The 66,676-nt window shown below is 57.0% G+C and overlaps 5 protein-coding genes and 1 non-coding gene across 14 annotated transcripts; 3 read left to right on the top strand and 3 right to left on the bottom strand.

Annotated features, from left to right (window-relative positions):
* Positions 1–6,418: 6,418 nt before the first annotated feature.
* On the bottom strand, positions 6,419–12,227 carry FBXO2 (F-box protein 2). The gene is made up of 6 exons (XM_058719081.1): positions 12,113–12,227; positions 8,478–8,849; positions 7,918–8,047; positions 7,741–7,836; positions 7,123–7,258; positions 6,419–6,881 (listed from the first exon to the last, which is right to left on the bottom strand). The coding sequence occupies exons 1-6, from the start codon at positions 12,132–12,134 to the stop codon at positions 6,747–6,749; spliced, it is 891 nt and encodes a 296-aa protein (XP_058575064.1). The 5' UTR covers positions 12,135–12,227; the 3' UTR covers positions 6,419–6,746.
* Positions 8,627–17,934, top strand: FBXO44 (F-box protein 44). 5 transcript variants are annotated; one of them, XM_058719084.1, is made up of 6 exons: positions 8,627–8,730; positions 13,665–13,953; positions 15,386–15,512; positions 15,664–15,759; positions 15,870–16,005; positions 16,796–17,934. In XM_058719084.1, exons 2-6 carry the CDS (start codon positions 13,689–13,691, stop codon positions 16,937–16,939), a joined length of 768 nt encoding a protein of 255 aa, XP_058575067.1. In that variant the 5' UTR covers positions 8,627–8,730; positions 13,665–13,688; the 3' UTR covers positions 16,940–17,934. The 5 variants fall into 5 exon arrangements, with proteins under 5 accessions (XP_058575067.1, XP_058575068.1, XP_058575065.1 ...); XM_058719085.1 differs by lacking the exon at positions 8,627–8,730 and adding an exon at positions 12,475–12,578 and having other exon boundaries at positions 15,386–15,483; XM_058719082.1 differs by lacking the exon at positions 8,627–8,730 and adding an exon at positions 12,475–12,578.
* Positions 17,935–18,669: 735 nt separating this feature from the next.
* Positions 18,670–25,897, top strand: FBXO6 (F-box protein 6). Of its 3 annotated transcripts, none has more exons than XM_058719078.1 (6): positions 18,670–18,689; positions 21,352–21,647; positions 23,559–23,685; positions 24,107–24,202; positions 25,066–25,201; positions 25,447–25,897. In XM_058719078.1, exons 2-6 carry the CDS (start codon positions 21,383–21,385, stop codon positions 25,633–25,635), a joined length of 813 nt encoding a protein of 270 aa, XP_058575061.1. In that variant the 5' UTR covers positions 18,670–18,689; positions 21,352–21,382; the 3' UTR covers positions 25,636–25,897. The 3 variants fall into 3 exon arrangements, with proteins under 3 accessions (XP_058575061.1, XP_058575059.1, XP_058575060.1); XM_058719076.1 differs by lacking the exon at positions 18,670–18,689 and adding an exon at positions 18,859–19,009; XM_058719077.1 differs by lacking the exon at positions 18,670–18,689 and adding an exon at positions 20,138–20,156.
* A 117-nt stretch (positions 25,898–26,014) lies between these two features.
* MAD2L2 (mitotic arrest deficient 2 like 2) lies at positions 26,015–38,158 on the bottom strand. 2 transcript variants are annotated; one of them, XM_058719080.1, is made up of 9 exons: positions 38,033–38,158; positions 30,744–30,795; positions 30,530–30,648; positions 29,469–29,540; positions 28,806–28,906; positions 27,624–27,718; positions 27,222–27,295; positions 26,603–26,695; positions 26,015–26,361 (listed from the first exon to the last, which is right to left on the bottom strand). In XM_058719080.1, the coding sequence occupies exons 2-9, from the start codon at positions 30,781–30,783 to the stop codon at positions 26,320–26,322; spliced, it is 636 nt and encodes a 211-aa protein (XP_058575063.1). In that variant the 5' UTR covers positions 30,784–30,795; positions 38,033–38,158; the 3' UTR covers positions 26,015–26,319. The 2 variants fall into 2 exon arrangements, with proteins under 2 accessions (XP_058575063.1, XP_058575062.1); XM_058719079.1 differs by lacking the exon at positions 38,033–38,158 and adding an exon at positions 31,246–31,350.
* Positions 37,719–64,568, top strand: DRAXIN (dorsal inhibitory axon guidance protein). Of its 2 annotated transcripts, none has more exons than XM_058719074.1 (7): positions 37,719–37,985; positions 50,913–51,368; positions 53,683–53,873; positions 54,606–54,717; positions 55,153–55,242; positions 56,070–56,159; positions 60,171–64,568. In XM_058719074.1, the coding sequence occupies exons 2-7, from the start codon at positions 50,918–50,920 to the stop codon at positions 60,281–60,283; spliced, it is 1,047 nt and encodes a 348-aa protein (XP_058575057.1). In that variant the 5' UTR covers positions 37,719–37,985; positions 50,913–50,917; the 3' UTR covers positions 60,284–64,568. The 2 variants fall into 2 exon arrangements, with proteins under 2 accessions (XP_058575057.1, XP_058575058.1); XM_058719075.1 differs by having other exon boundaries at positions 37,970–37,985; positions 50,908–51,368.
* TRNAQ-UUG (transfer RNA glutamine (anticodon UUG)) lies at positions 44,534–44,618 on the bottom strand. Its single transcript has one exon. It is a non-coding gene; the product is annotated as a tRNA-Gln (tRNA).
* Positions 64,569–66,676: the final 2,108 nt, after the last annotated feature.

Raw genomic sequence — 66,676 nt, 5'->3', positions numbered from 1 at the left:
CCCCGTACAGGACCGGAATCCACCATGAAAAGTCTCATGATGTGGGACAGCCTCCTGGTGTGGAAAGAATCCCCACCCTGTAACGTGTGGATTCCAGCTGTGTGGCCTTGGGCAAGACTGCACTTCTCTGAGCCTCAGTTCCAACACAGTCTCTCAAATGAGAAGGGAAGTAGGGCACAGGTGTGCTGCAAGGATTGAATAAAGCCATGCACCAATACCCAGCACGTGGTGAGCGCTCAGTAGGTGTGAAATATCATAAACTATGAGATGTGGACTTCGGGAATACTTCTGCTATGCTCAGAAAACAACAGAACCTCATCAATCCCAGGAAATGAAGCGAGGCCCGAGATCTGGATGGAAGGGTGGATTTTTCTTAATACTCGTAGTAAGATGGGTGAGTTGCCAAGAATTACCAAGAAGAATTTTGCAATCACACACAATCCATTTCCTTCTGGGAGTTACCAGGACGCAAGAGGGTCTGAAATGGGGACCTAGTGGGCCAGAAATGGCGATTGAGGAGTGTTTCATTCATTCAGGTGTGGGCTGAACGCCTTTCAAGTGCATTGAAAGGAGGTGGAGTGGGGGGAGGGGCACAGTTGCCCGGGGGCCCCTCGGATCCAGGCCCATCCCAGCCAGCTCTGCAGGTCTCGCAGGTGTCGGTTTGTGTCCTTGACCCCTAGACCCCCCTCTCGGCACCGCAGACTTCTCTTTCATAAACTGGGGTGACAAATGAAGTCTTCCCCAGGGGTTGCTATGGGGAGCCCGTGAGACAGTGTAGACGGGGTAGGAGACTGACAATGTTAGTTCCCCTGCCCCCAAGCCTCTCAATGGTGGCCCCAGGGGTGTGGCAGTCCACCTGACCCACTCGGCCCCGTATCTTGTACAAAGAACCCACTGGGTGCCAGAAACTGGGCCTGGAAGCTTGGGTGCTTAAGCTCCTCGGAGCCGCACTCAGATCCCACTTTGCAGCTGAGGACGAGCGGCAAAGCCAGGTGAAACCCAGGTGTTTCTGTCTCCAAATCCATGCTCTGAACCCTCATTCCTGGGACAGGAAGGGAGGGGGGCAAGCAGGGTGGGGAGGAGGCTGGAGACCCCTGCGTGCAAGTTCATTTATCAAAGGCAACCCCAGAAATGGAGTTCATGAGGCTGAGACAGGTCACAGGGCGATACCCTGAGGGAGGAAAGGCAGGGGAGGGTGTCAGGTGGCCTGGGGTGGAGATGTTGAGGGGTCAGGGGCCTCAGGGAGCAAATGCCTTGCACGCGCAGGGACCCATGGAGCCTCTCCCCATGTCTCACAAAACCCACCTGGCAGAGGGATTCCACACTCTTCACAGCCCCCTCCTTGGCTTCAGCCCGTTCTCTCATCCAGGCAGTTCTCCTTTACATCTAACTGACATTTTTCCTGCTGCATCACTGGCTGACCCCTGCTGGAGCACTAGGAGACCCCCCCCTCCCCACACTCCCCCCCCTACCACAGCCCTGCCCATCCTGTCTGCAGAGTCTGTGCTGGCTCCCAGCTCAGGGCGGTAATCCTGCTAACAATTAATTGGCTTTTGTTGGAGGAGAATGAATACCATCTCATCTTAATCTTCTTCATTATTCTCCTTGTTCAGCAAAGTCAACACAAGATTAGGTTTAATTTACGGGGGGGAAAAATAGCTAAGTCATTACTCACCAGGAGATCAGGACTGGATCTGCCTGGGTGTTCTGTGTTCACTGCAGGCGAAGGGCCCTGAGGAAAGCCCGGGGCTCTGCCAAGCTCGGGATGAACTGGGGCAGCAGGTGGGAGAGTTGAGGGGGGAGGTCTAGGCCCTGAGACCCATTTGGGGCTGGATTCCCGAAGACCACCAGCCCTTCCTAGTCTTACAGGACTCAAGCCTCAGAAGACCTAGCCTCCTAAATGTTTCTCAGGGGCCTCTGGCATAAGAGCAGCCCCAAGCAGACCCTCAGCCCAAGACTCAACCCCAGGCAAGAAATCCAATCCAGCTGTGGATTCAAATCCTGCCTGCCGAAGCCCCTTCCCCTGCAGAGAACCCGGCAGGAGCCCAGCCTGGGAACTCCCTTGACAATGCTGACACCTAGTGGTGCTCAGAGGAACTGGTCCTTCCTTCCCTCCTCCCTACACAACCGCTCCTAAACGTACCATGCACACAAAAATCCAGGTTTACAAACAAAATAAATCAGAGAGGGGAAGGAGAACTTTTTCCCATTGCAAAAATTACTAAACAAAGAGCTCTACCAAGAAATCTAAAAGAAAAGTCACTTTACCTACCTCAACCCCTTAACCAAAATGGCCCAGAAACACTTAGGATCCCCTCCTTCCGTCTGGGGCAACCAAGAATATGCTTAGAAGGCCTGGAGCCCCACCGTCCTTGTCACCACTGTTTCCACTCTTCCTTGCCTCAAAGCCCCTAGCTCCTGCCATTGCTCTGTCCCCTGGCATGTGCCCATCTTTGACCCTGTGCCGTAGTGAACCGGATTTCCAAACTGGAGAGCCACAACTGTTTACTCACTGTATGTCCCTGAGCAAGTTCCCCAACATCTCAGAGTCTGAACTCTTTCATCTATAAAATGGAAGTGTTGGGGCGCCTGGGTAGCTCAGTCGGTTAAGCGTCTGACTTCAGCTCAGGTCATGATCTCACGGTCTGTGAGTTCGAGCCCCGTGTCGGGCTCTGTGCTGACAGCTCAGAGCCTGGAGCCTGTTTCAAATTCTGTGTCTCCCTCTCTCTCTGACCCTCCCCTGTTCATGCTCTGTCTCTCTCTGTCTCAAAAATAAATAAACGTTAAAAAATTTAAAAAAATAAATAAATAAAAATAAAATGGAAGTGTCTGTGTCTACCAGAGAGGGCCACTGAGCAGATTAAATGAGCCTGTGCGCTTAGCACGGGAATTGACTCCCACCAAGTCCCGATGGATGCTTGTTATCATGCCCACCATTGTTGTTATCAGCATCCTGGTTATCCTGTTACTCTCGGGAAATGTGGTTTCCTCACCTGGGCTCTAAGCTGCTCATGTCTAACTCCCCATTCTCAGGTCCTACTGGATACAGCAAAGGTTTTTCCTTAAAGCATTTAAACCTTATATGTCAGAGCACACAGTAGGGTGTTCAGGAAACTCTCAGAATTGCCTGCCTACATCTCCAATCTCATGTCAAACAGCTTCCCTGCTTGCTCACTGAGCTCCAGACTTTCTAACCTGTAAATGAGTTCATTCCCACCTCAGGGCCTTTGCACGTACTGCTCCTACAATGCTCTTCCGCCAGATATCGGCATGGCTGGTTTCTCCTCATCCTTCCAATGTCCCTTCCTCAAAGAGGTCCTCTCTGATGGCGTGACTACCCTCAGTTTGTAGTTTGTTTACTTCACGTAGAAGTCAAGTGCCTAAGTGGCTGAGGAGAATTCCGGTTCCACCATGTATTAGCTGTACGGCCTCAGGCAAATTGCTTAACCTCCCTGTGCTTCCGTTTTCTCATCTATAAAAATAGAAGTAATAATATTCCCACTCCATACGGTTATTTTAATGAATCAATCTATACAAAGCTCTCAAAGTATTGCCTGGTATGTATATTAAGTGTTCTATCATGTTAGTAATTACCTTATTCATTTATATAGTTGCTTGCATTTAAGTTTTTCTGCCTAGACCGTATATTCCAGGGGGCAGAGTCCTCGTCTGTTTTTGCCCTGCCTGGAAGATAGTAGATGCTCAGTAAGCACTGATTGAGTGGAAAGGACCTTCAGAAATATGCGCCTCTCTCTCTCCTTAGCCAATGTTCAGGTGCCATTGAGTCATGTGGCTAATCTGTCTGCTATCTACACTCCCCACGGTCCAGAGATGGCCCTGAGGCACCCCCTGCTGGACAGCATAAGCTTTTCCCCTTGAAACCTTCCCCTGAAGGTTTTCCCCTCCCTTGAAGCTGGTATCTGCAGTCCTAGAATCAATGTTGGAGGGGAGTGGGCAGGTAAGGACAATAAAACTGAGGGGTTAAGCGCACACTCTTTGAAGCCCGTGGCACCTTGGTTGAAACTTGTGCTTCTCCAGTGAAGTCGTGTATCATCAGCGAGGTCTGGGCTCTTCAGTATCCTCGTGTCCAACAGGGGTAAGGATGCCCTCTCCCCCTTCCCCATGTCCGACTGGGCACGGGGACGTAGTGACAGGACGCGCCCTGTGCACAGTGAGTACACAGTGCCCTGTGCAAAGCTCACTGTGCTTTTCCGGCCCGTCCCCCGCTCCTGAAGCATCAGCTCTTTGGTGACTCAGGAACTGCTGTCTGCTGAATTCCACCAGTGTATCCAACTGTCCCTCTAGTGACTGTCCCTCAGGGACAGTGGGTCTGGAGCACTCCATTATCTGAGCCCCTCAGGTCTCCTCTGTGGGTCTCATCTCTGGGGCCCCAGGGCAGAGAATCTGGTCTCTGGGCTTCTGGCTCCCTCCTCTGAGCGCAGAGAATTGACTACAGATGGCCTTGCTGGCCTCGCCCCCTCCTACCCATCCCATCCCCGCCTCCGTGGCTGCTCTGTCTTCTCCACCACAGCCCTAGAGGCTGTTTCTCTGTGCCCTCTCCTGCCTCACTCCACATTCGTTCCCAGCCCTCAACAGTGGCCTTGGCTTTGGCCGCTGGCCACATACACTGCCAACCCTAGATCACCAGCCCAGAGCTCCAGACCCTTCACGGGCCTCTCTTCTGAATGTCCCCAGCTCCCACCTGCAGCACCTTCCATGCCCCCGCACCCCGGCCCTGGCACCCAGTCCTCACAGGCACCTGCACAATGCCTGCCTCTCATGCTCACCGCACCTCCAGCCAGCCTCCTCGCGTAGCCCCAGCATGGGCCCAGTCCTCCCCCAGCTCATCCTCACGGGGACCCCGCGTGCCCGTCCTAGTCCATCGCCCCAGGGCACCACTGCCTGCTGCACCTGCACGTACACCTGGAAGCTCAAGGGGTGAGCCTCTTCCTTTAGGGCATCCGTCGAACTCATCAAGGCATCACGCCCCCTGACTGGAAACGCAGGTAGGTGTGAACAGTGCCCTCCCCCACCGGACTGTGACATCCCCTAGAAAGGACTGAGGGTGCCCGCGGGGCAGGGGCTGTGCCTCCACCTTCAGACTGGGGAGTTCTCGAGATCAGGGTTTTGTCTCCCCTGTCAGACTGAGGATGCCCCCAGAGCTGAGACGACGACTGGAGGCGCCCCAGGACCCCAGGACGCCCCCTCTTCCTGGGACCAGAAGTATCTTCCTCACCCCCGGAATCTCAGGGCCCTGCACAGAGCCCGGCCGGCCCCGGGGACTGGGGCTTCAGGATTGGGGAGGGAAGGAACGAACCAGTGACCAGGCCCAGGCAGGCCCCAGCTTAAAGCCTGCAATCCCACCTGACCAGCAGGTGGCAGCAGGGATCAGAATCAAAGGAAAGCTGGGAGTGGGGGCAGGGCGGGCACTGAGATTTTATTGGTCACCATTGCCTAGAGGAGAGAGGCTACGGGGAGACCCTCATTCAGCCCCAGGACCAACACCCGAGAGTCCTGGGGAGGGGCTGGGTTTGAGAGCTGCTGGAGAGGCCAAAAAAGGGGCCTGGCACCACACCCTTGCCGCCTCAAACCCGGGCTAGAGCCAGCCTCCCGGCAGGGCTTAGAAAAATGACCAGAGGCTGGAGGGGGGGGGGGGGGGCGGGGGCTGGGGGGGCTCAGTCGGTTGAGCATCCAACTCCAGCTCAGGTCATGATCTCACGGTTCGTGAATTCGAGCCCCTAGTCGGCTCACTGCTGTCAGCGTGGAGATTGCTTTGGATCCTCTGCCCCCTCTCTCTGCCCTTCCCCCACTGGTGCTCTCTCAAAAATAAATAAAACTTTTTTTTTTTTTTTAAGAAAAAAAAGAAAGAAAGAATATGACCAGAGACCAGATGCTGCTGTTCAATCCATCGCCAGGCCAGGGAGGACAGCATGAAGTGCGCCTGTACTGAAGAGGGACACCAAGCCTCTCCCCTAGCCACCCCCACCCCCAGCTCCCCATCCCCACCAGGGCCACCGGCATCCATCCCTTGGGCCCCGGAGAATTTGTGTGCTAAGTGAGAAGCTACCGCCACCCACCATCCTGGTCTCAGAAAGGAACAGGACGAGGACCAAGAGAGGCCTGGAGGGCAACCCCCCCCCACCCCCGCCGCCCCCGACAGACACACACACACACACACACACACACACACACACCCTGTTCTGGCCTCTGGGCAGCTTGGGTGTCAGTCAGGCGCCAGGCCCAGCTCCCCACTCCTTGGCCTCACAATCCCGGCCTTTGTCCAGCCGGCCGGGGCCTGGCTGGCTCTGTACCGGCCCAAGGGCCTCTGGAAACCAGAGCAGCTGGAGCCCCACCAAGTATTTTTCCAGGCTGGGCCAGGGGCCCCCAAGAGACAGAGGAGGATGCAAAGGGGGCGGTGTTCATTCATCCGTTTGTTCATTCATTCCTTCCTTGGACAAATATTTATTAGGTGCCCACTTTGCGGCAGGCATTGTACTAGGTGCAGGGGATTCAGCGGTGGGCCCGACCCAGGCCCATACCCTCACCCATCTTATTTTCTAGATGCACATATACGCCAGCAAAACTCCTCTTTCCCAGTGTGGGGGCTGGGCTGGGAGAATGGGGCAGGAGAGGAGTGTGTGGGGGTGGGGGTGAGGTGGGGGATGGAAAAAGTGAGGGGGCTACTAAGGCCTATCTACCCCAGGCCTCTGCACCTCCAAGAGGGCTGAGGTTGGAGGAGGGGTCACTCAGGGCTCCACCCACACGCTGCTGTTGGTCACTCGGGCCCCGAACCAGCCCTTCCAGTAGACGGAGTCCTGACCCCCATGTTCGAAGCGGACAAAGCGGACACCGGGCCCATAGTCGGTGAAGGTGTGGGAGATCTGGGGGGTGGAGGTAGGAGGGTCGGGTTAGGGCCCTGACACCTCCCCCAGCCACCCCACCCCAGCGCACTTTCCCAACCCCTGGCCCGCCCCCTTTCTGGGTGTCTCAGCCAGGGTCCCTCACCCACACCTCTCGGCCAAGTCTGCGTTACCCTGGCCACGCGTGCCATGGGCGGGGTTTCCATGAGCCCCGCCCTTCGCTCCCAGGCCCCGCCCCGCCCCCCGGAGCCTCCAGGCTCACCTGGATCCAGCCATCGTCGCTGTCTGGGGGCACCGCCACCTGCCCGCTGCTGAACTCGGCCAGCACGTCCTCGTGCTCCGACAGCAGCTTCACCGTGAGCTCGTACAGGCAGCCGGCGTCCCTACGGCCCGAGTACCTGCCCCGAGGGACAGAGCGAGGGCCGGGGGAACCCTGCTCAGCCGGTACTGCGGGCCCTGCCTGCTACCGAAGTTCTCATTTCCGCCCAACCCCGCCGGCCAGTACTACTAAGGTCCCCGTCTTACAGATAAGGAAGCTGAGGCCAGAGAGAGCGTGGATTCGCCCAAGGTCCAAACCCCAGGGACTACACCCCAGGTCGGCCAGACCCACCCCCGGGGCTAAAGCCAGCCCACAGTGACAAGTTTTGTTTTTTTAATTGCCCACCTTTGAAAGTCAGCAGGAGAGGTGGGTTTCCACCTTCTCCCGAAAACCCTGTGGCCCATGTAGCCACAACCAGTAGAGTTGGGAGGCCCCGGCCCCTGGGGCAGGGCAGCGGCTCCAGGTTGCCCCCCCCCAACACACACACACACCCCTGCTCCCTCCCTCACCCCTCTCCCTTCCCCTCCCTACCGTCCCGGCCCCACCCCCAAGGCCGCTCACCAGTCCTTCACCACGATGGCCGGCTGAGCGGTGTCCAGCAGCTCCTCCCAGTAGCCCTCAGCCTGCAGGTCAACGACCTGCGCTTTGCGACACCACCTGGGGAACTGGAGTTAGGAGGGAGTGGAGACCCCCTCCCCCCACCCCCACCCCCGTGCCCTCCATCCCCCTTCTCCTTACTCAAAGGAGGAGGCGAAGTACTTCTTGACGCTCTCGTCGTGGATGAATTCCACCCCACAGTCTCCGGGCAGGTCCTCCACCCTCCAGCCGTCCCCTCCGTGCTCCACGTCGCACCAGCCCTCCAGGTCCTCTGTAAGAGCACGAAAGCCCCACCCTGGTCACCCACTCCCTGCTGAGGGTGTGGCCGGGCTGGTTCCCGCGCCATCAGTTGCGGGGCAGGGGAACGTGGTCCTTTAACGGGGTGGGGAGGGTGGGGGAGGCAGGTGATGCGAGGGGTTGGAACGGGAGGAATTTCCTGTTCGTCCCCAGATTCTCTCTCCCTCCTGGGAGGGCCCTCCACGGGGCCCGTCTTGCCTCAGATCGTGAGGGTGGAAGGACCTGGAAAAGGGACCCCCAGAGAGCAGGCGGCCCCAGGAGCCAATAATATGCACAGGATTCTTGTCGGGGCTGCCCCGCGGGGCGTCGTGCCGGGGCTTTATCCCATTTAGCCCTCCAAGCAGGCTGGCGTTGCTCCGGCCCATTTTGCAGCAGGGAAAGCTGAGCTCCCCGGGGCCCCTCACCTGCCCCGCACGGGTTGCGCAGAAGGTTGCGCCGCCGCTTGCTCAGGAAGTAAAACTGTTGCCAGTGGTCGCGCTCGTCCTCGGCGCCGCCCTCGGGCACCAGCCCCTCCTGCTGACACTTGAGCAGCCAGAGGGGGGCGCCGTCCACCAGCTCCTTCCAGCGCAGGCACACCAGGCGGCAGGCCTGCACCAGCTCGGCGGCCGGCAGCTCGGCCAGCACGCGCAGCAGCAGCGGCTCGGGCAGCTCCTCCAGGTACGCCGCCGCCTCCTCCTCCTCCTCCTCGGGCCGCTCCTCCCCGGCGCTCGCCTCCTCCGCGCCGGCTTCCTCCTGCTGCCCCTCCGGGCTCACCTCCTCCGGCTGGCCCAAGCTCTCTGCAGGCGGGGGAGGGGAGGGGGGCGGGGGCTGTGACTCTGCTCAGAATATCCCCCTCCAAGCTTCAGAACCGCGACGTGTCGGGTATCTGCCCCTCACCCACCCTCGGACGATCCGAAACCGGGGCCCGAGGCTCTGTGGCCAGAGACCGGCGCCCAGTGGAGGAGACCCCAGGGGGCTAGGGCCGCAGACCAGCGCCCAGTCGGAAGAGTTTCCTGGCAGGGCCAGTAAACCCGAGCGGTCAACAGCAACTGATAATCTGATCGTAAGGGCACCCATCTAATTGCACAAACTTGACTTCATCCACTCCTTTATCCTTACAACCGCGCCCTGAGATCCCTGCCTCCCCTCACCTCCTCTGGGGACGGCTCCCGGACTTCCCACCACGAAATCTTCTAGCCGTGGAGTTCCTGTCCCTCCTAGCGCTTGTCTTAGGGTGTGTTGGTTTGTAAACACCTCCCTCAGGACTAGAGTGAGTGCAAGAAGGCAGGACTGGGTCTGGGACACTCACTGCTTCACCCCAGTGCCTGGCGTCTCGAACCCTCCCTGGCACACTGTCAGCAGCTAATGTTTACTGGGCATTTAGCAAGAGCGAGACATTGTCCTCAGCGTTTTTATTTATTCCAAATCCTTGCAGCATCTCTCTGAGGTTGCTCCTCCTGCTGTCGCTATGTCATTGATAAAGAAACGGAGGCAATAGTGAGGTGAAACCACTCAGGATCACACAGCAAATGAGTGGTTGAAGACTGGGTTCAAATCCAGGCTCAAAAAAAAAAAATGCCCTCAATAAAATAGTTTGTTGACTTTGGAGGTGCCTTTGATTTTGACTCACCAAGGGTTATGCTGCTAGTATTAGGACAGGGACATGGGGATCTGAGGCCTGAAGGGAAAGGGGAACAGGGATCGTAATCCCCTGCTGGCCACAGCAGTATGATGTGGGGGCTCATTAAAAGAGAGCAGGTAGGGGCGCCTGGGTGGCCCAGTGGATCGAGTGCCCAACTCTTGGTTTCAGCTCAAGTCATGATCCTGGGGTCCTGGGATCGAGCCCCACCCCAGGCTCTGCACTCAGCATGGAGCCTGCTTGGGATTCATTCTCTCTCTCTCTTTCCCTCTCTCTCTCTCTCTTTCCCTCTGCCCCTCTCCCCTGCTGGGGCTCACTCTCTCTCTCTCTCTCTCTCTCTCTCTCTCTCTCAAATAAAATAGACAGCAGGTATATCAAACAGGGAGATATAATAAGTGCTCAAGAAAGGAAGGTCTTTTCACTCCCTTGTCCTATCCCTGGACCTCAGTTTCCTCATCTATAAAATGGGAGTAATCATTGTGCCAGGCCATTCGAACAGTGCTGATGTTCCAATCCCCTGGGGAGGGGGCAAGAGCATTCTAAAGTGTAAGGAGGTGGACAGACGTCAGGAGCTGCAGGCTGGACTATCTCCTGGAACCCAGCCGGCCTCAGCTGGGCCATCAAAACCTTGAGTAAGCAGATACTGAGTGCACAGTATCTCTGGAGGAGGAAGACACGGTGGTGAGGGGCTGGGACCACTCTGGGTGATGGGGACGGGTGGGGGAGACTAGTGCTCTCAGATCTAGGATGGGGCGTTCCTAAGGGCTAGAGCCTGGAAAGCCCAGGCAGTGGTAGAAACAGGCTGAACCGGGGGTGGGGGGAGAACAGGCAGGGCCTAGACCCAAGTCTGGGTGTTGCCGGGACCCCAGCCTGCCAGGCTTTACTGCCCCTCCTCACATGTAGCATATTCTCCCCCCTCCCACAGTCAGGCCCTTGAGAGCTGAACCAGGGTTTACCTCTTCTTCAGAGCCCAGAGCACACAGTCAGTCCTCCGCAAATCTTATTTAGTGAATCTTACTGAGCACAACGCTTTCCTTCATTATTAGCTGCATTGGCGGGGGGGGGGGGCACATCTTTATGATGCGGGGGTTTTCCCTTTCTTTTTTGCAGAGAGGAAACTGAGGCCCAGTTTCCTAGCTTCTCCCAAGTCACACGAAAGAACAATGGGCAGACAGAAAGGAAAATGCCAGGCCCTGAAGCTGCATCACCTGCCTGTTCTGCTGCCCACAGCTCTCTGGGGAGCCAGCCCCAGTGTCCTCACCTCTCCAGCCCTCCCCCTGCCCTGCCCTGGCCCTGGTGGACACCTGATGCTCCCCCGAAAGGTGCACCTTGCCCAGTCCCCTCTTCTGGCCCCAGGCCTGGCACTCCAGGCCCCAGATCTAATTACAGCCCCCCCCCCCAACCCCTTTCCAGTACACACAACTCCCCACATTGTTGCTGTCGGAAAGTTATCTGGCCCCTAGAAGCTGCCTCCCAGGCTGATTCACTCACCTGCACTGGGCCCTGGAGTCCAGGGAATAGCTGAGCCCTGGGAAAAAGCAGAAGCCCATTCTGGGGCCCTATAGAGGGCGTGGCAGGGGGGTCACGGATTGGGAGCATGGGCTGAAGGAGCTGGGAGTTTCAGGACTGGGGAGAGAGGGGCTTGGTTACCAGAGCGTGCATCAGTGTTTCCTGTTGACTCCTCCAGGAAGGCCCACTCTCAGATGGGCCTGCTGGGACCGGGGTGGGGAAATCTGCAGGCAGGTTTTGTTCCCACCCTGACTCAGCAGGCAACCCCTACAGGCCCAGCAGGGAATTCGAGGGATGGGGAGAGGGGGGGTCTTTGGTGCCAGGCAAGATGACTGGGCAGTCTCAGAGGGCTCTGAGCTGTGCCCCAACTCTCCCTCACCGCTGGCCTGATCCCCACTGGGCAACCGGCCACCCAGTTGAAGAGCAGTCCCTCCAGACAAGGGAGCCAAGGAGGAAGGCAGGGATGGGGTGAGGAGAAGCCGGTAACCCCAAGAAAGCCGTAGGGATACACGCAGTTCAAGGGCCAGAGCTGGCAAATGAAAGAAGTTGATGGGGGGGGAAAAAAAAAGCTTGCAGCCTGCGGCGTCCCAGATGTGTCCCAGACCCGGACCCAACAGACCCTCAGGAAGCTGAGAGGCGAGAATGTGGGATTACCCCTACACTATTCCCCCCCCCCCCCGTAAATAGGACCCAGGAGTCCTCCCTCCCTGCCTGTCACCTCTGGAGGCCTCCAGCCACAGGGCTGTGCTCTTTTAAAACTGTTTCAAGGGCTTTGCGTGGGTGAAAGTTTGCCGCGCTCGGTCGCCAGGACCCCCTCGCTTTCTGATGCCCCCTCTCCGTAGCATTCGCTCGCCCGCCTGCCTCGGTCTCCCCTCCCGGGCCGAGCGAGGGGATCCGGGTGGCAGCGGCTACCTGGTTCACCGTCTCCGTCCATCGCTGCGGAGGGCGGTCAGGAGAGGAGGAGGAGCCGGAGCGCTGCGGGGCTGCGGGGCTGCCCGAGTCCCGCGGCGGCGGCGGCGAGTCCAGGCGCTGCCCGCGTCTAGGTCGGGTCCCGGCTGGCCGCGCCTCTTAAAGGCCCCCGCCTCCGCCCCCGCCCCGCCTTTGGCCCGGAGCCGGGACGCCCCGCAGTCTGGAGCGGTCGGCCCCAGGCCTGAGGCTACCGGTTCCAGGCGGACCCAGGAGGCAGGGAAAGGTCGGGAGTCGGGTTTTTTAATGGGAATGGGGATCCGATTTGGGGTGTCTCCCAGCTCCCTCCAGGGGTGGCGGCTGGGAGGAGGAGGCGAGGGGGCACCGCGAGTCTGGGTCATGCGGAGGGTGCGGGGCGCGCCGCCCTGGAGGAGGGAGGAGGGCGGAGGCCCCTCCCGGCGCCCCACTCCAGGTAATTTTCCTACGTAGCGGTGGGGGGCGCGGCGCGGGGCGGGCCAAGGGGGCGGGGCCGGGGCGGGGCCTGGCGGGCCGGGGCGGGGCCGTACGCGCTCGCTACAGCCGGCGGAGGTCCGCTCAGCCCCGCGACCCAGCGGGATCCGGCAGCGGCGGCTAAGCGAAGGTGACCCGGCGGGAGTGGGCGCGGGGAGCGCTGCGGCGGGGGCGCGGGCCGTCCGGGGCTGGGGGCCGGAGGGCGGGCGGGCGAGCAGGGCGATTTCCGGCCTCGCGGCAGTGCGCAGAGGGCGGCCCGGCGCGGACAAGGCCCAGGACTCGGGGGCTGCGCGGCGCGGGCTCCAGCGGCGGCGCAAGAGGGAACCGGGGCCGGGGTCGCTTATCGATGCTCAGGGGTCCAAGCCCCAGTTTTGGATTGGGGCACTTTAAAGCCACAACGGAGGGTGGGAAGCGCGCGCGCCGGGGGTCGTGGGGCTGAAAGCCCAGCCGCGAGGATGGAGTGTTGGAAAGGCCTTTCTTTCCCCATCTCCCACCCCATCTCCAGTCCCAGCTAGGGGGATCATTTACTCTGCGGCCTTGAGAAAGTCGCTTGAGCTCTTTAGACCTCCGTCAGACACCAGGATAATTATCCCCCCTGCCCCCAATCTCTCTCCCTCCTCCGTTGGAGGACTTGCTGGAGTGCTCTGCGGGGCTGCGCATTGTCATTCACGCTGTAAAGACTTGCTTTTTGGAAAAGGCCGCCTCTAGAATCAGAAGACTCTTTCCCTCCTCTGTCTATATGACCTTGGGCAGGTACTGGCACCCCTCTGGGCCTCCTTAGCGTCTTTTAGAGGCTGTCGTATGGTGGCAGTAAAATCAGTTACCATTTATTGAGCATCTGTTGTGTCACGGCATTTGAACGCATTTTAGTACAGTTCCTGGTCCCATTTTTCAGAGGAGGAAACTGAGGCTCGGAGACGCTCGGTGAATTTCCCGAGACAGCAAGTGGCAGAGCTGGGATGGGAACCTCCACCACCATGGGGTGTTGCGAATATTCTGTTCTGGGAGAAGGGGCCGGCTTTGAAGGGTAGCTTCTCAATAACCACAGGGGGTTGTCCAGAAGCCACAAGCCATGGCCGTGGGGAACATCAACGAGCTGCCTGAGAACATCCTGCTGGAGGTGTTCACGCACGTGCCCGCCCGCCAGCTGCTCCTGCGCTGCCGCCTGGTCTGCAGCCTCTGGCGAGACCTCATCGACCTGGTGACCCTCTGGAAGCGCAAGTGCCTGCGTGAGGGCTTCATCACCGAGGACGGGGACCAGCCTGTGGCCGACTGGAAGATCTTCTACTTCCTACGCAGCCTCCACAGGAATCTCCTACACAATCCATGTGCTGAAGGTGGGATGTAGGGTGGGGTCTGACCTGCCCCCAACACACACACGGCTGTGACAGCAGCTGACTTTCATTACGCATTTACTATGAACCAGGCACTTTGGATGGCTTAACTCCTTAATCCTCCCACAATAATCCCAAGAGGTAGGTGCTGTTAATGCTCCCATTTTTCACATGGGCAAACTGAGGTCGAGAGTGGCATTTTGCATTCCACTCTTAAGATTATTTCCCCAGTGAGGGACTGTTGACCAGTCAGGACTACTTGTGCCCAAGACACAAGACCAGGAAATCAGAGCCATAATTTGTTGGCCTGGATCCCAGACTCCAGGGCTAGGCGTACTAGGACTGTCCCAGAGTGCAAAGGGGACTTTACTCATGGGAGGATGAGAGATCCACTCTTCTTTCCAGCGTATTACAACAACAGGTAAAACAAAATTTCTACATCACCTAGAGCTCTCTTTTTCTCTTACTGCATAGTAACTCATTGGCCAGGCACTGGGATGGGATGGGATGGGATGGGAACCTCATTTTCTAGTATATGACCAAATTCTGGAGCACAATGACAATGAAATAACTCCAAGCCGTCCAGAGCTTTCAGATGCCTGCCTCACTTGACTCCCCAATGGCCATGACCATGGACCTTGGCACTCTATGGCCAGGGCACACCTGGCCCAGGAGCTGAAACTAGCTTTTGTGATTTTAAATGGTTATATGTCAAAAAAATAAAAATAAAAATAAAGACTAATAGAGATAGTATGTAGCCCACAAAACCTAAACTCTTTTGGCCCTTGGCAGAAAAAGTTTGCCAGCTCTTGTTCTTAACTCCAGTTTACAGAGGACAAAACCAAGCCTCAGAGAGGGAAAGCAACGTATCTAGGGTCACACAGCCTCATACTGGTAGAGCTGGGACTAGCTCCAGATCTGGCTGGCTCTGGCATCAGAGCGTTCTCCATCACAGAAGGGATTTGGTCACTCCCATGGTCGCATGTCTTGGGATTCCCAGTGGCAATCACTTGCCATGGTGCCTGGCGCACAGGAAGCACCTAATACAAGACAGCTACTGTTGGGGCGCCTGGGTGGCTCAGTTGGTTAAGCGTCCAACTTCGGCTCAGGTCATGATCTCACAGTCGGTGGGTTCGAGCCCCACGTCGGGCTCTGTGCTGACAGCTCGGAGCATGGAGCCTGCTTCAGATTCTGTGTCTCCCTCTCTCTCTGACCCTCCCCTGTTCATGCTCTGTTTCTGTCTCAAAAATAAATAAACATTAAAAAAATTTTTTTAAGTAAAAAAAAAAAAAAAAGACAGCTACTGTTGATCAGCAGCATCCCACAGCGTGAGGCTTGAGGGTAGCTGCAGAGATCCAAGGAGCAGATCCAGGAGGTTGTGAGAAAGGGACCACTGAGGGGTTTCCCTATGACGTGAGTTCTGCTTTCTGGCCAGAGGGCTTTGAATTCTGGAGCCTGGATGTGAATGGAGGCGATGAGTGGAAGGTGGAGAACCTCTCTGGAGACCAGAGGAAGGAATTCCCCAATGACCAGGTCAAGAAATACTTCGTGACTTCTTATTAGTAAGATCTGAGGCTGGGGAAGTCTTGGGGTGGGGGGAAGCCCAAGCCACTTCACCCAGGGATCTCCTGCCCCTGAGAGGGGCAGCCCTAACCCCCCAGTGCCCTAGTGCTGAGCCCCAGCCCCTCCCATCCCTCCGCCCGCCCTCCCCAGCACCTGCCTCAAGTCCCAGGTGGTGGACCTCAAGGCCGAAGGGTATTGGGAGGAGCTGATGGACACCACACGGCCGGACATCGAGGTCAAGGACTGGTGAGTGCCTGGGGCGAGGGCCTGGGGGAGGGGGGCCTGCCACTCAGGCGCCCCGCCCCCACCCTGCCCCCCATCTCCGAGGCCCTAATGGGCCCTCCCTCTGCATGCAGGTTCGCAGCCAGGCCAGACTGCGGGTCCAAGTACCAGCTGTGTGTTCAGCTCCTGTCGTCAGCACATGCGCCGCTGGGGACCTTCCAGCCAGACCCGGCAACAATCCAGCAGAAGAGCGATGCCAAGTGGAGGGAGGTATGTGAACTGGGAAGAGGGCAGGTGGCATATTGCCCAAGGCTGAGACTGCAGTCAAACGGGCCTGGGTTCAGATCCCAGCTCTGCTGCTTCTCACCTGGGCACCAGCTGCTCGAGCTCGAAAAGACATCAGCGAAATGGTGCTGGTAAAGCCATGTTCGAAAAGGTTGGCGGGTTCTAGTTACTAATATCGGTTATTCCTACTATTTAGACCAGGGGGCAGCAGACAAAAATATTTTAGGCTTCGGAGGCATTGCTGTCTCTATCGCCTCTACTCAACCCTTCAGCTGGGCCATTGCGTTGTGAAAGCAGCTATATAGACACGGCTGTGTGCCAGTAAAACTTCATTTACAAAAACAGGCAGTGGGCCCCTAGGCCATAGTTTGCCAATTGAGACCAGTGCTGTCCAGGAGAAATGGTCTATGTAACCAATAGCCACATGTGACTATCGAACACTTAATAAGAACTAGTCCCTAGTGTGACGGAGGAATTACATTTTTAATCTTCTCTAGTTTTGATTAATTTTAACTGAAATAGCCACGCGTGCGCAGTGATGACCGTATTGGACCTCTTTCACTTTCCTTCAGTTCCTTTGAGCTGCGCTTGGGCAATCCTGTGGAGTGGACGGACCCAGGAGGACTCTGCTCCATTTTACGGATGAGGAAGCTGAGGCAGAGAGGGGAAGGGGTCTGCCCAAAATCACAGAGTAGGACTAGAACTCAGTTCTGCTGACTGCTGGGCCAGCATTAAGACCTTGGCCCCTGACCTCTCTCCCTCCACCTGCCGCCAGGTCTCTCACACGTTCTCCAACTACCCACCCGGCGTCCGCTACATCTGGTTTCAGCACGGCGGCGTGGACACTCACTACTGGGCCGGCTGGTACGGCCCGAGGGTCACCAACAGCAGCATCACCATCGGGCCCCCACTGCCTTGACGCCCCCCAAGCCCTGATCCGCCAAACCCCGACTGGTAAACTGCTCTCAGAGAAGGGCTGGGTTAGGGAAGGGGAGGGGTGCGGGCTCCCCCAGACCTCCTGGTTCATCCTTGCCCCTCAGTTGCCTATTTTGTGGAGACTCACACGCCATGGGGGCCAGCGCTCTGCCCCAGGTCTCAGCCTGAGTGATGGCAGGGGAGGCCTGCGTGGGCTCCTTTAAGAGATGGGGCCCCTGAGGTTGGGGAGGTACAGGATGTTCTCCCAGGTTCCTCCAAGAGTGGTCTCCGAGCTCAGATGCCAAATCTAGATGCGTGTCTCCTACCTTCCCCTCCTGGGCCCTTTCTCCCTGTCTACACTGGGGGCCCTCAGAGCAAGGACAGTCAAGACATCTGGCAAGCCTGTGCCTGGCCTAGAGCGTGCAGATGCTGGGAGGTGACCATATAGCTCAGACAGATCTGGAAGCAGAAGAGGAGCTGTGCTGGCCTGTCTTCTGCCCCTCCCAAGCTCTTTGCTCTGCCCGCCAAGCTCAGGCCTGGCCTGAGATGGGCAGGCCCAAGATGGGTTGGGGTCCAGGCCAGGTCTGGACTGACCTCATTATCGATGAAGCCCGAGAAGTCAGAAGTCAGATGGGTATCAGGTGGACGCAGGATCTCCAGAAGACCCCTGGAGTCCTGTGCATGGTAACCCAGGGCAGGTGGGGGGCAGGATTAGACCCTGATTCTAAGAGCCGGGACGTGTAAGCCCTGGATGAGATGAGTGGGAGGTTTTCAAGGACCACCCATCCACCTCCATGCCCAGATCACCTTCCCTGTGGCTTGGAAAACATCCCAAGCCCCTATCCCACCCCTGGAACTGCCGTTCCCAGAACACCCCCCCCCCCCACCCCACCCCGCCTGCCCAACCTCACTCCTTCCTCTCCCTCCTGCTGGAAGGACAGCTGTGCTGTGATTCTGCTCCTGCTGCATGCAGCTAAATAAAAGGTGTTCCCAGCCCAACCTGTGCCCTGTGGTTTCTGAGGGGGAAAGGCAAGTTTCATGGGAAGCCCTGCCCTGGGGGGTGGGGGGGAATATCTGGGTAGCCCTTGTATGCATCTCACTGCAGGTACCAGTTACCGCTTACTTACTTGGCCAAGAGTTTTACTGACATTAGATGAAGCCCCAGCATTTAGAATGGTATGTGGCACACAGTTGGTGCTTAATGTACTGTTTATCTCAGTAGCAAACTAGATTAGGGCCTCAGCCTTGGCAGGGACACCACTCACTAGCAGTATGGTAAACTATTAGTAAAAGACCCCTTTGGGGGAGATGCAGCCCTGACGAGTTAACAGGATGGCCTGGGCCAGGCACCCTGGCGCAGTGCACAGCCTGCACAACCCTTTGTGGTTGCCTTAAGTAGGTGCTTGATAATTATTTGTTGAATGAAGAAAGGAATTAATAAATTTAATCCCGACATAAACGCAGGGAGGTTTTTACTTTTGAGTAGATTGAGGCCTACGCGAAGCCACTCCCTAGTGAAGGTGAAAGCCATGCTCCAGCCCAGAGTTCCAGCAATCACCCTCGGCGGCGAGCCCCACCTCCCTCTATACCGGAAGGAACGGGTGAAGAGGTCTCAGGGTGACCCGCGCACAGGTGGACTCTTGGTTAGGAGAAAGCTCGGACTTCCCTGAGGGAGGAGAAAGCAAAGGGAAGACGTGGGATCCGGCTGCCGAGCCGCCCACCACCTGGAGGAGAAGAGAGCTTAAGGCTCCGAGGTCCGGAGGGTCCGGAGGGTCCGGAGGGTCCGCAGGGCCGCGGAGGCACCGACGACCTCAGGGTTCCCTTCCCTTGGCTGCGGAAGGAGCGGGCGTCGGGTCGGACGGCGTGGGGCGGGGCGAGGCGGTGGGCGCGGCCCCGGGACCCGAGGGGGGCGGTCCGAGCGCGGCGCGTGACGCGAGGGCGGGGCGGGGCGAGAGCTGACGGCGCAGCGGAGGGCGAAGGGTCCAGGCAGACCCGGAGCTCAGGTCCGGCGGGGCGTCCCGCCCCGCGTCCAGGTCGCAGTCCAGCCCGGGGGACGGGCGTGGGACAGGCGCGGGTAGGACTTGGGTGTCCCGGACCCCCCGGGGTAGGGAGGGAGAGGAGGAAGGGAAGGGAGGGGCTGGGGGCGGGGCATTAACTGAGCCGGCGACGCAGTCTTGAGCGGGCGGGGACTCCGGGGACCGCGGGGCGGGGGTCGGGGCGGCGGTGGGGGCGACGCGAGGCGGAGGGGCAGCGCGGGGCGCTGTCGCCCAGGTCTGGTCACGAGCCGGGCCGGCTCCCGCGCCGCCCGGTCCTGGCTCCGGCTCCGGGCCGTGCCGCCTGGGAGCGACACCCTGCCCGGGGCCGATCTGGGACCTCCCGGCAGTACCATGCCGGCGGGGGCCCGGGTCCGGCCCCAAACTTTCCCAAGCCTCAGCTTCTGCTTTCGAGAAGTTGGCATGCTAACAGTACCTGGAGGGGGTGTTAAGAAGGTCGCGACTCGGGCTGCGGACGTGAGAAGCACAGGGTGCCCCGGGGTGGCTTCGCCTCCTGCCCCAGTCAGGCCTCGCCGGAGACCCTTGAAGTATAGAAACTAAGGGAGCGGGTGCGGGTGATAACGTTCAACCGGAGCCAGAGACCAGACTCTGGACGCCTGGGTGAGGAGCTATTCGTACCTAAGTCTCCTCTAACTCCGACCCAGCGACTTTTATTTGGCCTAGACAGTGCCTATAGAAGTTGCCAACATTTAAAAATTGACAGGTGTCGTATTTTCAAAATCGTTTAGAGTTGCTTCTGAAAAATCGGAAGACCTAGCCACACGCAGTTTTTCCCATCCTAGCATTATTGTGCAAGGTACAAGTACTTTTTTATTGTTCTCTGCCCTGCTGAAACGCTCCTCTCTGGGCAGGAGCTAGATGATGTGCCCACCTCATTTTTGCTGGGACGGTAGCTTTGGGAAGACTGTAGGCTGCTCTGGAAAGTGAGAAATCTCAGAAACTCTGGGGGTGGGAGGATAGTTCCTCCTTCTCCCACCTGTAATCAGATGAGGCCCATCTGAGTGACAGTGGCTGGCCTTCCCTCCCCTCCTAGGGGATCTCCTTAGAGATCTGGATAAGCAGGCAAGATTCAGGCCAGGGTGACACTGTAAATTTTCCAGAACCCTTGTGCAATTCAGGTGTAGAGGGTACAGCTGCTGGACTGTTTTTGCTGTTAACGACAGAAGTGTAAGTAATGGGGGTCTGGAGCACTTCTTTACCCGCCCTATGCTAAGTGCTTTGCTTGTGCTCAGTCCTCCTGGCCCTTCTGAGGCTGGGGCAGTTGTTAGCTCCTTTTACAGCTCCCCATGCTAGCCACTGCAGGCCAGGATTCAAACCCAGGCAGGCTTGCTCAGGCTCCCTCAATCTGCTTTGCAGTTTCTGAGCATTTCAAAGTGGGTTCTGGCCTGATGCCCCAACCAGAATGGAGTTGGGGGGGGGGGGGGGGTGCTTCTCATTGGGGTGTTTCAGCACATCTGGTTTCCAGGCCAAAGTGAGCAATCTGGGGAGAGGAAGTTGGTTTCTCAGCACTAGCCCCACCACTTAATGAAGTTGTGACGTGGAATATAAAATCTTTATTACGTCCCCAGACAGATAGTGAATTCCCAGCACCAAAATAACATTACCACAAACTCCTGCAGAGCCCACAGGCAACAGCGTGGGCTCGGCAAGGTCTTCCAGGCCACCAGGTCCACCATTACATTTTTTTTTTTTTTTTGAGAGAGAGAGCGAGCAGTGGGGCTCACCCAAAGCAGGATTTGTGCTCACCCAAAGTGGGGCTCCAAGTCATCTGATGCGGGGCTCGAACTCACGAACCGTGAGATCATGACCTCGGTGGAAGTCGGATGCTAAGCCGACTGAGCCACCCAGGCGCCCCGTTAGGCAATTATCTTTTAATGGGGCGGGGGGGCGGGGAAGGGCCCCTTTAAATATTAGCTCCTAAAGTCTCTATTAATGTGTTTACTACACTCTTTTAAAAATGTGCGTAGCATGTGACCACTCCGTATTCTGACAGCCTACTCTACTGGAAGGACACTCAAATGCGCCGTCTACCCCTCTCGTTTCAAAAGCCCGGGTGGCTCAATCGGTTGAGCTTCTGACTTCGGCTCAGGTCATGATCTCACAGCTCAGCTCAGCTCCTGAGTCCAAGCCCCGCGTCGGGCTCTGTGCCGACAGCCCGGAGCCTGGAGCCCGCTTCAGATTCTGTGTCTCCCTCTCTCTCTGCCCGTCCCCCGTTCACACTCTCTCTCTCTCTCTCAAAAATAAACGTTAAGAAAATTAAAAAAAAAAAAAAAAAAAAAAAGAGCCCCTGGCTGAGGTCCCTGGGAATCCGAGGGGGTCCACCTGCTTGGTCAGGGCTCGTAACCAGTGTTGCCCCCCACAGGCCTGTGTGTGCACCCTACCTCACCCCAGCCATGGCCCCGGTCAGCATCAACGAGCTGCCTGAGAACATCCTGCTGGAGGTGTTCACGCACGTGCCCGCCCGCCAGCTGCTCCTGCGCTGCCGCCTGGTCTGCAGCCTCTGGCGAGACCTCATCGACCTGGTGACCCTCTGGAAGCGCAAGTGCCTGCGTGAGGGCTTCATCACCGAGGACGGGGACCAGGCTGTGGCCGACTGGAAGATCTTCTACTTCCTACGCAGCCTCCACAGGAATCTCCTGCGCAATCCGTGTGCCGAAGGTGAGTGGGGGGGGGGGGGGGGGGGGCTGCCCCCAGGCCGGTTCCCTCCCCTTTCCCGCCACTCAGGAGGCCTTGTTTACCCTCACGATTCCCACACTGTCTGGAACGTTCTCTCACACCCCTCCCACACTCCCCTGATTCCTCATTCTTCAGGTCTCAGTTCAGACACCTGCCTGCGCCCCCACCCCCTCCTGCCCCGCATCTATCTATATCACATCCACTCTGTTCAGTTCCTTGATGACACTTTCGTTACCTATAATTACCTTATTTATCTCTTGGTCGTTTTTTTTTTCCCCCCTCTGCCACAGACTTCAAGGTCCAGACTTCATGGGTCTTGCTTGCCCCTCTCCGCCCAGTGTCCGCAATGATGCCTTCACATAGCAGGTGCTCAGAAAACGTTTGTTGAATGAACAGACTACACATTCACCATCCTCTCTTGAGTTCGGTCTAAGCTGCCTAACGTTTCTGGAGGGGCTTCCTCTGCATCAGGCACTGGACTGAGGTCTTCACAAATGTCATTATCCTCCTGTTATCCCTATTACCCAGATGAAGGAAATAAGGATTTCAAGAGGTGACTGCATAATTTGAGGCCCCTGCGTAGCTCTTAATGTTCTCTTATGTTTGCCAGTGGTTTTTTCCCTTCATTGAACACCTACCACATCCCAGGCACCGGGCTTCTTGTTGGGGCTACAGCAGCAATCGACTGAGGCGTAGTTTGTACGCTTGGAACCCCTTTCACGTCGGTTTTCTCTCTTGACCCTCACAAGGATCCCGAGAGTTGACCGAATAAGTAGGTTGGCTCCATTTTATAGATGGGGAGTGCTAGGCCCGTGATGAGCGTCCTACCGGAAAATCCAGAACTGCCCAGTTGCTGGGGCCTGGTCCTGACTGATAAGGGCCCTCGGGCCCCTCTCTGAGGCCCCACAGACAGTGGCCCAGACACCCAATCTCTCTGCCTGCCCCAGATTCCACTCCGAAGCGACCCAGCTGAGCTGCCGGCTCAGCTCACACAGCTTCCACAGAGCCCGCCTGCAGCCTGTGCCTGGCTCAGGCCCACAGCTGGATTTCTGTGTTGTTCCCCTGGTTCTCTACTGGTGGGCCCCAGGGCACCCAGGGAATAGGTGTGGGCTTCTAGTAGAGGGAGGAAGAGAGCAATTTGGAAAAGCTCCCTTGGTGACTGTTCTGGAAAGCCTTGGTAGAGAAACACTGCTGTTTTTTTAAGGTCCTCTCAGCTCAGTCTGAATGTCTGAACGGGGAGACCGGAACCTGCCAGGCCAACCTGGTGGGGATCACGAGTATGGGGTCACCACATGCCACCAATGCAGAGGACGCCCACCCTCACGGTTATCCCTCCTGGCCTGGGCAGAGGGGGGTCTGAGCTAGCCCAGAAGGTTCCCATGACCTGCCACCAAACCCACAAGCCAGTCCTCAGGCCCCCTTGGATCTCAGTTACATAGCTAGGGTGTCAGGGGAAACGTCAGTCAAGTCAGTGGGCCACGTTGGGACAAACTGACATTAGCCATTAAGAACAGAAGTACCATCACAGGCCCTTCATAACTTCATGTTTTGAGAACTGAAACTTGGGTATTTCCCAGAGCCCTCCAGCAACAGTGTGAACGAAAGGAAGGAAAGGCTAGTTTCAAATTTCTGGTAATACTCTCTATTTTTCCCAGCTTCATGCTACAAATAGAGCCCGTCAGGGACAAGGTGGGGCAGGGAGGGTCCCGGATCAGAGCCCACATGGTGGGGACAGGTGGGAATGTGCTGGAGGAAAGGCTTTGGAGGGGTGCTCGCCTTGAGATGGGAGCTTGAGTAAGCCCAGCCTTATACCTCCCTCCCTCCTGACAGCAGGAGGGAAGGGCCAACTGTACACTTACCCAGGGGAATCTGACCTTGGTCCGTTTCTCCTAGAGGATATGACCTCCTGGCAGATCGATTCCAACGGCGGAGACCGCTGGAAGGTGGAGAGCCTCCCCGGAGACCACGGGACGGACTTTCCCGACTCCAGAGTCAAGAAGTACTTTGTCACATCTTTTGGGTAAGGGACAAACCACCGAGCTGGCAGTGTCGAGGGGGAAGGGGGTCAGGACACCTTTTGCCAAACCTCAAGCTTCAGCGAGGGCCTCTCTCTGCAGCTGGAGGAAGTGGATGCCTAGAGCAGGAGTCCTCAGCGGCCTGGATTCATGGCGGGGGGGGGCGGCGGGTGGTGATTAGGGTAAGTCAGAGGTATCTTCTGGTTCCTAATCTAGGAATACGAGTTCACCAAGGTGCCCTCTTTGGGACCCTTGGACTGGGGTCACATGCCACCGAGGCACAGGTGGGTCAGACCCCTCCCCCCATGTGTTTCTCATAGGCCAGCACCAGCCAGTGGCCGCGGTCCCACAGCAGCCGGGGGACACTGCTGGGTCCTGGCCACGGCGCACACCCGGGAAATGTCCACCTTTCCTTATGCTCCACAGGATGTGCCTCAAGTCCCAGCTGGTGGACCTCAAGGCCGAGGGCTACGGGGAGGAGCTGCTAGACACGTTTCGGCCTGACATCGTGGTTAAGGACTGGTGAGCAGGGCTCGGGCCGCGCTCTGCGTCCTCCCCTCTTTCCTTTCTGGGAACACCCATAGGCAGTGCCCAGTCTGTGCCTGGCAGTGTCCTGGGGTTGGGGCTGCCCCCAGAGCCGGCGGACCCGGCGCTTGCTCATTCAGTGCTTCTGGGCCCTCCTGCCACCCTGCATCGGCACGTGTTAATTCCAGTTTACAGATGGGGAGACTGAGGCCCGCAGATAAAGTGTCACCAAACAAGTACTGAAGCAGCAGAGACACCAGGACGCACCCTCCCCGGACTTTGCTCCACGCCTCCCGCCTATCTGCCTCCCCTCCCCCTTCGCCGTGCACCCCTCAGCTCTTTCCCAGGCTCCTGCTCGGCACCCAGAGCTCTGCAAGACTCTGGCTTGGCCCAAAGCAGCAGGGGCAGGACCCCAATTCCAGCCAGGCCCTAGGCCGCCACTCAAAGTGTCACGGATGGGGCTGGAGGGGCATCCAAAGCTGCAGAGGGGTGGACAGCCAGAGGGTGAGCTCCATACCAGCCCCTGTCACACAGGCCACCCCTTAAATCTCCTACCACATCTCCAGTCTGATCCATGATAACATACAGGTGACACAGCTCCCGCAGCCCAGGCCTTGATCTGTAAGGACCCTTTTGCTGTGTTAAAGGGACATCAGCAGAGGATACCCAAAAGGGATGCTGCTTTGCTCCACTGCCCCAAGGGCACAGTAGGGCCCAGGGAGCAGTGAAACCAGCGGGGCCTCAGGGGCAGAGCAGGGAAATCCAACTCAGAGCTCCAGTTTATGGGGCTGCCACCTCCCCCACCTCCAGGGCCACCTTCTGTCTTGGGGTGCACTGTCCTGAGCCCCACCCTCCCCCAGGTTCGCCGCCAGAGCAGACTGTGGCTGTACCTACCACCTCCGAGTACAGCTGGCCTCAGCCGACTACATCGTCCTGGCCTCCTTTGAGCCCCCGCCCGTGACCATCGATCAATGGAACAATGCCAAGTGGACAGAGGTGAGGCCTCACCTGCTTGCCCTTCACCACCTGCTTCTCTCAGGGCCACGAGGGCAAAGAAACAAGGGTCAGCCTCGGGGCACAGAAGGCCCCAGCTCTCCTGCCTGGAGCCCGTGGTGTCCAGCCGGGGGGGGGGGGGCCTCTCCCCTGCAGGACCTGGCTCTTCCCCTCTCCAGCGGGGTGGTCACCCCATCTCGTCCCTTCCCCAGTCCGGGCGATCACTTCTTCCTCTCCCCACCCCCCAGGTCTCCTACACTTTCTCAGATTACCCTCCGGGCGTCCGCCACATCCTCTTCCAGCACGGGGGCAAGGACACCCAGTTCTGGGCAGGCTGGTATGGGCCCCGCGTCACCAACAGCAGCATCGTTATCAGCCCGAAGATGACCAGGAACCTGGCCCCCTGCACAGCTCAGCCTGAGACCACAGAGGGGTAGGAGAAGGTTGTCTGCCTGCCCTCCTTCCCTCACCTCAGAAGGCCCTTCTGACAGCCTGTCATTTGATAGCCATTCATCCGTCCTCTGTCTGGGCCAACTGACTACCAAAGGTCTCCTCCGGCGGAGCGTGTAGCCGGCAGCGAGGGCCCCTGCCCCTGGAGCTCCTGCCCCAGTTCCAACCTTGGGGAAACCCACCAGTTTGTGGGAGCCCCCAGTCATTTGCTCTGACATTTTCTCACAATAAATGTTTTCCGTAAAACCAGCCTGGGGTTGGGTTTACGGGTGGTGGGGGTGTCCCTGGCACTTTGGGAGAGAAGCAGCCCCTCCTCCCAAGTTAATTTGGCTGCTCCTGTCCCTCTCCAGTTAGTGACAGCCCAGCTCAGCCCTTGGGGCTCTTTATTGAAATGACTCACAGCACAGTATTTCAGACAGACAGTGTTGGCCGGCCACATCCCAGGAGGCCAAGAAATCAAGGTCCCGGCATCCTTCCCTGCCCTCCTGGGGAAAATTCCTCCATGAAGGCAACCAGACCTGAGCGGCGCCGGGCCGGAGAGTGGGTGGTCCATACACAGAGGCAATAAGAGCACTTGGAATCAGGGGGAGGGGGTGTCCCTCAGCACCGCCCTAGGCTGGGGGCCCCCAGTGTCCCATAGTTGTTACATCCATGATCGGAGCATCACACCCTCAGCTGCTTTTGTGAGCTCGCTCTTCCACGTAGAGCTGCATCTAGTGGACAGGAATAAACCGCCAAGGTCAGGAGCACAGCCAGGGCACGTCCTCAGGAGGGCCCATAAGCCCCAGGCAGACAGATCCCTGCCAGCGGTGGGGCAGTGTGGCACAGCCACGGGTTAAGGGAAAGGGAGTTTGGAGCCTTACGCCAGGCACTCCCTGGTCATCTCCTCCGAGCCTTGAGCCATTAGCCTCAGCGTACCGTCTGTAAAGCTCCCAGGGTCCCCATGCAGCTCACCTTTAAAATGTCTGATGTCATCGTTTTTAGCGGTATCAGCCGCGGATCATGCATGTGGACGTCCTGCTCATCTGCCAGGATCCAGGGAAAGTCCTAGGGTGGGGACCAAGGGAAGCGGGTGGAAGGGAGCTGGGCCGTGGCCTGTCCTCACTTTGCTACCCACTCCCTCTCCAGCACCGGGGTCCCCAGACTTCAGGGAACACCAGAGTCGCTAGGGAGCTACCAGCATTGCGGACTCCCGGCTTCCTCCACCCGAGAGGCCGAGCCCGTGGATCCGAGCTGGCCGGGGCACCCAGGTGATTAAACGAGCCCCAGACACCATTTCAGAAACTGGCGGGTGAAGACCCCCCCCCCCCGCCCTCTCTTGAGAGCCACCACTGAGCTGGCAGCCCCAGGACATGGCTCCACCCTCCTCTCAGTACTGGGTGCCCAGGCTGGGTAACGGCCAGCATTCGGCCACACAGTTAACACACAACAAAAACCTGCCGCGTGCCAGGCACCGCCACCAACGATGTTGAGGGTGCGCGAACAGCAACACCCCGGCCCACTCAGAACTGTGGCATCTTGTTTTCAAAGCCTCCCGGCTGTCTCCCTGCCCACCAGACAGGTCTCCTCTCACCTTGATGACCTGAATCTTCTCCATGTTGCGGGTAGCAGCTTCTCTCGTGTGCACTAAGACTGTGAAGGTACAGCCTAAAGAAGCAAGAGTCTGGTCAAGGCTGGGCCACGTCACGCCTGCCACTGGGCACAGTCTCTTCCCCGCTCCCAGGCTGGCTCAGCAGCCCCCCGAGGGGAGAAGAGTGTAAACCAAGTGCTAAGACAAGACACAGTCAATAGGGAGACTGAACCCCGGTGGAGTCCATCAGGGTAGCTTCCTGGAGGAGGTGGACTTTCAGAGAGGTTCTAAAATGCAAGAAGGAAGAGAGGTGGCTTGATACAGCAAAGTAGGGACCGGAGAATGCAGCCCGAGCCAAGGTAGCCATGGAAAGGCCCGAGGACAGTGGGGTGGGGGCGAGCACACCTGGGGGGTTGTGGTCCAGGACAGCATCACACACACTGATCTTCAGGATGAAGGCTCGGAGCAGCTGCTCCACATGAGACAGCAGGGAATCTGAGCTGGAAGGAGAAAAGGAGGGGCTCCCGTCACACTGGCGGCCCTTCCCACCAGCAGGCAATCAACCCTGGAAACAGACCTGGGGGTCCAGGGGCCCTCTCTGCTTCTGACCGTGTTGGCTTTGGAGGGCTTGGCCACCTATCCTATCTACGCAGTTAAAACCATCTGGAGAGTTTAAAACCAATGCCGAATGTGGCGCCTGGGTGACTCGGTTAAGCATCGGAACCAGTCGTGATCTCGCGGTTTGTGAGTTCGAGCCCCGCCCCGGGCTCCACACTGACAGTGCAGAGCCTGCTTGGGATTCTCTCTCCCTCTCTCTCTGCCCCTCCACCTCTCTCTCTCTCTCTCTCTCAAAATAATAAATAAATAAACTTAAAAAAAAATGCTGAGTCCCATCCCAAACTAAGTCCAAATGGGGCACTGTGAACCCCCACAGGTGGTTCTAATGTGCAGCCAGGTCTGAGAACAAGGACACAGCCCAAGCCTCTTCATACCCCAGGACACCAAGCCAGGAAGGGAAGGGGCTTGCCCGAGGCCACACAGCAAGTGGGAACAGATAACAGTGCCCTGACCTCACCAGGAAACCAGCAGCTGACCAGCCAACACGCTTGCCCAAGGTCAACTTCTGGTTGACTATGGGCTGGACACTCGACTAGGAAGTCAGAAAACTGGGTCTGGTCCCGGCTCTGCCACCATTTGGGTGACCCTGAGTGGTTCATGTCATCTCTCTGGTCCTTGGTTTCTCCGTCCATAAAAGGAGGTTGGGAATAGCCATTCAGCAAAGCGATGGTTTGCCAAGTGTGGACCTCACAGAGGTTACATGAAGACCACAGGGCGGCCAGCCGCGTTAGGATAGCGTTCCTTGCCATTCTCCTCTTTACCGAGCTTCCTGGAGGAGGTGGGCTTTCAGAGGGGTTCTAAAAGGCAGGAAGGGAGAGAGGTGGCTTGGTGCAGCCAAGTAGGGACCTCAGAACACAGGCCAAGCTGAGGTATTCAGGGGCTGCCCTAAAGGGGTGAGTATGGGGGCGATTTCTAGGGACCTCATACCAGCCAGCCAGCTAGCTAAGAGTCCGGGGAGAGGCAGCTTACCTAATGGACAGCAGCGGAGGCTGGGTGATTTCAAAGACGAATTTCTCCACTGGGCGGTGCTCTTTGTCCAAAATTACCACCACCACTTTCTCGACATCGTTCTGCAAGGACAGGAATCCCCTAGTCCAGGACCAGGTAGCCCACCCACCACCACCACCTCCCTCCCTGCCCAAGGAAGGACGGCAAGGGCACGCCCACAGCCCTTCTCAGCTTCTAGGCTGAGGGTCCCTGGGCTTTGAGAATTTCAAGTAGGCATCGCTGACATGAGCGGTACAGGCTGGGAGGGGAGAGAGTGTCCGGGCCCCATGGCGGTTCCAGGACATCTCAGAGAGCGGGACAAGATAAAAGGAGGAAACCCTCAGGGGGCAAGCCCAGACAGAACTTGGGGGCAGGGAGAGAAACAGACGTGAGAAGAACCCAGAACCCTCTGGGGCAGGCTCCACTTGACCAACTCCACAAAACAGGGCTCCCGGGCCCAGCATACCCTGAATGTGGCTCACGTGCCCTGAGGTCTATCCTGGGGCAGGGGTGGTCTCCAGGGAACAGGAGATATGCTTTGGGGTATAGAGTCATAGGGACCCCGCACGGTCCCAGCATCACCCTGTCCTGGAGCCCTGGAGGAACAGACTGGGCGTGAAGTAGGCTGCAGCCTGGTGTCCTCACCTTCTCCAGCAGTGGCTTGACACACTGCAGGGTGTCCTGGATATACTGGTTCAGCTCCGGGTGGCAGGACATCTGTACACAACCGCACGATGGCTGGTGAGGCCCAAAGAACCAGTGGGGAAACCACCCAACACCCCTACCTCCAGGAGCCCAGGGAGAGAGGCCAGCAACTCCCTAGGGCTCCCTACCCGAGACTGACTTCCCATCATGAGGCTGAGAACTGCGAATTATCCACACAGAACGTAGAAGAATTCAGTCTCAACATTAGCACTTAATATAGCATCAGGGGTTTCTAAAGTGGGGTCTGCGGGCTCCTCTAGAGGCTGAGAAGTCCCTAAATTGTGTGTATTTGGGCATACAGGCATTTTTCCCAGAGAAGGGATCCAAAATTTTAATCAATTTTCAAAAATTGAGAATCTGGGACTAAGAGCTATGTGGCCTCAGGTAAATCACTTAACTTCTCTGAGCTTTAATTACTTCATCTGTGAAAGGTCTCGCAAAGAAAAAATGATGAGTAGTGAGATAATCCCGTACAACACAGAGGGTGCACAGTAAATGCCATTCTTTTTCCTTTTCCTCGTATATCCTTCAATCTCCCACCACGTTTCAGTATTGGGTCATTCATTTATTCTAATGTTTACTGAGTGCCTTCTAAGGGCCGGCACTTCTACAGACTGGGGACAGGGTAGCATTTGTTTACTGCTTTTGTCTGCCTTTTAACCTAAAACAACCCCTTACAATGAGGGCAGAGAGCAGGGATACCTGAGGTTTACAGGGATCCCCTCCCCAAACCAATCATTCGCCAGTCCCAGGAGCTCTTTAAAATACAACCATGCCCCAGGGGCAACTCTAACCCGAGAGTCTGGTCCCTAACTTGGGGCAAGGGGAACTCCCAGTTCAGAGGGATGGAAAGAAAAGTCCCTGCAGTTGTGGCTGGGAACTGAACCGCAAGCCCAGGCCGCTGGGGAGTGAGGGGGCTCAGCCTGAAAGCGGAGGAAGAGTTCAAAAATCCAACCTCTACCCACCTTGAAGTTCGGGGATGACCAGAGGTGGGGGCTCACCTGGACAGGCACGTTGTACTTCTTACGCTTCTGGAAGATGCCCACCGGGTAGACCTCGCGCACGTAGAGGATGAGGTGCACGGCCACCTCCAGGAACTCGCAGAGGACGTCGGCCACCACTGTGAAGGGGCTGAAGCCGGTGAGCTTGGGAAGCCCGCCGGCCCAGGCCCTCCCTCGCCCCCCCACCCTGGGTCCGCAAGTCCAGCCTCCCTACCTTGACCAAAGTTGAGGTCCTGTCGCGTGAGTGTGGTCATCCTTACCGCCACCTAGAGGGTGGGGCAGGAGGGGGGGGCTGGTTCTAACGGATCAGACTGCCGCAGGGTGCGCTTGCCTCCACCCCCTCTCCCCTCCGTCTTGGGGAATCGGGGCAGGACGTCCCCCTTCACACAGAATCTGGGCAGCTAGAAGAGACCTCCCACGCTGGCGTCATAGCTCGGGGACCTTAGCTGCGCCCCGATCAGCTCTGTCTACTGGCCCCCCGCCCTGCTGTCTCGGGGGCGGGGGGTGGGGGGGGTGCGGTAGGAAAGGCCAGAGCCGTGCTCGCAAAAGGGCACGGCCGCAGAGGGAACGGCGGGTTGCCTAGGCCCGCGGGCGCAAAGCCGGACACGCTGAGAACGAAACCGGGCTGGAATAAGACGCCGCCCTCCGCCTGGCCGGAAACCTCCTCGGAGGGAACCCCGCCCCTCTCCCCTCCCCCGGTGCGGGGAACCACCGACCCGACCACCCGCGCCTCCCGCTCAACCAGCGGCCTGGACTCGGCTCCGAGACTTCCGCGGCGCTCGGGCAGGTCCTAGCGACCGCCTCCGGCCACGCCCACTTCCCCGCGCAGCCAACCTGGAGGCGGGAGGGAGCGGCAGCCGGAGGGGCGGGGCTTGGGAGGGGGCGGGGCCCGGCCTCGCCGCCCGAGATCCCAAGGCGGGAGACGCGGAGACTGCGCGGCACCGCCTCCCTTAGGCTCGGGGTCGGCGCGAGAAAAGACCCCTTCGCTCTCCACGTCAGGTCGCCACGTATTTTGCTCCCCAGGGCGTTTGTCTCGCTTTGGGAAGCGTTGGGAGGGAGCGGATAGGTGTTGCTGGTGAGGAACAGGTGGAGGGTACAGCTGGGGACTTAAGACAGCGACATCTACTGCTAACTGCAGAGTCACCATCCCCGGACCTCAGCTGCCCAACCGAAAGCGAATCCGCCGGCTCCGGGGCGGGGACGTCCTCACTCCCGCCCTCACCCAGAAACTAAATGCAGCTTGGGTTTACCTCCCAAGAAGATAAAACCTCCCGGGCCCGGGCATCATAGTGGTAGCTGCCCTTTATAGGGACCCAGCCGTGTGCCAGGCACCGGGCTAAGTGTGCCTGTGGATTATCCCACTAAATCCTCAAAACAGTTCCGTAAGACAGTTACTGTGATTGTCCGCATTTTATAGAGGAGCCAAACGAGGTTCAGAAGGGTGAAGTAACCTTCCCGAATCACACATCTATTGAGGGAGGGGACGCGCGGAGTTGTCTTTGCCCACTACATTTTACAGTTCTGGAATCCCCTAGAGACATGGCCTCTGGAACCGCTGAGAGGCCCCCTGGGAGATAATAATATTAACATTAAAATAATCACTAACTTGAATTGAACACTAACTCAGCCTAGGAGCTAAGCACCCGTTTTACAGCCCCACTTTATAGATGGCAAACAGGCTCAGAGATGCTCCCTACTTTGCCCAAATCACACAGTTGGAATACAAACCCAGTTCTGACTTCTAACCTGATTCCAGGGCTTCAACTTATTTTCAGCCCCTTTATTTTACAGGTGGGGAAACTAGGGTCAGAGAAGTTGCAGCACAGTTACAGGCAACAAATCAGGACCAGAAGCCTGGGGACCTTGACTCTGACCTCTAGGGACAGAAGAGCTTGTTAGGAGTCACACCCAGCTGTGGGTACCCAGATCTAGCCAGGAATGTTTATCAATTACAGGTCGCTATTGGAGATCTGCACCCGTTTTCACTCCAGATGCCTTCAAACCTGCACTTGCCCACTTCTGATGGGGCGGAGATAAGGAAGAGAATAAGTGACTTGGCCCATTAAGCCAGGAATACCAGCAAAGCATTTCTCAAAGCGATCCTTGGAAATCTGCATCAGAATCCCTGGGGAGCCCATTAAACTCCTGGAACCCAGGCCTCTCTGACCTACTGGACCAGTCTGGGTGCAAAGCAGGGTATGGGCCCTTCAACAAGTTCCCCAGGGACCCTGATGCCCAAAAACATATGGGAATTGCCACGGTAGTTTGGGCTGTTCCCAAAGAAAGTCTGCATTTCATACCATTTCCACATTTAACCCAAAGGGATAAGATGGTTTATTTCAGGAATTGACGCACTCGGTGGCACATTTTGGGCATAGCAGCCCTTCTCAAGACTTGGGGACACTGCCCATATCATGCCATGAAGGAGAGAACCGTTTCCACACAGAGCCAGTTAAGCAGCTCACTGGCTTGTAAACAGTGTCCCCTGGCTCCTTGAGATTTAATCATTATGGATACTTTGGCCCTGGAGAAAGCAAGAGTCCTTCTTTGCCCCTCTCTGGAGGCTGTTCAAGCATCTTGTCCATTAGTGACAGGAAGTGGCAGTCTTAGGGGGGCAATTTCTTGTACAGGGTTTCTTGGGATTGGATCCTGGGCTGGGAAACTCAAGAGTCTAGCTGCTTCCATGGGATAGCCTCCAGAGTACAATGTGAGCGACACGAGGACTCATGCCAGGCTCCCAGCCTTAGCCCCCTGCCCTGAGAAGACAAAGCACAAGCCACCTGTAGGTCCCCTGACACACAGAGCTAAAGGAACTTCAGAGACACTTTGGCAGACATAAAACCCAACACTCAACATTTTTCAAATGCAGAAAGCGAGGTCCCAAGAGCTTTTGACACTGGGGTACCTACCTTGTCAACTAGAAACCCATGGACAAAATGCCTACATTTGGGGCTTTGGATTCAGAGTCAGCCACAAGCAGAGGAATGCAGGCTGGGAGACAGGTGAGGAGGGACTCAAACTGATCTGACCCCTAACCCCAAAAAGGCCTCTATCTCCTCATTTTTGAAATGAACAGGCTGGACAGATGTTCCCTAAACCTCTGATGGCCTTGGGTTCCACGGGGGCCAAGAAGCTGGAGAGGGGGCAGGGGAGCTCTAAGAAGCCATCTGTCATTTTTATCCATAGGGCTCTATGGCATCTGGGTTTCTAGATCTTGAGCACATCAGCATGATGGATAGTCTTGGGGCCAAGATTACATTATGGGGTTAATTTATTACATTTTTGAATACCCATTTGCTGGGAGACTGTTTTTCCAAGTTATTTGCATATTTTTCACCATAATAACAATATGTAGGAGGGCATCTGGGAGGAAAAGGATGGATGTTTAGGAGGAGAGAGGGCTTATTTGCCAACTGGAACAGGTCCCTGAGGGTCTGCAATGAGGACAGAAAGAAAATCACTTCCAAGAGACATGTAAATTGAAACTAAGAGAAAGCAAGATATAAGAAAGTCTTGCAAAGACCAAGGCCTGGGTGGGCAAAGGAGGATCCCTGGAGTTCACTGAACAAATATGCAACAAGTGAACAGAGTAAAACAATAGACAATGAAGTATCCAGCCCCTTAAGATGCTGCCAAGGTCCCCTCGTACCCACTAGGCTGATCACATGACAGATCATTTATCCCATCCCTGCCTAAGGTTCCTAAGACACCAAACACAGGAGAGTGGGGGGAGCCATAGAGAGTGAGCCACATATAGCCTAGTAACAATCCACTGGTACCCCGATGCTCAAGGATGCAGCCGTTTGGGACACCTCCTGATCAGAGCCTCAGCCTTGTTCATTCTTTTGGTCCAGCCCCTCACCCAGTGCCTGGCCCAATCCAGGTTCTCGATGAGCGCAAGTAAATGAATTAATGAAAGAAAGAACAGATGAAATGATAGCGGACAGTGGCTCGTTGCCATTTGCCTGACTTGAATCCTAACTTATTCTGAATGAGAACAAAGGCCTCTGATTTCAGTGCTCGAGCTACAGGTAGCGGTGTGCAAAGAGCTGTTTTCAAAAGTGAAGCAAGAGCTGGGGAATGCTCACTATGTACCCCTGCACCCACCGGGCTGCTCGCGCCTCTAACATGCTGTCTTTCCCCACCACTGCTCCTTAACCAGCTGTGAGTCCCTTCCCTCTCTGAATCTCAGGTTCCTCACCTGTAAAATGGGATCATGGGAGCACCGATTCCATAGGGTTGGGGGGGGTGGGGAACAAGTGAGATGGTTGTAAAAATATAAAGTGCACAGGGGCGCCTAAGTGGTTCAGTCGGTTAAGCATCCAACTCCTGGTTTGGGCTCAGGTCATGATCTCACAGATTCATGGGTTCAAGCCCTGCATCATCAGGCTCTGTGCTGGCAGTGCAGAGCCTGCTTGGGATTCTCATTCATTCTCTCTCTCTCTCTCTCTCTCTCTCCCTCTCTCTCTGCCCCTCTCCCACTTTTGCTATCTCTGTCTCTCTCAAAATAAATAAATAAACATATATATATATATATGTTATAAATAAACATATATATATATATATATATATATATATATATATATATATATATATATGGGGCACATGGGTGGCTCCGTGGGTTAAGCGTCTGACTTCAGCTCAGGTCATGATCTCACGGTTTGTGGGTTCAAGCCCAGGGCCAGGCTTTGTGCTGGCAGCTCAGAGCCTGGAGCCTGATTCAGATCCTGTGTCTCCCTCTCTCTCTTTTCCCCTCCCCCACTCACTCTCTGTCTCTGTCTCTCAAAAATGAATAAACATTACAATTTTTTAATAAAAAATAAAATTATATATATAATTGTATATATTAATTAATATATTAATTTTATATAATTTATATATATATACATATATATATATATATAAAGTGCAGAATGCCTGGCATATAAATGCACAATTCATGCTATTATGGCAATGATATTAACATCTGCACACACTGTCTAAGCCCCTAGAACAAACACTCTGGACCAGCTACCATGCTTTTCAAAACCCCATCTAAAACATTTTCAACTGCACCCCCTCCCCATCTCCATTTCCCAAGGCAGTCCCCAAGGTGCTCCAAGGTGCCCTAAGGAAGGACCTGCATCCCCCCTGCCAGAGATGCCTAAAGGCAAGGGAATGTGGCCCACACTCAGCTCCTCCCCTCCCTCACCTGGTCTTCTGGCGCTAGGCGTGACCTATACAGCTCCCCAGATCCACGGCCGACCTCAGACCCAAGCCAGGGCCCTGACCTTAGGCCAGCAGCACTGGGCACTTTCAACACCTCAGCCAGGGCAGAGCCCATACATGCCATTCCCTCCCCAGTGTTTTGCTGACCACCCCCCCAGTGTTGCTGACCCCTTTTTGGTCAGGAGGATCTTACAAATCATCTCTTCTTAAGCGTAGAGCTTCCACCCACAGACATGGAACGTCTTCCACACTTTCAGGGGTTCCCGGGCTCTCTGAAGTCATCCCAGACCACACACTAAGAACCCTTGATCCAACTCGACTACTACTTTAAAAATAATAATAACTGCTTTATTGAGATGTATTTCACAAACCATAAAGTTCACCCTTTAAAACATGCAATTTAGTGGTTTTTAATGCGCTGTGCGTCAATCACCACCATCTAATTCCAAAACGTTGTCATGACTCCAAAAAGAAAAACCCCGTCTCCCCTTCCCCCAGCCCCAGGCAACCACTAGTCTCCTTCCTGTCTCTATGTGCTTGCCTATCTTGAACATGCCATATAAATCATACAACATGTGGCCTTTCACGTCTGGCTTGTTTCACTGGGCATAGTGTTTTCAAGATTCACCCACATTGTGGCATGTCTTGGTACTTCGTCCCTAAAGCCCAAGTCAGGTCATGTCTCGTCTCTGCTCAGAACACAGTCCATCCTGGTGCCCATCAGGCTGATACTATTACATAACAATAGCAGGTCATTTTTCTAGAGTGTTTCCCATGGGGCCAGGATCTTAGGAACGCTATCTCCTTGCATCCAACAGAATCCTTGAACCCTAAGAGTTAGGGATGATGAGCTCGGAGAGGTTAGGCGACTGCCCCAGGTGACCCGGAATGGCATCAGCAGATGAGCCCAGGTATCTGGCCTGACCCAAGAACGGAGCTCCTTAAACCTCTGAGCCATAACTGCCACACTCTGGAGGAAGAGGAAAACAATCGAAATGGAAGCCGCTGGGCGAGCTCTGGGCTCCAGGCGAGACTGGCGATTCACGCGCGCCCGGGTCCTGCCCAACAGCTCTTTGATCTTGGCAGTGCCTGTGGCCCCGCTGACCCCGCCGTGAGTTATGGGGGCCGCGGGACTCATAACACAGCATTCCCGGACTCCCAGGGTCTTTAGGACACGGCGCCCCGCGCGGTGATGGATGAGCCGGCCCTGGGGGCTGGCTTTGTCCCAGCTGGGCCGGGCTACGGGAACACGACCCGGACTTTGGACGGGGCGTGGCGAGAGGAAGACCGTGTGTGTGTGCGCGCGCGCGCGCGCGCGCGCGCGCGTGTTGGGTAGGAGGATTGTATCTCTCCCTTCCTTCTCAGGGTGTGCAACGGGGGAGACACACTAGTGCGGCCGTCAAGGCCCGGGATTCTCACCTGGTAACGGTTTGAAGACCCCCTATACCCCCCACAACCAAGAGCGACCTCTCCAGAACCCCGCCCCCTGCTCCGCGCACTTTCCGAGGCTACAAAGGCTCCGCGGTGCCCCGTCCCGCCTCCCTCGCACCGGGCATTTCTTCCGTCCCATTTGACAGCCAGGGCGGAATAATCCTTTTGGGGACTGGCCGGCCCCTGCCCGGCCAGACGCGGCCGCAGCTGAGCGCTCAGCTCCGATCCATTGTTGGGTCCGCCGGGGACCCCCTGCCGCGGCCCTTTGTCGCCCGCTCCCGGCGGGGCCGCTCCAGATGCGCCACCGCTGCCCGCGCCCCGCCCGTCCCACGCGCTCCGGGCAGTACCGAGGCGACTCTTACGCACCGGGAGGAGTGGACTCGCCTCGCCCCGTGCCCGCTCGGCCGCCCGGCTGCGCCCGCCTTTGTCTGCCTCCTTTGTCTGCCCCGCGCCCTCGCGGCGACGGCGGCTAGGCCTCTGGGGAGGGGGCCCGGAACGCCAAGTGCAGCTGGCGAGGGCGCGCCGGCCGGGAGCGCGCAGGGCCCAGCCGGGCCGGGGGCTACCCCTCAGCCGGGGGCGGCCGAGCCAACTCCCACCGCCCCTCCCCCGCCTCCTCCCAGCGCGCCCGCCCCTTCCCGCGCGCCGGCCCCCTCCCCTTCCCTCCAGCCCCTCTCAGCCTGGGCACATCCTCCTCCAGCCGCCCGCGCACCTCGCCTCGCGGTCCCCGCTTCGCAGCTTGGCCCTCCGCCGCGCTCGGCTCCCGCAGGCGCTCGGCCCCGGGCCCCTCGGCCCCCGCCCCGCCCCGCCGGCCGGACAGGTAAGGCTTGGCCTTGGCCCGCCCCTGGCCCCGCCCTCCCTCCTCACCTGGTAGCGTGCCCGGACAAAGGTGGGCTACCTGGCGCGGTTAGGGGCAGGGCGCGCGGGGGACTGTGGTTGGAGGTGAGGATGCTGCTTTCCTCCCTGCCCTCGCGGCCCTCGAAGCCGTCGGTCCGTGTGTCCGCCGCCTCCGCCCCTCGCCGCGTCACCGCTGGGCTCCAGGCTCTGCTCCCGGCCCCCGCGTCCGCCCACCTTCCGCCGGACGCTTACTTTTCCACGCTCTGACACTCTGCCTCGCGCGCGCCTTGGCCGCCCTCTCTGGGTCGCGGCTTTCGCCTTCTCTCCTCCTCCGCGCTAGCCCTTCTCCCTCTGGGACCGCGTCTCTCTTTGTCTCTCTGTCTCTGAGTCTCTGGGCGGTCTCCAGGACGCGGGAGCGGACCGGAGAATCCGCCACCATTCGAAGAAGCTTCGAAGACTCCCTGCGCCCCGGGCAGAGCTGACAGGCGTGTCCTCCTGCCCCTTTCGAGGCTGCCTGGGGGGCTAAGGTGTGTTCCGGGGGAAGGAGGCTCGGCGTGCGCCTCTGCCAGCGCCGCCAGCGTCCACGCGCCCGGGCGGTTCTGCGCCCTAGCAACCTCGACGGCCCCGCTCTGGCCCTCTGCCTCCACTGGCTTTTTCTCCATTTGCGCACCGGGGTCTCGGCTGCCTGCGGGGTTTGAGATGCGAGGGCTCTCGGGTTTCCCGCCAAGTCTTCTTGCTTTCCTCCACTGGGGGTTCCCTCGGCCTTCGCCTCCATCGGGTCTCCTGCCCAGCGCACCTTCCCCGCTGCCCTCCTCCCCAGCCGGGGGCCCGCAGGAAGTGTCCCGGTGCGGTTCAGCATCATCCCCCAGGGATCAGGCAGACAGAGGCCCTGGGAGTGATCTTGGACAAAGGAATGCATTTTCCTGAGCCTCGATGCCCCCTTCATAAAATGGGGATAACAGCACCTACCCACAGGGATGTGTGTTGAAACAGTGAGAAAAAAAAAAAAAAAAGCAGATTGGATGCCAGCACAGGGCACACTTGGTGGCCGTGGGGGAGGCTTCGGTCCCTGGCTGGGGTGGGGAGGAGGCTCCCCAGCAAGGGGGGGAAATGGATCCCAATTCAAGGCTTAGAGACACTGCAGGGAAACCTGAATGTCCCCCCCCCCCCCGCCCCAGTGTGGCTGCCACAGTTGCAACTGCCCCCACCCATTTACAGGGTTCCTGCTGTCACAGGCACCGTCCCCTCTTCTCGCTCCTCCTCTCTGCTTGTCCTAAAAGCAGTTTTAAAAAGTCAGGGTGAATAGGGTCTCTGCTTCCAAAGTGAGATGAGTGTCGCTGTGACAATGTTGCCAACAGCTGGTCATTCATCATGAGGCGTCCATGTGACTCATTCCCAATTCTGAACCTCTGTCTTGCACCGATTTCTTTTTTAATGGCACTTGCACACAAGCCATCTCCTTCCCCCTGGGGGCACTGTCTTGCTGTATCCTGGACCTGCTGTGTAATTGCCCAAACCCTCTGACCACCGGATCATCTGTGTCCTCATAACAGGGGACACACCACACACACCCCCCCGGAATCCAGCAGTGGCTCAATGAGGGCCACTTCAGCAGAGGGTAACCTCCTCCCAGCCAGCACGTTCTAGGCTCCCCCGGCTAAGTTCTTGTTTTCAGCCGTGGCCAGAGCTGGCACTTAGGGACTAGGGACACAGGTGCACCCCATCCAGCCTCCTGCTCGTGATCCCGCCTGGCGGACAGGCCCAGCTTTGGCAACCCAGGGTGCCCTTGCCGGCTCTGCCTCCTCGGGAAAGCCAGCTCGGCAGCCTCTGCGACCCCTCCAAAATTTGCTCCTTGCCCCTCACCCACACGAAAACGAGGGCGCCTTCTCCGCCCGTCCAACCTGTCCCCTCTCCCCAGCCCCAAATCCTTCAAATAGCTCCCTGTTGGCACCAAATTAACAACTCCACCTGCCACCCACAACACTCTCATTGAGTCTTTGGCTCTTCCCTCCTTCTGAAACGTCTCCTCCCCTGCCCGTATTCAGTCGAAGCCTGCCCTCCCTGCAGGCCAAGGTCAGATGTCCCCTCTTGCTCCCCCCTTGCCTCCCCTTCTTGCGTGGTCTGCACTCCCCTGAGCGGGGCTGGGTCTCGTTCCGTTCGTGGTCCCAGGACACCCAGTGGGTGCTCCATGCACACGTGTTGTACCGACTGGAACGTCTGGTCAAGGGGATGGGAGTGACCTGAAAATTGCAAGCCACAGGTTATCCTTGGGTCCCACCGGGTCCTGCCGGCCAGGCCAGGGGCAGGGGTGACCCTGAAGCAAAAGACCGTAGCTGGGGAGGTCAGAGGGGGAACGAGCCTCCTGGAAAACCCCCGGGGTACTGGGTTCTTCCTCTCCCTGGAAGATGAGGATATCTGTGCCTGATTATAGAGAGGGAAGTGATTGCCCAAGTCCTGCAGAATGGGTTTGAATTCCGGCTGATGGCTTGCTGATGGCTTGCTAGCTACGTGACCTGGAGGGAGTTCCTTCACTGGTCTCAGCCAGGAATTTGGTAGAGCAGAGATTTGCATCCTGGCCTCCCTGATTCTACAGCCTGGGGAGAATGGCGCTCCCTCCAGAGAGGGTCCTGGGCATATTCCCAAGGGGGGTGTTAGATGAGCATCCCTATTCTGGCTGTTTCGGAGGAGACCTGCCTCTTTTCCCGCTGCAGCCCCTCTGCCCGTCTTCTGTCGGCCCTTCCTCTTGAGTGGGCCATTTGGCCAACTGAGCAGAGGCCATCTCCAGGAAGGACACAGGCCGTCCCCAGGAAGGACACGGGAGGGTGGCTGAACCGTTGCCACTAGAGGCCAGGCCTCCCTCACCACCAGCTTTGACAGCTCTCCGTACACAACACCGTGGTCCGGCATTGACCATCTGGTACACGTCACTGGATGGGTGTGGGGGGGTCCAAGGGATAAGGCCCCTCCTAGAATCTAGAGCAGTTGAGGTGAAGTCATTGTAGAAACTACAAGTTCTTAGAGGCTCTCTCTGTGCCGGGCTCTGTGTTACGGCCTCCAGTACGGGAGGTCCTGGACAGTCACAGCGTCTACACTGAGGGTCACTGAGGGTAACATGAGGAGTGGTCAGAGACCCTGCCTTTGACAGTACAGGCACAGTTGCCTCTCAGACAACCATGAGATCAAGTCCCAGCCCTACCACTCCCTCTGCAGTGTAACCTTGGGCAAATCCCTCCAAATTTGGCCCCATGTTGAGTCATTTTTGCCCACTTCAAAGCGCTAAATTAGATAATGCACCTGACGCTCTAGGCCCAGATTAGTAAATGGCCAATAAATGATACTCAGACAACCTGGGACTGACGCCCAGAGAGGTTAATTGACTTGCTCGGGGTCACTCAGCTATTAAGCGCTTGGAGCCAGGATTCATCCCCAGGCTTGTCTGATACCAGGTGTCTTTCTGCCCCACGCTGGCCTGTGCCAGAGCCAACACCGGGCATTTTTGTCACTTGATGATTAAGCGATGGGTCTGACCAAACAGCAAGTGGTGTTAAATTGTCTGGGTCCCGAGATAATGAAGTTTGGGGAAGGGGAGGGCGGGCGGAGGATTGTTTGGGGAGCGGGGAGAGGAGTGGCTACCTATAATGTAGCAGGAGGCAGGACACTGGCTCAGGAGGTGGACGTGGGACACTGGGAGAGAAAAGCCCAAGGCCGGGAGCCTCTGGGTGGGTGGGCGGGGGCTCTGAGGCGTCCCGCAACTCCACACCCCTATGTAGGTTTTTTGAGGTGTGAGGCCTTGGGGGGGCTGCCAATTCCCAAGGCTACTGTTGGAAACAATAAAAGCAGATGGGGCCGCCCCTGCGGGGAAGCCAAACCTCATTTACCAAGACAATGGTCCTCTCCAGGCTGGCCTGGGCCTGTCCTGCCCCACCCCACGGGAAACCATCCATCACCCCACTGAAGACTGAGGACATGGCCACCTGCGCTTGCCCCCGGACCCACACAGGCACAGATGCACAAATGCTTCCAGGACCAACCCCTCTCCCCCCCCCCCCTCCACCCACCACCCACTCTCTCTCTTTTTCCCTTCCCCATTATAACAAGGGCTACTGCTTATCCCGCCCGGACTGGGTTCTGCTCACTTTCTATACGTTTACTTCTCCTCCTCCACAACCCCTGGCATTTTACAGAAGAAACCGAGGCTCAGAGAGGTTCAATGACTTGCCCAAGGTCACACAGCTCTTCCCACCTGCTCCGTGGGGCTCTTCCGTGGCTCAGCTTGATGGATTTGGGCCGACACCTGTTTGAATCAGTGCTAGTTTGTGCCTCGAGCTTTCATTGGACCTTTGGCCTCTCCAGCAGGTCAGAGTGGGGACACCTGGAGGTCAGGCACTATGTCTTTGCCTGCAGATTAGAAGCTCCTTCCAGCAAAGTGTATGTTTCCCCCCATGCTATGGGAACTTCCAAGGCCAGAGGTACGTCTCTCCTATCGGGAACCTCTAAGGGCAGCAAATGAACCTACCTCTTGATTTCTTTGTTTAAGGTTTGTTTGGTTTTGTGCACACGTGAGTGGGGGAGGGGCGGAGAGAGCGCGGGGACAGAGGACCCGAAGCAGGCTCTGCGCTGACAGCAGCCGAGCCGGGCTTGAACTCGTGACCTATGAGATCATGACCTGAGCCGAAGTCGGACGCTCAACCCACGGAGCCCCCCAGGCGCCCCTGAGTCTACTTCAGACTGCAGGCTTCCTTGGGGCAGGAGTCGCTTTCCTTGTTTAGACTGAGAGCTCCCCGTGGGCGGGAGGGGTGTCTCTCTTCTCCGTCCGGGAGTCCTCCCTAGATCCTAGTCCTCCAAGGCAAGACGTGGATCTCCCCTGTGACACTGGGAACCCCCTAGGGCCAGGGTTAGTATCCCCATTTGGACTGGCAGTTTCCCGAGCAGAGACGAAGCTCTCTTCCTTGAGACTGGAGCGGGCTCCTTTACGTGACCTCCAGGTCCTGCACCCAGAGGCGCTCAGCCGGTGGTGACCGCCTGATGTCATTCTCCCCTACGGTCTCCACTGCAAAGCAGCAGCCGGTGCTTCCCCACCCCCCCTCCTCCCACCGCCTCCCTCAAGATAGAGTCCTCTGCAGGAGGCTGGGTTGGCTCAAAGGCCTGTGGAAGGGTAGGTGGGGCTCTGGTTGTTCTGTGTCCTCTTCCTATTGGACAGGGAGAGGGGTGGGGACTAGATCAGGACTGTCAAGGCCCAAGTACGCACCTCGCCCCCACTCCCCCCCCCCCCCCCCCCCCCCCCCCGCCAACCCGCGGGCTGGGAGTGGGTGACAGCTCTTTATATATTAAGGAGCTACTCTCTTGTCTGCTGGATAGGTTACAAAAAGAGGAGCCAGTGAGCTCCTTTGCTGCCTTCTACCCCACGTACACTGCCCGGCTTCCAGGCACACCGGAAGTCCCTTCTGCCCTACACGCGGCACGAAGAAATACTGATTTCCTAAATAATCATATCTCAAGACAGCCTGATGATCCCATTTCGCAGACGGGAACATCATGACTCCCGAGGAGTTCTGATGGTGGGAACAGCTAGAGGGACAAAGTCTGTTTCCGAACTGCCTTGAGAAAAGCCCACCCATCTGCCCCTCCCCCACTCTCATCTACACCAGGACTATTTTGATTGAACCAGCAAAATCACTCATTTTCCAGCCCCGGGGGAGTCAGGTCCCTCTAAAGAAGACAGGAATCTGCTCCCAGGGGGCCAGGAGCTCTAAGACCCGCCCCCCCTCCGCTGGAGCTCCAGTTTGGGGAGCCCCACTGATCAAAGACAGAAGGAGGGGCACGCCTAGGTAGCTCAGTTGGTGAAGCATCCGACTTCGGCTCAGGTCGTGATCTCACGCTTGGTGAGTTCAAGCCCCAAATCTGACTCTGTGCTGTCAGCGCAGAGCCTGCTTGGGATCCTCTGTCCCCTGCTCTCTCTGCCCCTCCCCAGCTTGTTCTCTCTCTCTTGAAGTTTATTTATTTTGAGAGAGAGGAGGGCCTGGGGATGGCCACCTCCATTCTCCACTTCTAGCCATTCCAGAAAGTGTCCAGCCTCCTGGGTGAGGATGAGGCACCAGAGGGAGGAGTCAGGCAGATCCGTTCTAAGTTAGGACATTCCTAAAATCTTCATGGACACATGGGAACGTAAAACCAGAGATGATTCCTGCACTGAGAAAAATCCGTCCTAAGCACTGCTGAGTCGGGGTTCTAGGCCTACAATTGCTGCCCCAGAGCTCCCAGGCTCAGGGTGTCAAGGGCTGGGCGTGAGGGAGAGCTCTTTATACATTAAGGAGCTAATCCCTTGTCTTCTGGATAGGTTGTAAAAGTGTCCACTGAAGAGTTTTAAGCCGTAGAGCCAGTCATCAGATTTGTTCTTTTTTTTTTTTTTTTAGGTTTATTTATTTATTTTGAAAGAGAAAAAGTGGGGAAGGGACAGAGAGAGAGAGGGAGGGAAAGAGAGAGAGAGAGAGAGAGAGAGAATCCCTAGGAGGCTCCCCACCACCAGCCCAGAGCCCGACTTGGGATTCGAACCCACAAACCACAAGATCATGACCTGAGCCAAAGTCAGACGCTCTACCAACTGAGCCACCCAGGCGCCCCCAGATTTGTTCTTCTGACCACAAAACAGAGAATGTTTTGGTGAAAAGCAGGAGCAGAGGCAGAAGGGCAGCATGGGAAGCTGTTCCAGTCACCCAAAACACGGCAGGGAACATGGCCAGGGTTTTGTGGCGAGCGGGCACCCACACAGAGGCCGGGCCTGCCCGAGGCTGCTGCTCAGAAGAACACGATCCAGCCTTTAGTACCCAGGATCCGGGCCATGTCCCCATGAGCCTGAGGGCTCATCACCGAAGCCTGAGAAGAGAGAGAGCGAGCCCCAGGGTAAGGGAGTCTGGGGTGACTTCAGCATGTCCCTTCCCAGCTGGGTTCTCTCGAGGGAGCAAGATCTCAGAGATGTTTCTTGGCCTCTCAGAGGTCAGAGGTCCTTTCCTGCTCAAGTTTAGCGGTGGGTGGTTGCCTGCAAGTTTCTTACGAGCTGGAGAGGGTTAGGGTGTTTCCATGGAAAGGGTCAAGCTGTGGCCAGAGGAATAGCGGGAATTAAGACACCTCCCTGTCCAGCCCCCACCCCCAGCACCTTGCATTCTTTTCTGCAGAAGTCTAAAAAGATAGAAATGCTGCGATCGTCCCAAAGAGACCCTGTGCTGGTCTCAAGGTGCCCATCCCAGAAGCCCTGTGGGTTAGGGTCTCACTGGTGCCCAAGGGGTCAGCCACCTTTAGAGAAATGGACAGAGCACAGTAGGCCTCCTCCAAGAGCGAGGGAGAGGGAGGGCCAGCCCTGGCATGGGGTTGTTAATCATATAATTTGTTTTACCTTTTAGCATTTACCAGTATGTCCTCTGAATTCATGCCCCTACCCCTGGGGGCTTACTCGAATCCTAGAGGATATTATCCGACACCCCTCCCCCACAGGGGGGCTGTCAGACAGATGGAGAAGGCTTGTCACTGTAGGTCATAAATTCCCAGGCTCCCTGGGCGGACAAGGTCCTTGAGGCCACCCCACCTGCGGATACGGTGGTCTTCTTCCCCTGCTGCCCCCACCCCAACTTTGTTGAGCAGTGCACATCATTTCCCATGAAATCTGATCCCTAGTCCTAATACATAAAACCAATAAAGGCAGCCTTTTACGAACAGAGCACCCCACATCCCCCACCAATAATCTCTTCCCCGAATCAAAATCTTCTCCATCTTATGCAGACACAGCTTCAAGCCTCACTTGCAGCCAGACTCTCTTCAGCCTCCTGCAGAGACGTGCCAGGGGACCAACCATCACTGCCCCCGATTTACCATATTGCCTTAAAGTAAATCAGCAAGAAAAAAGAACTCGTCCTCAGTGACATGAAAGCATGCAGTGGATGTTGGTTGCACTGGTCTGTGGGAGACGGGGCCTCTAACCGGCTTTGGCCGGTCATGTCCAGAAAACTCTGGAACGCGTACATAAGTAGTTGCGAATGGCAACAATTCTTTTATTATTTTTTTTCCCTTCGAAGTTGATTTATTTTGAGAGGGGTGGGGGAGGGGCAGAGAGAGAGAGAGAGAGAGAGAGAGAGAGAGAATCCCAAGCAGGCTCCCCACTTCACGGGGCTCAAACCCACGAACCATGAGATCATGACCTGAGCCGAAAGCAAGAGTCGGATTCTTAACTGACCGGGCCACCTGGGTGCCCCCATAACGGTTCTTTTCAACTGCTCACCTTGAGCGCCTGGAACACTCTTCAGTGACCCAGGAGAAGCCCGAGTGACGATGGAGCAGTGCTCATGTTAAAATTTGAGTAGAGAGCGTGTCTGAGAGTGTCTGTTGTCTTTGCTACAGCTTTCAGAATAGTTTAAAACATTTTTTTTTTAAAGTGATGTTAGAATCAAACGTTTAAAGAAGCCCTGAAGCATCTCTAGCAAATATGGTGGCTCGGATGTCTCGTTTTCACACGTGAGGAGGAGACTCAGCGTCAGGGAGAGGGGTTGATGGGCCAAGTTCTCCCAGTGGGTGGTTGTCTGGCTCACAGCCCGGACTGAGCTCGGTAATCTGCTCTATCAGAGCATCACTGATATTCCTGGCCCAGGATCCCCATCAGACCTACCCCCCACCCCCAGCCCTACTACCCCACCCCCCCATCCCTCTTCCTCCCCACCCCCTCCCCCCATCCCAACCCACCGTGTGGCTGGTGAGCTGATCAGCAAGGCAGGAATGTGAGCCCTACAGCTGTCCTGGGATGCCCCGGGGGCAGTCCAGCTCCACAGTTGTCTGCCAGGCAGGTGGGACAGGAACCCCCCTAGTCTCCTGGCCCTAAATGCCAGGCTGTTGGGAGGGGAGGGGCTCAGGAATCACAGTAGACTCCAGCCTCAATTAATTGCCTTCGTTCGCGTGTGCAGCCTTTGGACGGAGACAGCTCCCAGTCAATTGTCCCCACTGTGTAGGGACAGCTTAAGGACATGAGATAAGTTCTTTCCTCCCTGTCCCCAGCTGCCAGTGCCTGGTCCCCTTCTTGGGCCTCGACTGCACTCACAGCAATGACAGATTATGTGGGGGAGGCAGGTGACCCCTGATGAAGCTCAGTTCATGGTTGGTGGTGTGCAAGGACCGTCCATGTGCACTGGGTGAGTTGCATCATCTTGAATGTGTGCCTTTACCCTCCCGGAGCCTCAGTTTCCTCATTTTAAAAATGTAGAAAATGACATGCTGTGCAGGGCAGCGGGGAGGGACGCAGGAAGAAGTGGACGAAATCAGTCTCAGCGGCAGCTCCTGTGATTACATTTGCTTTTGTTCTGTTTTGCTTTTAATGAGTCACTTAGATCTCAGTTACGAGAGGGGCATCTCTGGGTCGCGGATGGTCTTGAAGTCCCCTTGACAACTCTCATCCAGGGCAACTCCAGGCTGCTGGGGAGGGCATCCTCCCCGGGGGCCCCGGAAGGGCGGACTTTGTGAGCAAGTCCCAGGCGGGGACAACCCTCCAGGGCTGATGGGGGTGGGTGAGGGGGGGGGCCTGCTGCCCCTTTTTTGCCTGGATGCTCGGCGCTTTGTAATGCAGCCTCCAACTGGCTTGCAGAGTGACAGAAATGGATTGGAGCCCCTCATCGCTGTGGATCCCTGGCACGACTTCTGTTAGCAGCCCACGTTTCTGAGGCGCTTTGCCAGGCTGGCATCTCAGCTGCTGGGCTGTGCCAAGACCTGCGAACAAATCCCGTGGGCTTGGAGAGAGGGCTTCATGCAGTCGTCAGGGCAAAGTGGTGCCAGGATGCCCAGCCTTCACTCATGCTGTCTCTCAAACCCACACATGCGCGCACGTACACACACACACACACACACACACACACACACACACACACCACCCTAGGAATTTATTCATGTTCTTCTGCTCAGGGTCACTTTGCGCTCAGTCCACTTCCATTCCCATCCACTGTCAGTGCCTGTTATTTGCAGGGTCCTGCAGATGTGATGGGAACAGAGGGAAGAGAGGGACAGAGCCCCCTAGGATCTTTCTGTCCAGTCAGTCTTTAAAAAAGCCTGCCCCAGCACAAGATGGCACATGAGGTCTTCAGGAGCTGGACACACATATGTGGGGGCGCGGTGGGGAGCATTTGTAACTGGGGGACTGACAGGGCTTCCTGGAGGAGAGGACATTTGGGATGGACCCCAGAGGACGGGCAGGATTTGGACAGAGAGAGATGGGGGGGGGGGGTGGAGAGAGGGCGTTGTTTGAGGCAGAGGGGACAGCCCAAGTGAGAAGAGAGATAGGAAAGGCGGGGTGTGTTTGGGGCCCGGAGAATAGTCTCTGTTGACCGTGAGGGGGAGGAAGTAGAAGTCAAGGCTGCAAAGCCAGGTCGGGGTCACGTTATACAAGGTTTTGAGTGCCGAGGTAAGGAGTCGCCGTTAAATGGGAAGGCAATAGGGAGCCAAGGACAGTTTCGAGCAGGCGAGGGTCATGGTCAGAGGAATCTGTCAGCAGTACGAGCTGCTCTGGGGGCAGGACGGTGCCGGTAAGGTCTGGGGAGAGAAATGGCTCCCAGTGGGTGCATCGATCGGCACCGCACACTGAAATCCGTTCTTGCTTGTCCCAGGCTGGCTCGCGCGTGATTTGTGGGGTGCAAAGGGAGGGAGGGAACAAAGATGGCCCTGAAGCCAGTTGGGGTACCGTAAACAGACCCACGGCCATTGGAAGACTCTTGGCAACAGGACCCCGGTGGGAGAGAGAGATGCCAACGGGTGGGCTCATGATGCCTGAGGGCGTGGCGATGGGCTTCCTCTTCCGGCTCTGCAGAGGAGGGGCTGTCGTCTGAGGCAGTTCCCCGGGCGGGTCAGCGAGCTCACACCTTGGCTCTCAGAGTCACCGACCTGCTTCGCGTCAAGCATGCTGGCCCACGAGGGCCTGTGGGTCTGCCCACCCCTCCTCCTTTGCCTCATCTGGCCTCTTCCTGCACTTCTGGAGTGACCGGCCTCACCCCTCTCTATTCCCACCACCCCTGCCGGTGAGGGCACTCTGTGGGCTTCTCTCAGGCTATTGTCCCTGTGAGACAGAAGGGCCGCGTGGGGTGGGGGACAGCATCCCACACAGCCTCAAAGCCTTTCTCAGTCCCAGGCAGAGCGAAGCCTGGCCAACCAGCCTGGACAGGAGTCTGCATCTGCCTCAGGCCCGGAAATGGGGTTCAAGGGGTTCCCCGGGGGCAGAACAATACTTGACTGACAGGCCTTTAGAATGGTCCCCCTCCTCCCGCCCGGCTGCCTCAGGAGCCCAGGAGCCCAGGCCCCGGCTGCCTGAGCCCCGGCCTCCAGAGCCCTCATTATGGGAAGGCTGGAGGTGAGGTTGATGGGGCCGAATCCTCGTGTGGCCACTGAGGTGGACAGCAAGGCGGGCCAGGGCTTCTTAGGCACGGAAGGCTGTGTGACGAGACAGGAGTTGTCACGCCATGCCATCCCAGGGTCCCACACGGCTCCTGAGGCTCTCCCGGGATGCGCAGGGGGCTCCCCGGGGTGGGAGGAAATAGGACGGCCTCTTTCTCTCAGTCGGTGGTTCTAGCAAGGTCGGAGCTGCAGGCCGCGGAGGCAGGGCCTGGGCCTTGCAGGGGACCAGGGCACTCCAGGCTGGAATGAAAGGAGAGCAGGATAAAGGACCCTGGGACCAGGCAAGGTGGGAGGAGCTGTTCCCCCCGTTTGGCCCCCCACCCCCTCAGAGTGGGTCAGCCTGGCGGGGCCCCGGCCTCCCTGTCCGGCCTGCCCTCCCCGCCCGTTCCGAGAGCCTCACTGGGAGTTGGCTAAAGGCGAAGCTGTGGGTGGGGGAGCCAGGGGCAGGGAGGTTGTGGGGGGCAGGTGGGGCCACAGGGGGTGGTCGCCAGAGTTGGGCACCTGCCCCACCGTCCCCAGCCACAGGCCTCATGAGCCTTAGTTCCGACGTCTTCTGGAACATCCAGAGGTTGCTTCCTCCTCCCACAGGGGGGGCGGCGGGGGGAGCAGTGTGTGCCCTGAGGAGGCCCCACTTCTGGTGGGCAATGAAGGGTTATCCTGAGGGTAGGTCAGGGTCAGCTCACCCCACCCTGCAGGGGTCAGAGCCAAGCTTCTTCCCAAGTTGCTCAGTGCCGGCAGAGACAGGGCTGTGTCAGAACCCCCCGGCCCCTTAGAGGAAAAGAAAAGAGCAAAGACAGGGACCGAGCGGTCTTGGGACAGCCACGAGGGAGGTGCAGAGCACAGACGTAGCAATTACATGTATGAGACTTACTAGGTGTGGCTTAACCTCTCTGGGCCTTAGTGGCTGTTCCAGAAAATGCTAGGAGCCACTTCAGAGGCTTGTTGAAAGGACAAAGTGATATGAGTTCCCGCAAAGCTCTGAACCCGATTCCTGCCCGTGGCACGCGCTCAAAGAGGCTGTTCTGTTTGTTCGGAGTTGGGCTTTGAGTCAAGCCTCAGGCAGGACAGGCCTGTTTCTGAGCTTGGAAGGACGCAGCTCATTCCGGGGGACTTGGCAAAGGGCAGAGGTCTGTGCAAAGAGAATTCTAGACGAATCTGGAACCTGGATGCTGCTTAAGCCAATCAAACCAGGACTTCCCAGCCTCGGCGCTGTGGTCTTCCTGGGCCGGCAAGCCTCCTTCGTGGGCCATCCTGTGCTAGCTGTAGGGTGTTTAGCGGCATCCCTGACCCCAGAAGGGGCGACACTGCCCCGCTATGACAACCAAGAATGTCTCCGGACATTGCCAAATGTCCCCTGGGGGCCAAGTCCCCCTCCATCCCTGCTGAGAGACACCCGGCTATGATGATGTGGGTGAGGGGATTTGCAGAAGTGGGGAAGCAGAAGACGAGGAGGGCTGTTGAGCTGTCTGTTCATGGTGCTGCTTTTCTTACAGACCAGAGCTCATGGCCGGGCCCAGCACCCACGCTGTCCCCATGCTGTTCCTCGCCCTCCTGGTGCTCTCGGAGCTGAGCCTGGCAGGCTCCCTGGGACCTGGAACCCCGGCTCGGAACCTTCCTGAGAATCACATCGACCTCCAGGGCCCAGCACTGTGGATGCCTCAGGCCAGCCACCACCGCCGGCGGGGCCTGGGCAAGAAGGAGCGGGGCCCAGGCATGCCCGGCCGGGCTCAGGATGGGGCTGTGGTCGCCACCACCAGGCAGGCCTCCAGGCTGCCAGGGCCAGGGGAGCCGCTGCCCGGGCAGAGTCCTGCAGGCCTACTGGAGGACAAGGGCCCGCTCCTAGGGCTGGCACTGCCCTACCCGGAGAAGGAGAACCGGTCTCCCGGGTCAGAGAGGGTCAAGAAACGTGGCAGGGAGTTCAAGAGACGCAGGGAAAGGTTGAAACTGCACAGAGGTAGCCGGAGGTCTGCGAGGGGGTGGGGTCCTGCCATGGAAAGGAGGGGTGGGGGGATGAGGGAAGGGCATACCCCAATGGCCAAGAGGACTCCAAGAGGGGGGTGGGGGCGGGCACAAGGGAAGTGGAGAAGTGTCGATGGTGTGAGAAGCCGGGGAGGATATCCAGAGGCTCCATAGAGGGCAGGCAGTGGACCCCCAGAGGAGGGGAGGGGGTCTCTCAAAAGTCGTAGTGATCTGGTAAGAGGAGGGAGCTGGGAGAGCCTTGGTGGTGGAGCGTGGGAATGATCCTCCTAAGTCAGGAAGCTCTGCTTTGTGTCTGACTGAAATCCACCCTACTATAAGCCCGGAGTAGAGATAGACTAGTTCGGTCCCCAACCAGGGGACTTAACACTTACTCAACTCTGAATCCCAGAGCGGGGACTGAGAGCTCAGACTCTGAAGCTAGGTCTGCCCCAGTTCGGCTGCGTCTCTGCCGCTTACTAGCTGCGTGCCCGGGACAAGTCCCCTTTCTGTGCCTCGGTGTCCCCTTTTGCAAAACGAGGATGAGGGCTCCATCTACCCTCAGTGTGGGCTCATAGAGGACTTAGATGCTTAGAATGGCACCTGACAAGCATCACGTGCCGTGAGCAGTAGCTGTTACTAGCTAATTCTCAACTTGCTCTCAGTGTGGAGTCACCGTCCCCTGACCCGGACACGGATGACCCAGGGAGAGACGTGGCGTCCTTATCCCTCCTGCCTCTGTCCTGTTTGTCTCTTGGGGTGCTCCCCGCGGCCCTGGTCACATTCTTTAAGTTTCTCCCACATCCCCAAATCCCCGTGAGGGCCTAGCCGCCCCCTGGCCCCGGCCACCACCTCCTTTGCCCACTCAGTCCCTGAACAAACATGTCCCAACAGCTGGGCCCAGGCAGCTCCTCCTGCCTGACCTGGCCCCAAGGCCACCAGGGGCCGACCAAGTGCCGCAAATGTGGGGCAGGTGTTCTCCAAGAGGAGCGTGATGGAGGCTGGGCACCCCCACCTCCTACAACCGCTGGGGTCTTCCTTGCTAGGCCTCCTGAGACCCCCCCCCCCCCGAGTGGACAGAACACAGTCGAGAGACCCCCGCTTAGACTCAGCCTCCCACCCCCTTGGAGGTCACGGTCAGGTTGGGTGGGGGAGGCTGGCATCCTCAAGGACTCACAAGGCATGAACTCATCCTGGCTCAACTCCAGGCCCCAGCTCCATCGGACCAAGGGCCCCACCCCCACCCCAAGAGAGTCGGTGTGGCGGGTGAATGGAGGAGGGGACAGTGCTGGAGGCCGGGCCCGGTACTGCCGACCTGCTGGGGAGCTCTGGCTGACTGGGCCCCAGTTGTCTTGTCTGTAAAATGAATGGAGTGGATTCAATGGTCCCTAAGTCCCCTTTCTACTCTCTGGGGTTTGTTTCCGGAGGGTGGGGTGGCCCCGACTGACCCAATCAAACTCAAAGTCAGATCTTGCCCGAGAAAAAAGAGGCAAGGGTGAGCCCGGGGCCTCCAGCTTCTCTCAGAGCCCCTTTGTTCCTGACCACCTCCAATCCTGTACACTGTCCCCTCACACTCAACTCACTCCAATGCCCACGGGTCTTGGGGGGTGGCATCTGTGGCCAAAAGCATCGGCCTTGTGCTCAGATGGACCTGTGTTTGAATGCAGGCTCTGCTGTCCCCTAGCTGTGTGTCCTGAGGCAAGTTGCCCAACCTCTCTGTGCTTCCGTGTCCACACCACCCCCCATAGATGAAGCCTGAAGGAGCACCCATCTCCTAAGAGTTCCTACCGTGGTTAGATGAAATAATGCTTGTAAGGAAGGACCCAGCATACAACAGGGCGATGGTTATCACCACATAGGAAGCCCTTGCTTGTACGTGACAAGCTGTGGATCTTGCCGTCTCAAAGACCTCTCCCCAGTGCAGTGCCTCTCAGCCTCTCCTACTCACACCTCACCTCTTCCGGGAAGCCTTCCGTGGTCAATCCCACCAGTTCGCACTTGTTGCACTTACGCCCCCGGCTGTAACCTGACTTGAACTGGCCGGACTGCTGCTTTAGAGAGAGCATCCTTGGGCTGCCTCCTGGCGGCAACACTGCAAGTTCATTCAAGACCTCCCTCCTCTCTCCCCACCACCCCAGTCCCTCGTTTCCACCTCCCCAGGAAGGTGGGCAACAGGAGTGTTGGCTGAGCCCATGGCTTGGCACATAGTCCCTGCTGCCTCCTTGTTCGCAGATGGAAATGCGGGTTGTGCTGTGGGTCGACACAGGGTGGTGAGCAGATAAAGCTCCTGTGTTTCCCACTCCGTGTCTCAGGCCGAGCCTTGGTCCGAGGTCCTAGCTCCCTGATGAAGAAGGCAGAGGCGTCCGAAGACCAGGCACCGGATGCCACGATGGAGGAATCCTCCACCAGCCTGGCCCCCACCATCCTGTACCTAACCACCTTTGAGGCAGCCCCTGCCACAGAAGAGTCCCTGATCCTGCCTGTCACATCCCTGTGGCCCCAGGTAAGGGGCCCCAGAAGAGCCTCATCGTATATTTAGGGAGACTGAGGCACAGGGGTGGGAGGGAGCGGGATGAGGCCACCGGGGCTAGAGGCGGACCAGGTCTCCTGATGCCTGTCCAACTCAGCTGCAGCCCGGCAGCCGCTCTCTGCTAAAAGGGCTGCTACTGTCTGGGACAAAGTGGTCCTAGGGTCCACTCCAGGGACAGGCAAGGGAGCAGGTGCCAGCTCAGCACACCGGGTCCGCATGGAAAAGAGCAGGGACCTCGGGGAAAATTTTCACACGTACCAACGCGTCCTTGTGCACTGATCCAGCCCCGAGACCGCTGGCTGCGAGGTGAACTGCGCGGCGGCCTCGCGTTGCTACAGAGCCAGTGACTTGTCAGAGGAGAGAAGGGACAGGAAAGCGAGTGGCTGGGCTTCACCCAACTCCCCGGCTGCATAGGTGTAGAAACCCTGAGCAGGCACGAATGCCTTCCCGGTCCCTCCCTCAGGGGCCTGGCGGATAACTCAGCTGTCTGCATTAATACCATCCCACTGGGGTGGTGGCTGCAGAGTGAGAGAACTGCTTAGGCAGCTGTCCCCGTGTCCCCAGGGCTGGGATTCCAGGCTGCCCAGCAGAGGACGAGCTGGCCTCTAAGGAGCCCTTCCTTAACCCCCGGGTTCTGGGGTCCCATGTTTCGACTCGCACCTGTTGGGAGCTCCAGGCTCCCTCCTCTCCATGTCCCTCCTGCAGGCTCAGCCCAGGCCTGATGGGGAGGTGATGCCCACACTGGACATGGCCTTGTTCGACTGGACCGATTATGAAGACTTAAAACCTGAGGTCTGGCCCTCTGCAAAAAAGAAAGGTATGTCCGCCCAGCCCTCCACCCCCACTCCTGGGTTCTCCCTCACCCCCCTCACTGTCTGTCACGGTGGGGGCCCCAGTGAGCCCAGCCTGACCTACAGGTGTCCAGAGTGGGAGGGCGTGGCGTCTAAATTTGCACTGACACCCACAAGGCAAAGGCTGTTCTCAAGGGCCGATCACGCGGCACACGTTTTCCTCTACCAGCTCGTTTTACCCGAAAAAAACAAAACAAAACAAAACAAAACTGTTAGGCCCATCCTGCTGTTGAGCCCATTTTAGAGAGGAGAAGACGAAGGCAGAGAGAGCGAGGCAGACAGTCCTGTCCACGCCACACCGTACCGGGGGCAGCGTGAGCACCCAGTCCCCGGCGCCCACGTGCCGAGTCTCTCTGCTCTGCTTGGCGTCAGCTTCTGACAGCAGAACTTCTCGTTGCCAGAGAAACACTGGGGTAAACTCTCCAGCGACGGGAACGGAACGTCACAGGCTGAGGGTGAGCCGTGCGACCATCATCAAGACTGCCTGCCAGGTACGGAGCCAGCATCCGCCTTCAGGGCACACGGCTGGGTGCAGGGTCAGGGTTGGGGTGGTGGAGGGGAGGCTGCATGGGTGTGGGGACGTTCCCAGGCACGTGAGCAGGGCCTGTGGGTCCGTGGCCCTAAAAGGGAGAGAAATAACAAAAACCAGAGCTACCTCTTTCCTGAGTGTCGCTGTCATACTTTATTTGCTCCTCATAGCAACCCAGGGAAAGGGACCCTGTCATCCCCAGTGTTTAGACCACCAGCTCCCGGACAGGCCGTTTCCTCTGCAACACATGGTTTTCACCCTGAGCGCAAAGAAAAGGCTTGATTTGGGGTCAACTGGACAGTCTTCCTAAGAGCTGGCTCGGTGTGTGGTGGGCAAAGCCCTGCCTCGGGTCTACCTTGGCCCCCCCACCCCCATGCTGCTCCCCCGAGGCGGCGGGGGGGGGGGGGGGGGAGGGGCTTCAGTTTTCCCATCTGTCAAAGTGGACCTTGGCAGCGATGATCCCTGAAGCCCCTCCCAGCTCCACACCGCCCCCCCCCAGCTGCTCTGCCCCCTCTCCCTGGGAGGCCATCCCACACCGCCTTCGCTCTGCCCGTGCTCTATCAATTGCCCATCTGGGGCAGCTGGGGTCTCTGCCACCCGCCCCTGGGGGGCCTCGGCCATGGCATCCATAGGTGGTCCCAGTAGGGAGCCTTGCGCACCAGATGGCCCACCCTGCCGGGCCACGGCCCTGCCACGGAGATGATGGATCTCCTGTCTAGTGGGACGGCGGGCTCGGCGGTGGGAGGGTCCGGGGAAGCGTGGCTGACCGCGCACTTGTTGTGTGAGCAGGGAGCTGCTGTGACCTTCGGGAACATCTCTGCACGCCCCACAACCGCGGCCTCAACAACAAATGCTTTGATGATTGCATGTGTATGGAAGGTGAGCCCGCACTCCTGGGGGGCGGGGGTCCCCTGGGCTCTGAAAAGGGTGGGCAGAGGGGCCTGCGGCCAAGGAGAGGGTGGAAGAGGGCCTCGGGAGCTGAAAACATGAGCAAGAACAGCTTTGCTCGGTGCCTTCCCAATCTGTGAACTCATTTAGTCTTGATTCCTGGCATTGGTTCTCAGATGTGCTTTTCTCACCTCTTGAAACACAAGCTGGCATGATCTCCTGTGATCTGGAGGTGGGAGAAGGGAGGAGAGGCGCGCATCTCTTTAAATAAGATCACATCTGAGAAGGCTGGTACTTTCATACCAGAATTCTATCCCTGGGGAGGCCTTCCAAGTGTGATAACAAGGGGTGGGGTGGATTTCCCAGCACTGTCCCAGGGGAGGATGCACTTGGCCAGCTACGTCCTTAACTCTTCTGAGCTCCCACCTGCCCAGGTGTGCCCCGCTGTGCCGGGCTCTTGTGCCGAGAACTTCACTCACGCCATCTCCCATAATCATGCACAGCGTCCCGGGAAAGGGAGCTATTATGACCCCCCTTCCGCACATAAGCAAACCGAGGCACAGAGAGGTTAAGTGACTTGCCCGAACTCACACAGCCAGAAAAGTAGGGGAATGCTTTTAATTTTGCATTCTGAAACATTTCAAACATACGCGTTAGAAATCATTATTGCAACCATTAGCCCCCCAGAGTGATTTCCCATCATTCTGCATCAGGATTTACAGACTCACTGCCCATCTGTGCCACTTCTCCCCCCCACTCAGTTCCCAGTATGATTTTGAAGCAACTCTTGGGAGTTTACAGACATTTCACCTGTGATTAGTTCAGTATATCTCTCTAAAAGAGAAGTACGCTTTTAAATTTTTTTTTTCAACATTTTTAATTTATTTTTGGGACAGAGAGAGACAGAGCATGAACGGGGGAGGGGCAGAGAGAGAGGGAGACACAGAATCGGAAACAGGCTCCAGGCTCCGAGCCATCAGCCCAGAGCCTGACGCGGGGCTCGAACTCACGGACCGCGAGATCGTGACCTGGCTGAAGTCGGACGCTTAACCGACTGCGCCACCCAGGCACCCCAGAAGTACGCTTTTAAAGATAAAATACCAAATGTGAACAATAGTTGCTCGGTATCATTCACTAGCTAATCAGTGTTCACGTGTTCTGAGTGGGAGAATTTGGTCGCGGTCCCTCTACTGACCATCCTGAGATACAAGCCCTGTTTTTACTCAGATTAGCCTCAAAAATTATCTGCGGTGAAAGCAATACACCTACACGGTCTAGTCAGTCAAGAAATATTTTGTTTGTTTGCTTTGAAAGAGAAAGAGAACAAGCAGGGGAGGGGCAGAGAGAGACAGGGGAAGAGAGAGAATCCCAAGCAGGCTCCATCCACACTGTCAGTGCAGAGCCCAGCGCAGGGCTCGATCTCACAAACTGTGAGATCATGACCTGAGTCGAGATCAAGAGCCGTACGCCCAATGGATTGAGCCACCCAGGCGTCCCCAAGTCAAGAAATATTTATTGAGTGTCAGGTACTGTTCTGGACACTCGAGATTCAGCGGCGAAGAGAACCGGCAAAGTGCACCCATGGATTCCATTCTAATGGGATGAACGGATACTAAGCAAATAAAGAGATAAGGTGTCTTTAGAAAGTAATAAGGGCTGTAAAGAAAATAATCCAGGTGGTCTGATGAGGATCAGACTTGTTTTAGGAAGGACAGACTGGAGGGGACAGTGGGGACCAGACTCCAGAAGATGGAGGGTATGGGGACGGAGAGAGAGCCCCAGGCAAGAAGCAGGAGAGAGACCCCCAAGCAAGAAGCAGGCCAAAGGCGAGGACCTTGGGAGGAACAAGGCTGGTGTGTTTGAGTGGGCCCGGCATACAGTGGCCAACAGAGAAGGTGGCCCAAGGGCCGGGTGGGAGAAGCTAGCGGGGAGGATCGCATGGGACGTTGTCAGCCTTGTTTGAGTTAGAATTGGAAGTCGTAGGCAGGTGTTAGGTGGGAGAGTGACATGGTCCCTGCTGCAGGATGCTGAGGGACAGGAGTGGAGATAGACAGGACCGACAGGGAGGTGAGGAGAAGGCAGGGTGGAAAGGGCGCAGGGAAACTGCCTTCTGTTACGTGTAGGCAGGGTTGGGGACCCATTTCACAGAGCAGGAGACTGAGGTATGGAGCCGGCAGGAGGACACTCCAGTCCAGGTTGGCCAGAACACTTCTGAGGTCCGATCTCAATCCTTGACCTCCAGGTCCAACCCCAAGCGCCCAGGTGGGGGGGATGCGGCCCTGCTGAGCTGCACCTGCCTGGTTGGTACCTGGCCGGGTGCTCAGGGGGTGGCCCCACCATCCAGGAATCCTTCCTTCTTTCCTCCCCTGGACCTCAGGCGGGAGGGGGCAGCTTTCCAGGCATCCGGAAGATACGTCGGCATCCAAAGCCCCATCTGCTCCTTTCCTCTCATCCCTCTGGCACTGGTCGGTCCTGGAAGGAACGCTTGCTTCCTCCTGGGAGACTCAGGCTCCAGAAAAAAAAAGAACAGAAGTGACAACTCAGGCAGCTCATTAAAGATGGTCCAGGAGGCGGCTGTCACCAAGATGCCACACCAGAGGGATCTAGGCGGTGGCCAGGAACCCTCCTGAGGACCAAGAGTCCTGAGGACCTCTGAGAAATCCTGAAATGCTGAACACGGGGCCCAGGGCTTAAGTCCAGCAGTCAGGGCCAGCCTGGGTTCTGGAGGGTTCTGAAGGGGCTTCTGTGGGAACCTAGTGCTCCTGCTCATGAATCCCCTCCCCTTTCCAAGTGTCACTTGTGTGGCCACAGGTCTGGAAGCCCAGTGACCCAGGTGTAAATTCTAGACCACTAAGCACAAACTCTACCCAGCAGCTTGCTCCTTTATTCTCTGGATGGTGACATAAGTGAATCTTAAAGTAGCAATGTCCTCTCTCCCTGAGGTCACTCCTAACCTGAAGTGGTGGGATTGCTCAGGCCACACTCACATCTCTTTCCACCTGCCACCACCAGGAGGATGTGGCCTTCTGAGGCCTTAAATGAAAAATACATCTACCTGCCGTGTATCCCAGTAGATGCTGGTGGCCATGACAGAGAGAGCTTCAGCTAAGAAACCCTCCCACTGGTGGGCCAGAAGGACCACACTGACTTTAATTTGGGTGGTCAGGGAGGGTCTCTGAGACGTGAAGGCTGTGAAGGAGCCAGGGATGCAGAGAGCTTGGGAAAGGGATTCTGGCTAAGAGAAAAGCAAGTGCAAAGGCCCTGGGGCAGAGCATGACTGGGTGTTGAGGAAAAGCAAGAAGACTGAGTGTGGCTGGAGTTGGTGAAGAGGAGAGTGGGAAGTGAAGAGGGCAGACGGGAGGCGGGTCCAGGTCCCAGGGGGTCTTGTAAGCCAGAGTGGAAAGTTTGGATTTCTATTTGAGTACCAGGGGGAGGCACAGGAGGTTTATAGGGGAGGGCAGAATCTGCATCCCTTTACACATTTTTTAATAGACCATCTTTTTTAGCAGCTTTGGGATTACAGAAAACTTGCACAGAAAATACAGTTCTCCTGTGCCCTCCCCCCCCCACCCCCCTGCACGGTTTCCCCTGTTATCTTGCATTAGTGTGGTATGCTCTTTACAACTGAAGAACCATGGTCTTGATAAAGTCCATGGTTTGTATTCGGTTCACTCTTGGCATTGAGCATTCCACGGGTTTTGATAAATGCATCATGTGTCCACCATTCCAGTATCACAGAACAGCTTCATGGCCCCGAACAGCCCCTGTGCTCAGTCTCTGCATCCTTCCTCCCCCCCCCCCCCCCCCCCCCGCCTATTGTCTTTTCTAAGCCCACTCGGGCTGCCGTGTGTTGAGTGGGTGGGTTTTAGGGCAGCACAAAGAAGGGCTGGTGAAAGTGTGCGGGGCGGTGGGGGCGGGGGTCCCAGAGGATGCGATGCGGGGAAGGAAGGGGCGGGCCCTGGCGGTGGGCCCCCCCTGACCCCCTTGACTCTCTTCGCTCAGGGCTGCGCTGCTATGCCAAATTCCACCGGAACCGCAGGGTCACACGGAGGAAGGGGCGCTGCGTGGAGCCGGAGACGGCCAACGGCGACCAGGGATCCTTCATCAACGTCTAGCGGCTCTGCGCGAGGCGCCTCCCCGCCGGCCTGGGGACCGCGCGCGCGCCGAGGTTTGGAGAAGCCGGGCAATTTGTTCAGAACTAGCCGTGCGAGATCGGATGGGGACTAGATGATCGAGGCTGCAGGCGCCAGCCCAGGACACTCAGCCCCGGCAGGGGAGCCCTGGGCGAACTGCCCCCGCCCAGGAGCCGAGCTGCGGCACACCTGCGCCCACCTCCCGGCCTCCGGAGGACCCAAGAGGCCCCCGCGATCCCGGGGGAACCGCGTACTCCGCGATGGCAATGTCGAGACTGCCCTCTACCGCCCGACCTCAGCACTGCAATGGAGAGGTTTCTGAGCGCGTAAAGGGACCACTCCCAGAGACCAGAGAACCCGAGGAGGTGAACGCGGGAACACCTCTGCCGTACCTGGCACTGTGCTAAATGCGTGCCATACGTTATCTCTCTTAGTTATCACAATGACCTTTCAGAGTGGGCATTATCACCGTTTTATAGGTGAGGAAAACCGAGGCAGAGTTAGTTATGACTTGTCCAGGGTCCCAGATCAATGCTCCTCAAACCTTAACCTGTGTAAGAACCCCCGGGGAGATCTGGCTCAAATGCAGATTCTGGCTCAGTCGCTTCAGCATTTTTAACAAGCTCTGGTGGGGGGGGGGGGCATGCTGCTGATGCTGATGGGGACCCCACTGAGAGCACCCAGGTCCTAGGGAGTAAATGCCAGAGCCAGGATTTGAACCCAGGCCAAGCCTGTCGGGTTCCCCAGGCCCAACGTGTGGTTGCTTGTCCACAACCAAGGATTTATCCCAGGTTCTCCAGGGCTTTCAGTGGGAAAGAAGCGTTCCCTGGCAGTTCCTTTCCCTGGGATGAAGTCTGCAAAAACGAACTGTTCTCTGCCTTCCTGGACAAAGGTGTATCATCTTTAAAAAGAAAACATGCATTAAGCTCCCGCTTGCCGGTAAGGCATGACTTGGGAAGATTGGTCGCTGCCCTCTGGGAGTTGGTATTCTGAGATACGATGTGTGTGGGGGAAACAAGAGTGCATGTCCCAGGACATGCGCTTTGCCGTTGCCCTGATAGCTTCTTAAGCTTCTGTGGTTCATGCCCTTTCAGAATCGAATGCCAATATGGACTCAAAATATGCACCCATTTTGCATGCTGCCTTAGTGGTTTCCAGGCCTCCCACAGACATCTCTAGACCCCCACACCACACTTCTGCAGCAAAGCCTACCGAGGAGTTGAGGTACCTCTGAGGTCAAGGTGCTGTCTGAAACTACCTACCCCCCCCCCCCATAAGCTAGACCCACGATGCCCTCAGAACATCTCTCCCAGCAGATTTGGCTCTAAGGGCCACTTCAGGAGAGCCACTTAAATCCCCCCTATACACACCTGGCACCTCATTCTTGGTCAGCCCTCTGGTCCAGGGCAAACCAGGTTGCAAATGACAAAAGCGTTCCGTGTCCAAATTCCTCGCTGGCCTGGACATCTGCCAGAGGGACCATACCCGTGATGCCAGGGCTGTTTACTCCATTGGGAAAATCAGTCAGGGTCAGAGGTCTGGCACCAAGCATAGCAGACAGATCTAGGAGAAACCAAATATCCTTGCTCATTTCTCCCTCTTCAAGTTCTATGGGCAAAGGAATCTGGGGCGTGGGGGTGGGGCAGGGGAACTGAAAGAGATCAAAGCCGGCCATTTGGAAATCAAATCCACCAGCAGTTTTGTCTAAGACCAGACAACGCCCGTGCTGTGTGTGCTTCACTTGGGGTGGCTGATCTGAGATTGTGATTGAACCCTAAGGGGGTGGCTGCAGGCAGGAAGCACAGCACTGCTTATGTCTGGCATCGCTTGTGTCTGGGGGCTAATAGGATGGCCCGGGGACATCAGCAATGGAAAACACAGAAGACCCCATGGAACTATTCCTGTCTACTAGGGGCGTTCCACGGTTGGAAATTCAGAGGAGTCTAGCTCTTTGCCCTAGCCACCTGCATGTTGCGGTTGCAAGGTGGTCTGTGGGTGCAAAGCTCCTAACACCAGAGTTAGGGATCCCAGAGCCCCCTGTGTTTAACAAACCCCTCTGCCAGGAAGTTCTTCCTTAGGTCTATCTTACATTTCTTTTGCTGGTACAGAATCCCTAATCCAGGATTCAGCAAACTTTTTACCATAAAGGGCAGTTAAATATTTTAGGCTGTGTTCCAATAAAACACTTTGTGGACACTGAGGTTTGAATTTCATATAATTTTCACATGTCACAAGCTATTAGCCTTCGTTTGATCTTCTAAAACCCATTTATGAATGTAAAAACCTCTCTTAACTGGCAGATTATCCCAAAGCAGGTGGTGGGTTGGATTTGGCCCACGGGCGCTAGTTTACAGGTTCCTGCTACAGAAACTGGTCTCAAACTTGGCTTCCCGTTAGAAGAATATGGGGAGCTTTCCAAGGTACTGATGCCCAGGCCCACCGGCAGATTGGCACGAGTGCTGGTTTCATTGATCTGGGTTGCGTCTGGGCTTCATTTGTGTCCAAGGCTCCCCCAGGCAACTCTAATGTACAGCTGGTCCTGAACTCTGCCCTTGTCCTCTTGACTGTGGGAGTGCAGCTGGTAGCAAACAGCCTGCTCCACCTCTTACCACCTTGGTGACCTTAGGAAAGTTACTTGTGCCTTGATTTCCTCATCTGTAAACTGGGTTAATGACTCTCCCTTCACAGAGTTGTTGCCAGAAGTAAACGTAAAATCCTTAGAGCATGTTTAGAATAGTGCCAGGCACATAATAAGCCCCCAGTGTGGGCTAATTTGTTTCCTAGGATAGTATTAGTAGGCGTTCTGTTCTTTGACGATGATCCATCATATACTCAAGGATCATTTCAAAATCACCGTTCAGGCTCCTTCCCCTGGAACACTGGGGCCAGGAGATGCTCCTTTAGAAAAGAGAGGGTGGGGTTCTGTGGTCAAAGAAGCTTGGAAACCTATTCTGGACTCAGCCAGAGGCAGCCATGCCCACGGTTCCCACATGACTCCTTTCTGGGATTTGTCCAGCGATGCCAAGAGTGGCTCCCCAGCCTGCTGGGAATGGGCTGAGGGTCAGAGGACATGAGGGCCGAGCCTCATAGGGAACGTGACGGCGTCAGTTGCCCCTTGAGGAATGACAGGAACCACAAGTCAAATCCAAAGCCACAACCCCTTCCTCCCCCCAGATGGATCCTTACTCTAAGCCATATTCAACACACCCAGTAAAATCTAGTGTTGAGATGGTGGGCCCACAGCTCCTTGGAAATGGACCTGCTTTGCAGCAGGAGAGTCAGTGAACATACACGGAACCTACAAAGACATCTCTGTAAGACAGCAGAACAGCAAGGAAAGTGGGCGCTGGGAGGGACACTGGGAGGAGCCAGAAAGCAAACCACTTAGGCTCCTTACTGGGGATGTCACGGGACTGGCACCATCACCTCCACGATGACCTTTCCTCTCATGGGACACAGGAGCGTCGGGGAGGGGGTTAGGGGGCAGCAGGAACTGGTTTGCAGAACCAGGGACTTTCATGGCAGGGAATGTGTTTTCTGAATCCTAAGTCAGGACAGGTCGTCTGATATAGGATCCTCAGCCTCTTCTGGGTGCAAGAGGCTCCCTAGTCCCTCCTCACTCACCGTGTGGTCCTGGACCAGCAGCATGGCGTCACCTGGGAGCTTGATAGAAGTGTGGGATCCCGAGCCCACCCCAGGTCCGCTGAACCAAAATTTGTGGCAGGGGGGCACGGCGGTCTGGATTTTAACAAGAGCCAGGCTGTTCTTGTGCACGATTGAGTTTGAGAGACACGGGTCTAGGATGTATAGGGGGAACCAGAAAAGTGGGATGGTCTGGGACTTCTAGCTAATTCAGAGCCTTTACATTTGGGTGTGGGAGTTGGCAGATCTGAGGTCCGGTTTGCCTAGTTAATAACCAGCGGGTGGACAAACCCCCAGGCTCTGAGGCCCTGGCAGGGCTGGAACTGGTCTATTTTCAGAGGAAATCAAGCGGAGCACCTGGGCCTGGAGCCCTCAGTCATTGGGTTTTCTGACTCTTGGGAACTTCCCTGGGGTGCTGTGGTTCCTCTTTAAAGTGTGGGGGCAGCAGGGGGAGGGGGGGAGGTGCCAGGCCCTTGTAGTCCCGTGATGACGTGTTGCATGTGCTCCCGTGAGCTGTAAATAAAGAGCCAATGGTTAATTAGCTGCTTTCTTGTCTCTCTCTGACTCTCCAGGAGATGATCTGTGTGTGCAGAGGCAGGGAGCACACGCGGGGCGTTTGGAGGGGACCGGAAGCCTAGCATTTCCTCAGCCACATCTTAGAGCATTTGCTCTGAGCTCAGCGGGAAACGAGACAGAGTCTCTGTCCTCACCTGGACCTCATCGTGACCCTTTAACTAGGCCTCTTGGTGGGAATGTCATATTTTGAGCTCCCTCTCCATTTTAGGGTTGGGGTAGCTGAGGTCCCAAAGAGATCACAAGGCTCGTCACCGCAGGCTGGCCCTCATCCAGGGTCTGGGTGGCCACGTGTAGAGAACAGCAGACGCCAGCTTCAGCAGGATGGAAAGGAACAAAGCGCCACCATCTAAGCAGGCTCAGATGCCATCATGGGAAAGGGCATGAATTGGCCAGGGAGTGGCCTGGCTTAACACCAGGAAAGACGTCTCTTATCTCTGTGGCAGCTCCAGCCACTGGAGCAGGACCAGGCCCTGCTAGGCCTGGCTGATCATAATACAGACCAAGGCTGTGTAACAGCTCTAGGGGACTCCACATCCTGAAGCCAAGCCAGGTCCAGACTCTCCTGGGGGCCGGGGTAACCACAGACATGGGATGCCCCTTTTTTTTTTTAATGCTTATTTTATTATTTTTGAGAAAGAGAGAGAGAGAGAGAGAGCATGAGCTGGGGAGGGGCAGAGAGAGGCAGACAGAAGATCTGAAGTGGGCTCTGTGTGACAGCAGAGAGCCCAACGCGGGGCTTGAACCCTGAGATCATGACCTGAGCCGAAGTCAGACGCCTAACTGACTCAGCCACCCAGGGGCCCCAATATGGGATGCTCTTAAGGGCCTGGTGTCCCTGGGGGGTGCTCCCTGCCCAGGCACCACTGAGGGACTGGCTTCTGCAGCCTGGACGGGAGAAACACCCTAATCCAAGGTTTCCCACAGCATGGGCCTGGGATTCCCAGCATCAGGATCCTCTAGGGAGAAAACCCAGGTTTCTGAGCTCCACTCGGGCCTGTGACTCAGAATCTCTAAGGGTGGGTCTGGGGAATCTGCATGTTTAATAAGCCCCTTGCCCTAGGTATGAGAATTGCTTCATCAGATCTTCCTGAGAACTCACTTTCCTCCCCCACTCAGGCCCCAAGTAGCTGGCGAACCTCTCTCTGGGGATGGTTTTAGGGAATCAAGCCCAAAAAGTTCCGTTTCGTCTAAGCTTCAAAAGTCCTCCCCTTGCTGGCCCAGCAGCTCAGCTCTGCCACTGCAGGGCAAGGCAGCCACAGGCAACGCTGTGAATGGATACACACAAATGCATGAGCATGGCTATGTTCCAATAAAACTTTATTCATACAAAAGAGCAGCAGGCTGGATCTGCCCATGATCGATGGTTTGCCAACCCCCAAACCTATACTGCTGACCCCTGGGTCCATGGTTGCAGAAAGGTATGCTAGGCTTTTACAAACCCCTCCCACCCTGGGATGGCTACTCAAATCCATTTCTTCTGATGAGGGGTTAGAGCAGTACTGAAATGAGGAGTCAAGGCCAGTTGAACCCAAGGCCACAGGGATTTCAGCTCTCTGCCGGCAGCCTGGGTGCTGCCCTCAGGGGATCAGGTAGCTGGACGGGGGCGTGTATTGGCCAGGTTCTCCAGAGAAACAGAGCCAATAGCTTATTTGTATTTATATATCTTTGTGTATTTATATATCTCTTTTCTCTCTGTATCTATTTATACAGATTTATTTTAAGGAACTGGCTCACCCTATTATAGGGCCAGCAAGTCTAAAATCCATGGGGCAGGCCAACTGGCCAGAAACTCAGGCAGGAGTTGATATGATGGTCTTGTGACCACCTTTCTTCTGCTCTGAGACCTCAGTCTTTGCTCTTAAGGCCTTCAACTGGTTGGATGAGGCCCACCCACATTATTGAAGGTACTCTCCTTTCCTTGAAGTCACCTGCTTGTAGATGTTGACTGAATCTGCAAAATGCCTTCACAGCGGCACCTAGATTAGTGTGTGACGAAATCCTCACATACTCCCGCTGGCCAAGATGACACAGGAAGCTGACCATGACGGAGAGGCGAAGCTCAGCTCTCCAGCTCTGGATCATAGCACCCGGGCACGGGTAGAGTGTCTTTGGTGCGTCTTGAGGTTCTGGGCTCCCTCGCTGCTTTGCCAGCTTGAG

This window comes from Neofelis nebulosa, chromosome 2 (assembly GCF_028018385.1).
Source record: "Neofelis nebulosa isolate mNeoNeb1 chromosome 2, mNeoNeb1.pri, whole genome shotgun sequence".
In the NCBI taxonomy this organism is placed as follows: domain Eukaryota; kingdom Metazoa; phylum Chordata; class Mammalia; order Carnivora; family Felidae; genus Neofelis; species Neofelis nebulosa.
Note: the sequence above shows the minus strand (reverse complement) of the source record. Positions and strands in the feature narration are given on the sequence as shown.

Bases quoted from the DNA above. Each gene is read 5' to 3' on its own strand.
- FBXO6 (XM_058719078.1), top strand. From the start codon at position 21,383: ATGGCCCCGGTCAGCATCAACGAGCTGCCTGAGAACATCCTGCTGGAG. The intron at 23,686-24,106 runs GTAAGGGACAAA...TATGCTCCACAG, and splicing joins TACTTTGTCACATCTTTTGG to GATGTGCCTCAAGTCCCAGC. The intron at 25,202-25,446 runs GTGAGGCCTCAC...CCCACCCCCCAG, and splicing joins ACAATGCCAAGTGGACAGAG to GTCTCCTACACTTTCTCAGA.
- FBXO44 (XM_058719084.1), top strand. From the start codon at position 13,689: ATGGCCGTGGGGAACATCAACGAGCTGCCTGAGAACATCCTGCTGGAG. The intron at 13,954-15,385 runs GTGGGATGTAGG...CTTTCTGGCCAG, and splicing joins ACACAATCCATGTGCTGAAG to AGGGCTTTGAATTCTGGAGC. The intron at 15,760-15,869 runs GTGAGTGCCTGG...CTCTGCATGCAG, and splicing joins GACATCGAGGTCAAGGACTG to GTTCGCAGCCAGGCCAGACT.
- DRAXIN (XM_058719074.1), top strand. From the start codon at position 50,918: ATGGCCGGGCCCAGCACCCACGCTGTCCCCATGCTGTTCCTCGCCCTC. The intron at 53,874-54,605 runs GTAAGGGGCCCC...TCCCTCCTGCAG, and splicing joins TCACATCCCTGTGGCCCCAG to GCTCAGCCCAGGCCTGATGG. The intron at 55,243-56,069 runs GTACGGAGCCAG...TTGTGTGAGCAG, and splicing joins TCATCAAGACTGCCTGCCAG to GGAGCTGCTGTGACCTTCGG.
- MAD2L2 (XM_058719080.1), bottom strand. From the start codon at position 30,783: ATGACCACACTCACGCGACAGGACCTCAACTTTGGTCAAG. The intron at 27,296-27,623 runs GTGTGCTCGCCC...TTGCTTCTTTAG, and splicing joins CCTGGACCACAACCCCCCAG to GCTGTACCTTCACAGTCTTA. The intron at 26,696-27,221 runs GTGAGAGGAGAC...TCCCCACCCTAG, and splicing joins AGAAGATTCAGGTCATCAAG to GACTTTCCCTGGATCCTGGC.
- FBXO2 (XM_058719081.1), bottom strand. From the start codon at position 12,134: ATGGACGGAGACGGTGAACCAG. The intron at 8,048-8,477 runs GTGAGGGGCCCC...GTGCTCTTACAG, and splicing joins GCGCAACCCGTGCGGGGCAG to AGGACCTGGAGGGCTGGTGC. The intron at 7,259-7,740 runs GTGAGCGGCCTT...CCCTCGGGGCAG, and splicing joins GCCATCGTGGTGAAGGACTG to GTACTCGGGCCGTAGGGACG.